The sequence below is a fragment of the Juglans regia genome, chromosome 3 (genome assembly GCF_001411555.2).
Source record: "Juglans regia cultivar Chandler chromosome 3, Walnut 2.0, whole genome shotgun sequence".
In the NCBI taxonomy this organism is placed as follows: Eukaryota; Viridiplantae; Streptophyta; class Magnoliopsida; order Fagales; family Juglandaceae; genus Juglans; species Juglans regia.
In genome coordinates, this window is record NC_049903.1 from 8066923 (window position 1) to 8138187 (window position 71265).

The 71265-nt window shown below is 35.7% G+C and overlaps 7 protein-coding genes across 10 annotated transcripts; 1 reads left to right on the forward strand and 6 right to left on the reverse strand.

The window, feature by feature from the left end:
* Nucleotides 1-540: 540 nt before the first annotated feature.
* LOC109019480 (cysteine-rich receptor-like protein kinase 10) lies at nt 541-4642 on the reverse strand. Of its 2 annotated transcripts, none has more exons than XM_035688424.1 (6): nt 3629-4642; nt 2572-2862; nt 2193-2403; nt 1694-1931; nt 1324-1474; nt 541-1211 (listed from the first exon to the last, which is right to left on the reverse strand). In XM_035688424.1, the coding sequence occupies exons 1-6, from the start codon at nt 4463-4465 to the stop codon at nt 879-881; spliced, it is 2061 nt and encodes a 686-aa protein (XP_035544317.1). In that variant the 5' UTR covers nt 4466-4642; the 3' UTR covers nt 541-878. The 2 variants fall into 2 exon arrangements, with proteins under 2 accessions (XP_035544317.1, XP_035544316.1); XM_035688423.1 differs by having other exon boundaries at nt 2572-2840; nt 3634-4641.
* A 10949-nt stretch (nt 4643-15591) lies between these two features.
* LOC108982241 lies at nt 15592-33653 on the reverse strand. The gene is made up of 14 exons (XM_035688664.1): nt 32784-33653; nt 32396-32509; nt 32152-32303; nt 31787-31997; nt 31377-31614; nt 30642-30792; nt 30209-30512; nt 22844-23719; nt 22413-22532; nt 21956-22149; nt 21651-21861; nt 20633-20870; nt 20391-20541; nt 15592-15900 (listed from the first exon to the last, which is right to left on the reverse strand). The coding sequence occupies exons 1-14, from the start codon at nt 33574-33576 to the stop codon at nt 15592-15594; spliced, it is 4062 nt and encodes a 1353-aa protein (XP_035544557.1). The 5' UTR covers nt 33577-33653.
* A 1437-nt stretch (nt 33654-35090) lies between these two features.
* Nucleotides 35091-38497, reverse strand: LOC109013024 (cysteine-rich receptor-like protein kinase 15). The gene is made up of 7 exons (XM_035688415.1): nt 37560-38497; nt 36955-37071; nt 36687-36877; nt 36393-36603; nt 36064-36301; nt 35815-35965; nt 35091-35706 (listed from the first exon to the last, which is right to left on the reverse strand). Exons 1-7 carry the CDS (start codon nt 38425-38427, stop codon nt 35401-35403), a joined length of 2082 nt encoding a protein of 693 aa, XP_035544308.1. The 5' UTR covers nt 38428-38497; the 3' UTR covers nt 35091-35400.
* Nucleotides 38498-47492: 8995 nt separating this feature from the next.
* On the reverse strand, nt 47493-50536 carry LOC109013026 (cysteine-rich receptor-like protein kinase 10). The gene is made up of 7 exons (XM_018994938.2): nt 49696-50536; nt 49446-49565; nt 49128-49330; nt 48782-48992; nt 48436-48676; nt 48183-48333; nt 47493-48054 (listed from the first exon to the last, which is right to left on the reverse strand). The coding sequence occupies exons 1-7, from the start codon at nt 50477-50479 to the stop codon at nt 47755-47757; spliced, it is 2010 nt and encodes a 669-aa protein (XP_018850483.1). The 5' UTR covers nt 50480-50536; the 3' UTR covers nt 47493-47754.
* A 2124-nt stretch (nt 50537-52660) lies between these two features.
* LOC109013027 (probable UDP-3-O-acylglucosamine N-acyltransferase 2, mitochondrial) lies at nt 52661-57468 on the forward strand. Of its 3 annotated transcripts, none has more exons than XM_018994940.2 (10): nt 52661-52966; nt 53457-53664; nt 54463-54539; nt 54938-54987; nt 55113-55177; nt 55310-55361; nt 55437-55507; nt 55652-55718; nt 56761-56832; nt 57004-57468. In XM_018994940.2, exons 1-10 carry the CDS (start codon nt 52777-52779, stop codon nt 57070-57072), a joined length of 921 nt encoding a protein of 306 aa, XP_018850485.1. In that variant the 5' UTR covers nt 52661-52776; the 3' UTR covers nt 57073-57468. The 3 variants fall into 3 exon arrangements, with proteins under 3 accessions (XP_018850485.1, XP_018850486.1, XP_035544325.1); XM_035688432.1 differs by having other exon boundaries at nt 52862-53125; nt 53452-53664; XM_018994941.2 differs by lacking the exon at nt 55652-55718.
* Nucleotides 57469-57548: 80 nt separating this feature from the next.
* On the reverse strand, nt 57549-58476 carry LOC109013028 (protein NDR1-like). The gene has a single exon (XM_018994942.2). The coding sequence runs from the start codon at nt 58369-58371 to the stop codon at nt 57754-57756; it is 618 nt and encodes a 205-aa protein (XP_018850487.1). The 5' UTR covers nt 58372-58476; the 3' UTR covers nt 57549-57753.
* Nucleotides 58477-62521: 4045 nt separating this feature from the next.
* LOC109013031 (protein NDR1-like) lies at nt 62522-63133 on the reverse strand. The gene has a single exon (XM_018994949.1). The coding sequence runs from the start codon at nt 63131-63133 to the stop codon at nt 62522-62524; it is 612 nt and encodes a 203-aa protein (XP_018850494.1).
* Between the last annotated feature and the right edge of the window lie 8132 nt (nt 63134-71265).

A 71265-nucleotide genomic window follows, 5' to 3' on the forward strand; every position in this document is an offset into this window, starting at 1 on the left:
GCTTCGTGGTCTTCTCCGTATAGACAAAATTGGCATTCCTTATTTGCGTATCTCGTAGTTTCTGGTACGTTTTTCCTATTTTTCTTTGAGGTTTATTTTGTTTTGTTTGAGTCTTTGTTTTGCAGGTGCTGGGTTCTTCTTGGTCTTGGTGTTTCTTCTCCCTAGGCTTCTTAGAAGTTGTTTTTTGGTTTTCTTGGTTGGTTTTGACACTTGGTTTGGGTTAGTTCCTAGTGATTATCTTGTAATCCCACAAGTGTATTGATGTAACCACGGTATTCCTCCGCCATAAGTGAAAATTAAAAAAAAAAAAAATCCTATGAACACGAATTGACATCGTTGTTGATCATAGTCAGTAATTACAAATAATAAAAAATTTAAAATTTAAATTAAAAGAAAAATACTAATAAAATAGAATTGTCATTTAACAACTATTATTTATTGGTTTGGGTAATAACATCTAAAAGAAATATAACAATTTGAAAGATAACATAATTTTTATGTAAGTGGAGTATTATTTTCTATCCATAATACTTTGTTTAATACTTCTGCATTTATTGGGTTTTTAACTTTTTACATTTACTTCTCCAAGGATGAAGAAATAACATGGATTAATTTACATTGCAGTGTTTTGAAAATGACCCTTTAGTCAAGAGGGACGAGGGTCATTCATTTATACTTTAAAACCAGTAATTTTATTCACTCAACTTACACGGAGCAGGATGTCTGTGGGGAGAATGGTACTGAGCTGGTAAATCGGCCCGAGTCAACTTTAATAAGAGTTTCGCCGTTTTGCTCCTCGGAATCTCCAGTCCATCAGTTTCCCTCGAGCCCTTGGCAACTGAGTATTGCAGGTTATAAGGAATCCTCTGCTGCTCACACTATCGAGGATACAGTTCAGTAACCGATACTCTGTTGACAGTGCATGATATTGATTTGCTTGTGGATTGATCCACCTCCGGCTCCTTTAATGGCAGTTTTTGCTCTGTTCGACTATGAAGCCAATATGCTGGTTGATTAGGCGATGGCAAAGCAACTGAGTAACTGTTTAGCATTAGAACTACCGATGCTATTGTCGGCCTGTCGGCTGGATCATCCTGTACACATAGTAGTCCAAAATGGAGACATCTGGTGACTTCATTTATCGAGTAAGAATCTCCCAAGGATGGATCCAACAACTCCAAGGGTGTCCCATCTCTCCAATGTTTCCATGCCTGCACCAATTGCTCAAGTAACGTTCCAATGTCATTCTTCCTCCCCAAATGGATGTGATGATGTTTGCATTAAAATGGAAAAATAAAATCAGAATATTTGGTTCATACTCACATAGCTCAATAGGTGTCCAGCACCATCTGATTGAGAGAAAGAACTAATCTTCTTGCCACTTAAAATCTCCAGAATTAAGACTCCAAAACTATACATGTCAGACTTTACAGAAAATTTTCCATGCATGGCATATTCTGGAGACATGTAACCGCTACAAACCAGCATCATTGATACACCAATGTTAGTTATAATACATGCTAACTTGGTACCTAAAACAGTGTTAAAGCATATGATCCCTGTTTCAAAATTACTTTGATGCATATGATCTTGATGCGATGAAGATTGGAGTGTCTAGATTTTAAGTGGAAATGAATTCACAAATCTAGATTTCATATTCTGTAATAGAAATAAACAAAGATTCAGAACTCACAATGTGCCGGCAATCCTACGGGTCTTTCCCTGTGTTTGATCAACTCCAAAAATCTTGGCCATGCCAAAATCAGAGATTTTAGGATTCATATCCCCATCTAGCAAAATGTTACTGGCTTTAAGATCGCGATGTATGATTCTAAGCCGAGAATCTTCGTGAAGATAAAGAATTCCTCGAGCAATCCCTACAATAATCTTGTAACGCCTAGACCAGTCCAGTTGTCCTTGCCTTTCAGGGTCTACACATTCATTAGAACCTAATAGTCAGGGCTGAATAATTAAGGCAGATACATATTGAACTAATTCAGTCAACTTTAAAATAAATACACCAAAGATCATTTGAGAAACCGAAATTTAATCAATCGACTTCTTTTAAGTTTTACAAAACTCAATAAATTTGTTGACTAGCAAACTGCAAACAACGCCCTATTTGAGTGGATTCAATACCTTCATTTCCTTTAACATTCAAGAAAATTAGTAATATGCTTAAAGAGACAAACCATAAAGAAAATAGTCAAGACTTTTGTTGGGAACAAATTCGTAGACAAGTATCTTCTCCTCTCCTTCCAAACAAAATCCCACTAGCCTTGCAAGATTTCTGTGTTGAAGCTTGGCTACCAATACAACCTCGTTTTTAAATTCATCTCCTCCTTGCTTGGAACTTTTCGATAACCTCTTCACAGCAATTTGTTGTCCATTAGTAAGTGTACCCTGGCAATATACTTTAACAGGCCATTAGAATATTGTACCCCTTCCTATTCATATAAAACATCAAAAGCATCAGCATTATCATGTTTTGCATCCACTAAATTAGCTACATTTCAATGAGTGGAATTCTCACAAAAAAAAGTAAACAAACAATGAGAACTCATCCTTTACCACATAAACCGCACCAAATCCGCCTTCACCTAATTTGTTATTAGCTGAGAATCCCTCTGTTGCAGCTTCAATTGTAGCAAAACTAAATTGCAAGGAGTCTACAGTGGTAATATTATCCGGAGCTCCACTTTCTTTACCATTTTCCTCCTGTATATACTTTGTTTTTGCTCTCTTACTAAGGAAGCAGTAGCCAATAGCGAATAGCACCACAGAGACGGAAATAGAAGCAACAATGGCAATAATAGTCAGTGATGAGATTCGACTTTTTCCTGCATAGACAACAATGGCAGTCTATCAATTATTTTTGCAGAACATTAACATATTGGCAAGGATAGTGACCTATGTTCTGAAGTTAAAACTACAAAGTCGCCATGTGGAATGGGAAAACCAAGTGTCTGTCTTTTTATATATGGTATCATCCAGCAATGTTTTCCTAACTCGTTTGATGTTTTATTTGTATTTAGACTTGTAGCTTAAACACACTTTCAATAATTTAAATAAAAGTAATGTTATTCTTCATTCTTGATTTTGTCATCCTCAGCCACACTGGCATGTTTTAAGTGGTTGTTCCTCCAAGTGACTGGCATATAAAACCACTCATTATCGGATCACAACTCAATTATCATTAATACAGCAGGCAACACTTACACTAGGTCAAACCCTGACAAACCTTTCGAATTTGAGGTCTTTTGGGCCCAAAACGCCATAAGTACCACTACTGTCATTGTTCCTTAGTGCGACCAGTTGCGAGTATTGGCATGTTGGGGGGGGTTGAGACACATTTGTAGCTCATATTATATTTCGGCTGTATGAGCAAAGACAGGGTGATTGGGGATGACAAATTCAAGGATGAAGAAAGAAGAAAAGGCCCGACTTTCGCATTTTACACGGTGATATCATATTCCAAGGTCCAACATCTTGACAACAACCAAGATAGATATATAGGAAAGCAAAAATCCCCAAGTTCTAATCATGCATAATTGAGAAACCAACTTTACCTTCCGTATTTTGGATTCCTTTCTTTATCCTCTAAAAAAGAACAAGAAAAGAATTAAACTTTACCAGGTGGCGGAGGCACAAGTGGAGTGGGCCTTGCTCCCGATGCGTTTACACTCAAGTAAAACGGGTGCACGTCGTACCTAACTGTGCAGCTGGGAAAGAGAACTGAGGCACTTTCCTTTCCACCACAGCAATCCGGCAAATACGACATCGCTATACGAAGACACCTATTGCAATCGAAACCCGTTAGATCCGGCGTGCACTGCACAAGGGTGTACACGGTTCGTGATGCTGTGAGTCTCGTTTCTTTCGTTCCAAACTTCTTGGCCCCAGGCCCAAGATCTGAGATCCCGCTTGCCAACTCGTTGAATGTTGCCCTGAGAAGTTCGCCAAGCCGGATTGCCTCCGAAATACTCTTATTGCCCGAGATGAAAGCGGACGGGTCGACGGCCGAACTGGAGAAGATATACCGGCTAGAGTAGCGTAGCGTGCATTCCTCGTAATAACCAACGGCCCCTTCCTTCTCGGGGCAGCGCTGAACAAGGTCTTTGGTTGCGCCGGAAACACAGTCGTGGCAGGCGTCGGCGGGGAGGTCACCGCGACAGAGGAACATGCCATAGACGGTGTCCTCGGAGGTTCCAGAGGAGGCGGTGGCGTTGTAGAATCCGGTGGTGCGGGTGGCGTTAGATGAGAGATAAGCGAGGAGGTGATTGAGGTTAAATCGGTACGTGGTGTCGGGGATGGTGATGGCGTTTAAGCAATCATGGTGCATGTAAGTTGCAGCCGCTTCGGTTATTGTTTGACTAACGAAACTGATCGGCAAAGAGATAAATACAAAAACGCTAACGCAGAAGTTGAAGGAGGGGGAGGGCAACTGCAAAAAGCCCAGAAACATGACGATGAACCTTCTGGCTAGCTAGCTAGCTCGCCCGACTGTGTTTTTTTTTTTTTTTTTTTTTAAGCTAGCTCGCCCGACGGTTGTTCTAAGGTTAATTTCACTCTTCCTTCAGATACGAGGAGCGCAATCGTGTTACATAGTAGATACAACGTACTGTTGTGCAGCGGCGGAATTACATCTTTGACTTTAGGCCATTTCCAAATGATAAACTTACCACCGAATAATCATTTGTATACAATTATATAATAAAATAAGATTTTTTTAAATCTTATTTTGATTTTGGTTTTTAATTTGATGTGTTTAAATTTAATGAAACATATTATTATATTTAAAATTATCTACAAATGGTAAATGAGTTATTAGGCTATCATGCACATCGTTCTATGCGATGAGGTCCATGAGTATTATGCTGGGAATATGTATATATATCTTCCTAATACTTAAAAGCGTGTATAAGATGAACAGTAGTGAATAGTGCCGTCCAACATCAAGCAAGACGGTATCCCTCTCTCTGCGTCCTCAAAGCAAAATCACGGCAAAATTCTCACAAAATCACAACAAATTCATCACAAAAATACCAGAAAGTGATCACAAAACCACGGCAAAACCAAAACCACGGCAAAATCAAGGCAAGACCGCGTCCCTCTCTCTGCATCCTCAAAGCAAACCACGGCAAAATCCCCACATCCCCACAAAATCACAGCAAATTCATCACAAAAATACCACAAAGTGATCACAAAACCACGGCAAAACCAAAACCACGGCAAAATCAAGGCAAGACCGCGTCGGCCGTGTGTGAGAGGGAGAGAGCGTGAGAGACGTGAGGATGCATGGTGGCTCGGCTGGACGTGGGGATGGCTACGAGAGGTGGTCGGTGGCCAAAGGAGGTCCCGGTGGTGGTGCGGTGGCCAGAGGAGGTGGAGCTCGGCCGTGGGTGTGGAGAACCCGTGCAAGAGAGAGGTGGACTTCCTGGGGGCAAACGGCAGGGAGACGGAGGCCGAGCTCGCTGGAGGAGGATGGCCGGTGGCAGGGGAGGCTACCGTGGAGGTGGTGGCATCGGAGGACGGCGCACGGCGGCGCAGCAACATTAAGCCCATTCGGGCTGTGCACTACCGAGAGAGAGGAAGAGAGAGCGTGAGAGAGGGAGACCGGTGTGGAGGGACTCGCCGGAGTGAGGTGGTGCCGGTGGAAGGGGCGGTGAAACTCACCGGCGCACGGCGGCTCAGGACTGGGCAGTGGAGGAATTCGGCATGGGGAGAGCGTCGTACGCTGAAGGAGAGGGAGGAGAAAGAGAGAGATCGGGGGGGAGAAAAGTGAGGGAGGAAGAGAGAGGGGCAAGGTTTTATCGTAAAATACAACGTTTGGGATCTAAAATTTGTTTAAATTGTGTAGATTTTATACACTTTAAAATTATATAAATAATTTCTATTAAAATTTAGAGATATAATTATAAAATTGTAATATTTATTACTATAATAAATAATTTCTCTTGTTAAAATTTATATATAAATAATTTCTCTTATTAAAACACTGATTTAAACTAATTTAAAATTAAAATAATTAAAATATAAATAACAAATCATATATAAACTATCAAATTTAATTTATAAAATACTAATATTTCATCATTAAATAAATAATCAAATTTTACTAAATATTTTTAAGAAATTAATCTCAACCCCTCCTTTTAAGTCCTTAGATAAATATTTTAAGTCATTATTAAATATTTTTCAGATATTAAATAGCATATGATACATAAACTATCAAATTTAGTTTATAATCCGAAAATATGTCCTGAATGTATATTTCATTTTTTTTAATTTTTTTTTCATGTATATTTTTAATCATCATAAACATTTTTTAAAAAAATAAAAAATTTACAAAATCATTAAAAAATACTTCTTTAATCACTAGGTAAAAAAAAAAAAAAAATTAGAAAAGCGTCCGGACGTTACCCACTGCTAGTATATATATATATATATATATATATATATATATATATATATATATACACACTAGTAATAGAGCAACGGCCAATGGACGTTTGCCTAATTTAAATTTTTACAAAAATTATACAATATTTTTACAAAAATTATATGATTTTTTACAAAAGAAAAATAATTAATAAATTATTTAACAAATTTTAACAAATATCTTTAGATAATGATATGTTAGTAAAGTATAATAATTACATTTTTGGATAGATTAGAAAAAAAATGATTAATTCAAAATACACCATAGTTTAATACAAATTTTACAAATTGATCATTTTGTTAGATTTGTTTAATACAAATTTAACAAAAAGATTAGTTCAAAATGCTGGCTGGATAGTTTGTGGCAGACCATGCAATGCATGACACCTCTTTATGATCATCGTGTAAATTAAATCAAGTCGTGGAAGAAGCATATATATTGTGATTAGGCAACACATCACAAGTACATATTAATTTGTACATTAAGTATCTAAAATTCATATTTTTAATCACATTACATCCCTTATTATAGAATTATAGAAGAGAGTTCGCGCGTCGAGATCTCAATGTGACACCGTTTAATTTCTTTTCTTTAATATTTAATAAATAATATTCTTTTATGTCATTTTTTATTAATTCTTTAAATTAAAAAGTCTTTTATGCATTTTTACATAAAGATTTTTAATTATTTTATTTAAATGGGACTTATTAAAATTAGGGAAGGGTATAATTATATGATTTTACAACATTACCTTTAGTTTTACCATTTTATTTATTTTAAGTATAAAGCTCCTTTAATCCTAACCATTGATTTGTTATGTAAGGGAAATATCTTCTCAAATTTAATCCCCGTCATCCATTTTAGCTTCTAAGGGAAGGAGTTTCAAAAGTCACTTAAGCCCTTATTAACCCCCATCATACGCGTCAGCTTCCAAGGCAAAGAAAAGGAAAATTTTCTCTAGTCCTCAAGTCCATCCGTGTGACTTTTCTCTCTCTTCCCATTTTCATTCTCCTTCATCTTAAGCCCAAGCACTTATTAGGAAGCCAAGGATTTCATGTGCTCTCTAGTTCCCAAGCTGAATCTACATTTCCTCTTCTACGTTTTATGTTTTGGGAAGAGATTCACTAAAGATATAAACCCTAACCCTAATTTCCTTTCGTTGGATTGTGGTTGTGATCCAAAATCGAGCCATTGTAGTTGAAAGCTCGTAATTTTACTTCTTTTAATGCATTGTGGAATTTATTTCATTAATGCCTTGTATGTTATTTATTTTCCCAATTTCATATAGCCGTGTATGTTGAATATAGTTCTGTGTCAATGGATCTTCCTTATGGTGACTGCACGCTGGCAGCGGAGAAATCGACAGAGAGCTCCTGCTCCTTGAAGAAGAACTACTGTCTGTCGTTAAGCAGAAGCAGAAACAGAAGAGAGAGTGGGTCTGAGTTGAGAGAGGAGGAAACATAATATGTACAGGACCTTCACTAAAAAGACCAAAACACCCTCAGTCAGACGAACGAAATATAAGGAACTCAGGGAGTAAAAGTGTACACACCCGGCTAGACAAAGGGATAGAGGTGAAAGAAGGAAGTGCAAACAAAAAGACTGTTCCTTCTTGTTTAGCTGCGTATAACGGCTTTTAAGATATAGATATAAAGGATATATATTTGTGTGTATATATATATTTATAGAGTGATGTTACTCTGTCTCTTGCAAGTGCCTACTTTTTGTGATGCTTAGTGCAAACTGTACCTATTTTTTATTTTAAATATTTTTTAAATATGTTTAAATATTTTTAAAAAATAACAAAAATATAAATACACTAATAGTTACTTTCTTAATCATTAATAAAAAAATAAAAATAAATTAAATACATGAACGGTTAAAATAAAGAAAAAAATTGAGGAGACATAGTAATATTATTCATATTTATACTATACATTTGGTTTATAATTATAAGAAAATACATTATAAATGCAGTTTAATTTCATATTCTATCAATTTATAACAAATATTTTTTTATTTAACTTGATAATTGATCTTATTAAAATTTTTAATTCAAATAAAATAAGAAATCCTAATGTATATTTGTGTTCGTTTATTTTTCATTAAGTAAAATACTGATTAATTGATTGAAAAGACTCAAGAGAGAATATGCAAACGTTTTAAAAGATAATTAAAAATGAATGAATTTTAGATTTTATAAAAGAAATATATATATATATATAAATATATATATATATATAAATAAATATATATATATATATATAAACGCATATAGATATATAAACTCATAATTTAGCAACCAAATTTTGAGTTTTTTTTTTTAACTCATATCTTCAAGTTTTTAAATTTTTGGAGGCACATTTTTTGACTTTTTATGCGTATTCTCATTTTTATATTTTCAAGACAAAATTTATGGACTTATAAAAAAAACATAGAAATTGTTTTTTCTTACTTCTAAGAAGACTCAATAATTTTAGATGGGTTATAAGAAAATTTTTATATGTTTGAAAGATTTTAAAAAGTTTTAAAATATTTTGGGTTCGATATTTTTTTTTTCCAAATTTTATTTGAATTCAACTGTTTTTTTTTTTTTTGGGTGGCTAGTGGGAGACACGACTCCCCTCTAGCAGTGGTGGATAGCAGGGGGCATCCCCGGAAAATTATTTTATAATTGAAAATCTATGCTTTTTTATTTTCCCAAATTCTATGTACATGGAAATTGACCTCCCAACAAAATTATAACCCTTACACACTCTCTAGAATTTTCTAAGATCTGTATATAAATATAAATGTCCCTATTTAGTTTTATTTTATATGACCCAAAATTTTATTTAATTTTTAAATATCACTTGTATAAACAATTTATGTACTAGAAAGAAATATGAGTTTATGAAAAATTTCTTATTAATTTTTATTGAGAGCTAAATTTCCAAAACATCATTATAAAATATGAATATTGTTTCATGAGAGTCGGTGATAAGAAATGTCAAGTTAATTATTTGGTTAGCCATTATCCTTTAGGTTAGCTCGGTTTAGATTGAGATGAGCTCTTAATTCATCTCATTTGATAATTATAATTTTTATAATTTTTTATATAAAATATAATAAATAATTTAATTTTTTAAAATTTTAAAATAATAATAATAATAATAATAATAAATATTTTATTTAAATTTTTATTTTTATTTTAATTCATTTTATCTCAACACATTTAACAAAGCTAACCAATGCTGTTGACTGCTGTTGGAAGAAGCAAAGTTGGAAAGACATGCTTAAACAAGATGAAAAATGATAGAAAAACGTCTATGTGATCTTAGTCAAGGTTAGGGACACGCGTTCACGTTAGGAAATAGAAAGGATTCAAGGGTGCTCATAAAAAATTTAGGCTACGTTTAGGTAGTAAAATTATTTCAATACTCTTTAAATATTTTTGTATTTATGAAAATATTTTATATGTCAAACATCTTAAAATATTTTTAATAGGACCCACAAACCTACTTCAATCTCTATTCATAATTATTTATAAACATTCTATAATATTTATCATTATTAAATATAAATAAAAAATAAAATCACTATAATATTTATCACTATTAAATATAAATAAAAAATAAAATTACTATAATATTTATCACTATTATATATAAATAAAAAATAATTTCACTATAATATTTATTTAAATTATATATAAATAAAAAATAAAATCACTATAATATTTATCACTATTATATGTAAATAAAATCATCATAAAAAAAATCAATCATTGAAGGGACCCATGCATTTTTCAGTTATCTATTCAAAAGTCAACAACTCAATATATTTCATACATCAAAACAACTCAAAATACTTTTGGTGAGACCCACAAATGCACTTCAATCTCTACTCATAGCCAACATACCCCAACACTTTCCAAGTATTCTCGTACTATTAGAAATACTTCACATATCAATCAACTTAAAATACTCTCAATAAGACCCACAAACTCACTTCAATCTCTACTCATAACTATTCACAAACATTGTATAATATTTATCATTATTATATATAAATAAAAATAAAATCACTATAATATTTATCACTATTAAATATAAATAAAAAATAAAATCACTATAATATTTATCACTATTATATATAAATAAAAAATAAAATCACAATAATATTTATCACTATTAAATATAAATAAAAAATAAAATCATTATAATATTTATCATGATTATATATAAAAATAAAATTAAATTACTATAATATTTATTAATATTAAAGAATCACTATAATAAAATTATTATAATATTTATTATTAAAAATAAAATCACTATAATATTTATAAAATCTATATCTTTTTCAACTATTTATTTAAAAATCAATAACTCAACATAATTTATATATCTAAATAATTTAAAATATTCTTAATAAAATTTATAAATTCATTCAAATCTCTATTTATAATTATTCATAAATATTCTCAATATTTTTTAAATATTTTATCCAAACGTATCCTTAAACTAGTCAACTATTGCATGAATCTGTGTGAAAGCTCCAGGACAGGTGTAATGTCTCTATTCTGTCAATGATTACCATGGAAGTTCATCAATGGAACATGTGTAAAAGGATAACGCTGGATCTAGTGTATTTTATCATATATATTTTTTATTTTTTTTATATAGATATTTTTAATGATTTTAAATATTTTTAAAAAATAAAAAAATTTATAATATTATTAAATAATACTTGCTTAATCATGAAGTAAAATATAAAATATTTTTTTATAATTTTTTATTTTATTTCATGATTAAGAAAATATTTTTTAATAATTTTTTTTCTTAATTAAGAAAGTATTTTTAATGATGTTCTAAATTTATTTTATTTTTAAAAAATATTAAAAAATATTATATAAAAAAGAACTTAAAAAAAAAATACATATAATATATGCCTACGGCCCCAGCGGGAGCCTCCAGCGGAGGCTGTAGCACGATCCATGTGTAAAATTATTCAACGAAAGCAGGTACACTGACAGTTCCTATTTATTATTTTTTGGCATCATTCTGAAAGTCTCATTTCTATGGGAGAACACCAACTTTATTTTGAAATAAAAACTACCTTTTTTTATTTTACATTTATAGAATTATATATATCATGTTATAAATTCCTCCACAAGATACGCAAACTTTTGCACCCATTTCCTATGTTCCCGAAATTATGAAAACTTTTTCAATTACATTTTTCTTTTTAAGTTAGTTTGTATAGAGAGAAGTGCTATATATATAATGATGTTACACAAAAAATAAACACAAATTTCATGTGATATATTATTAAATATATTTTATCATAAAAATAATTTTATAATATTATATTAAGTTACATCACTTTATTTTTATTATAAAATATATTTTAAAATATATCACGTGAAACTTGTGACACAAAAATAAACATGTGATCGATTGCACGGAAAATGGAGATTTTGCCGTTGTTCAACGAGGAGAGAGACTGGAAAGAGTAAGCCCATTTACAGAAGCATTTATAACATGGAAAGGATCAGAAAGGATCAGTCTGCTAAACGAGTCTATTTATTTAGGGCCGGCTCTCCCTTATGCTTCTGAATATTTTAGAATAAAATAAATATTAACATAAAAAGAACCTGATTTAGCAAATTAATGAAAAGACGTTAACATTGAATGACTTGTTCTTTAGGAATAAAAATCTATTGTTTCATACACCACATATTATTATTTTTTTAATTTTTTTCTCTTATTAAATATATATTATATAAATAATGAGTAAAAAAATTCAATTATTTTAAGAAGAATAAAACTAAAAAGAATTTAAAAAAATAAAAAAATTATGGTGTATGATGTGTGAGATTTATAAATAGTAATGCTCTTTCTAGAAATAAAAAATTTAGACAACTTTTTACTATTCACACAATCTCCATACACTATATTTTTTTTAATTTTTATTATTTTTTTCTTGAACAATGCTATACAACCTCACAATCTCCGCACACCACATTTTAAAAAAAAAATTAATATTTTTTTAATACTTTTTTTGAGTTTATTCTTTTTAAACTAATTCAATTATTCTATTTAATATTTATATATTAAATTTTTTATAAAAGAAAAAAATAATAAAAATTAAAAAAATATGGTGGGTGGAGATTGTGTGAATAATAAAAGGTTGTGTAAATTTTTTCTTTTTTCTTTTTTCTTTTATCAAATATTTAATATATGAATAATAAATAAAAAAATTAAATTAGTTTAAAAAAAAAATTCAAAAAAAAAAAAATATGTATTAAAAAGTTTAAATTTTTTTTAAAAAATATGATATATAAAAAATGAGAGATTATGTATCATTACTCTTCTAAAAAATCCCTTGTTGTTTGTTGTCTTTCTTGTTCGAGACTTCAACCGAGGATATGTAGCTTTCAAAATTCACATGGCCCATGGGCCTCCCTTTCCAGCCTTCCAGTATTTCTTTTCAAACTTTGTTTCTTCCTCTTTCAAATTCCTCTAATGTATAATTTATTTTTTCATTTTAGATATTAATATTAAGATATTTTATTTTATTATGCAGATTAATAATTTTATATAAAAGTAAAAATAATTTGTTATATAAAAGTGAAGCTCATTAATTTGCTAAATCAGATTCTACTGTTTTTATGTTAATATTTATTTTATTCTAAAATATTCATAAGCATAGTAAGATTCTATATTGTAGATATTGTTCTTTACTAGAAAACATGTTTAATAGAAAATATGTATATAGATATGAGAATTTAAAAAAATTATAATGATTATATAAAATGAGATGGTTTGAATAATATAACCAAAGCAGGCATGAGAGTGAAAAACACGTAACCACCACAACCATCAAAATCTTCCATCTAGCCCGCTCCTGGTTTTGGAGAAAAAGAACTACCTTAAAACTTCATTTAGTTTAATCATTAATTTTTCACATGTGCTCTGATAGATAATTACCTACCTCTCAAGTCTCAAGGCAAGTTCTTTTTGAGACATGGTTATTTGGTTACCGACAAAATTAAATTTAGGTTGGAATATGAATTAAATTTGTAGGTAGTGACTTCTTTGTGTATAGAAATTGGGGAGTTGATTGGGTTGATAGAGAGTTTTAGGAGTAAATAGTGTTTATATTTGTATTTATGATTATGCTTTACAAGAGAAGCATGTTTGCCATGTTTAAACATGGAATGTTAGCCTACTGAACGTGGAAAAACCAACATCACTTCTGGCTCGCCTTTGGCTCTGTATAATTTAAATTTGTACTTCTACTGAATCTAATTTACCCTATTGTTTTAGTGAATATATGACATATGTCATGAAGGCCCTTGAACTGGAGGATACAGTAAAAAATTATGAATGCCGTACTTCAATTAGATGGTTTGTTTATTTTTACTCTTTATTCTTACTTATTGAGTCCGTCTCAATATATGTTTCAGGTTATTTATTGATGACCTTAAACAATTTTATCCATTGTTTTAGGAAGTATATTTCAAGCCTTAAACCTGCTAAAGCTGGCAAAATAGGGCCCTTCAATTATTTGTTATTTGGCTTGGTTTCTTACATATCATTTTTTATAACTCAAATATTTTACCTGCTTGGTGACACTTGTTATTGGTTTTTAGATAATTTATAAGTTTAGTTTTGTGCTTCTCACTTGTGCAATTGTTTTTTGAGCAAGAACATACAATTTGGATGTGTATAATATTTTTTTTGTAGATTCTGTTTTTATGCATTTTTTTTTATTTTATGAAAAATCTTTTCTGGCTAGTAAACTTTGCTGCAAATAATTTTTCGTCGATTTAACTTATTTGTGGCGAACTATAATCGCCGCAAATACTCTTTTTTGGGCGACAATTAACTACTAGAAATGTATAATAGCGACGATAATTAAAAATTGTTGAGAAAATATGGAGTCATTTTCGGTAATTTCTCAACTTTTTTTGACGATATGTATCGCCGTAATTGATTTTTCTCAACGATTTAATGGTAAATGGAAACGTCATTTCTGTTATTTTTAAAATAATTTCGATGGACAAAAATGCCATAAAGAGTAATTTTTTGCGACGATTTTGGTCTATCACTAAAATTGATAAGAAAAAGGTATTTTAATTTCGTCGAATATGCATCGAATTAGAAATTGTCGAAAATGATCAAGTGCAGCGATTATTATTGATATTTGTAAAAATTTTGAGCACTGGAAAAAACTGATTTCTTATAGTGCTTTTGAAATTGGGTGTTAAGAGTATTTTAAATTATTTATAAATAATAATGAAATAATTTATAAAATATAATAATAAAAAAATTATAAATAATTTGTCAATAATATTAAATTAATTTGAGAATATCTTATAACAATTTTGATTTTAAGTTGACTGCCATTGGATGAAGCAAAGTTTGGGAGAAATATTTTAGTTAAGGTTCTGTGATCTTAGTCAAGAAGATTATGTGATCTTAGTCAAAGTTAGGGATCTCATCACAAAATTTATACTAATCATTATTATTGCATGAAACTGTGTGAAAGCTCCAGTTCAGGTGTATCCGTCAAAAATCACCTCTCTCTCTCTCTCTCTCTCTCTCTCTCTCTCCCCGAAAGTAAAATATTTAATAATTTAATTGTTAGATTAATTTGTTTAGCTTGAACAGACTCTTTGTATTTTTCCATAAATATTATGTATTTTTACTCAAATCAAATTACGTTATACTTTACTCAAACTTGTTAAACCTTAATCATGCACATGATCACAAGGGAAAATAATTCTTATGCAAATGTCAAAACCCATGATTACCATGGAAGTTCATTAATATACTGGAATATGTATAATTATTCAACGAATGCAGCTACTGAAAGTTCCTTTTCTTTCTCGATCGCTCTTCCTATTATTTTTTGGCATCATGCTGATCAAATTGGAGAACACCAACTTGAAATAAAAACTACCATTGTTTATTTTTTGGCATCATGTTAGAATTAAATTCCTCCACATGATACGCAAAGTACTTTTGCATCCATTTCCAGATTTCCTATTTGCAGAAATTACGAAAACTTTTTCAGTTACAAACATGTCCCTTTTTTTTCGAGTTAGTTTACAAATTACATGTGATCGATTGCACGGAAAAAGGAAATCTTGCCTGTGTTCAGCGAGGAGAAAGACTGGAAACAGTAAGCCCATTTACAGAAGGATTTGTAACGGGAAAGGGATCAATCTGCTGAACGATTCTACCCATAGCAAGTGCAGGCTGTTTTGGTTTAGGAAGAGGTAATATTGATTCGTCTCCCAATAGAACTACGACGGATGACATTGTGGGTCTATCCGCTGGATCCTCTTGGACACACAAAAGCCCGATATGCATGTATTTTTTAACTTCTTGTGTAGTCAGGCAGGACTCTATCAACACAGGCTCCACAAACTTCATTTCTTTCCCTTCATTCCAAAGTCTCCATGCCTGTCATCCATATACATACATGCATGAGTCAAACTTGTTTAATCATTTTGTTATGAACTCAGTACGTTAATTTTCATATCCTCGCCGATATGAGAACTTGCCTGTTGAGTAAGACTGTACATACGTAGGTGCAAAAGGGTCCACCAGGTACCCAAAACTGAAGGCTCGAGATATGGAAAATTGTAAGTATTCTTTGTATTTTATGAATTGTTTAGCAATAGATTGTAATGGAAGAAGTTGGCATGGGGTATTGCGTTGCTGTGGAAGAATCATGAAGTTAATTTATCGAGGCTTAGCTACTCAAAATTCCATATATATTGATGCACTTATTAAGGATGATGATGCTAGTATAGAAGAATGGTATATCACGGGGGTTTATGGGCATCCAGACACTAACTGTAGGGTTGAGACATAGAATTTAACAAGATCTGTATGTAGAGTGGGGGAGAAGGCTTGGTTGGTTTTTGGTGACTTCAACGAATTATTAGACCAGAATGAAAAGTGGGAAGGGAGGGATATTAGACCAGAACAGCTGATGCATGAGTTTAGAGCAATGCTAAATGACCGTGCATTAAGGGATCTAGGGTTTAAGGGTCATAAGTATACACGGTACAACAAAAGAGAAGGAAACTCTTGCATAAGTGAGAGATTGGATATGTTTTGGGCGAATTTCCATTGGTTTTGATATTCCTCATAGCAATTGTCACTCAAGGAGTTGCTGCATACTTAGATCAATTACCTTTATGGTTGGAGGCTTTAAACAAAAAAAAAAAAAAAAAAAAGGAAAAAAACCTATTTAGATTTGAAGCCATGTGGGTAGGAGAAGAAGGATGTGCAAAAATTATTGAAGAGTTTTGGAGAAATGGCTCTACTAGAAGTAATATGAAGGAAGTGATGGAAATGATCTTAGGACGTAGTCAGAAATTAGACTGTTGGAATCGAAACACGTTTGGAAATATTCAAAACCAATTGCAAAAGGAAAATTTGAAACTTAAAAATGTGCATGAGAAAGATCCAAATTGTGTTGATATTGTTGGGAATGCATATGCACGAGCGGAAGTCTAAATATGGCTAGAGATAGGAAATAATGTGGAGACAGAGGTCTAAGACCCTATTGTTGTTGCAGGGGGATCGGAATTTGAAGTTTTTGCACACAAAAGCCTTAGACAGGAGAAGAGAGAATACCATACAGAAGTTACAAGATGAATGTGGAGAATGGCAAGAAGGTGAGAACAGAGATAAACTAGTATTTTATTACTTTCGATCTCTATTTAAAGCCTCTGATCAGAGAGGCTCTATGAAATTCTTGGAAGAGCTGTTAGGGACAGTTACTACTATTATGAATGAGGAATTAGCAAAGGCATACGCTGAGGATAAGGTACGAATTGCTTTACAACAAATGCATCCTATAAAAGCCACTGGATCTAATGGCATGAGCCCAAAATTTTTCCAAAGGTACTGGCACCTCATTGGCAAATCAGTCAATGCAGCAGTCCTTCAAAGCTTGAATATTGGTGAGTTTCCAAGGCTTCTTAATCATATTTTTATTATTCTAATACCAAAGAAGAAATCCCATGTGAAAGTAGCTGACTTTTGACAAATAAGTATTTGCAATGTGACGTATAAACTCATATCTAAAGTCATTGCTAATAGACTGAAACAAGTTATTCCTTGTATTATATCGGACTCACAGAGTGCTTTTGTGTCTGAGAGACTTATCATTGATAATGTATTTGTTGCTTATGAATTTATTCATTATTTGAGACAAAAAATAGTTGGGAAGAAAGGTTATATGTCACTGAAATTGGATATGAGTAAGCCTATGATAGAGTAGAGTGAGATTTCTTGGATGTTCTTATGCACAAACTAGGTTTTGACGTCAAACTGATCAAGTTGGTTATGTAGTGTGTGAGAATAGTTTCTTTCTCTATTTTGGTTAATGGTGAACCATAAGGTCCTATAACTTTGTATTCCACGGCCAGAGTGTTACAAACTACCAGTAGAGGATTGAGGAAGGGGTATCCTCTATCCCTTTACCTCTTCCTATTGTCTACTGAGAGGGCTAATAAGCCTTCTGATAAGAGCTAAAAATAATCATACTGTCTCTGGCATCAAGATCTTAATCATCTACTTTTTGTAAATGATAGTGTATGTTTTTGCAAAGCTGATACTGATACAAATAGAAGAGTCTAGTTATTGTTAAAACAATATGAGATGACATTGGGGTAGAAAATAAATAGAGAGAAAATATCTATGGTATTCAGTAGCTTGGAATGTGTCAGCTGAGGGACAAGAGGAGATTATGTCGCTATGGGGTGTTAATAATATACAACAATATGAGAAGTATTTGGGCTTACCCCTAGTGGAGGGTAGGTCCAAATCTTGAGCCTTCATAGAGATTAAGTTGAGGGTTTGGCAGAAATTGCAGAGTTGGAAGGAGTAGTTGTTATCTTAAGGAGGTAGATAAATGCTTATAAAGCTGTGGCTCTGTCCATCTCTACATATGCTATGAGTTGCTTTAAATTACCTAGCAGCCTATGTTATGAATTGGAAAGCATAATGGCAAGATTTTGGTGGGGCCAAAAAAAGCAAGAGAGAAGGATACATTGAATTAGCTGGGATAAAATATGTGAATCTAAATTCAGAGGGGGTTTGGGCTTGAAAGAATTGAGAGTCTTTAATATGGCACTCTTGGCAAAACAGGGGTGGAGAATTTTGCATGAGGAAGGTAGTATACTGCATAAAATCTATAAAGCAAAGTATTTTCCAAAAGTGAGCTTATTTGACTTCACTTTTGGCCATAATCTTTCATATATATGGAGAGGAATTTGGAAAGCTAAGAATATGCAAATCCAAGGATGTAGATGGATAATAGGTAGTTGAAAATCTGTGAAAATTTGGGGGGACTGTTGGATTCTAGGTCATCAAGCTTTAAGGCAGGAATACACTAATGTGGAGGTTGAGCTTGTAAGGATACTATTGGCTGCCTTTTAGACAACAATACTATGTGGTGGAATGCTGAAAAGATTAATAAAGCTCTATTCAATCCAGATGTTGCTACAGATATTATGAAGATCATCATATGCCCCATAAATAGGATCGAGGATAAGTGGATATGGACTCAAGAAAGAAATGGTAGCTTCAGTGCTAAAAGTGCTTACAAATTTTTCAGAGACAAGCTGAAAAGTAACCTAGGAGAGAGTTCACATGCTAGCAGACAACCAGCTCATTAGAAAACTTTGTGGAAATTGAAAATTTCTACCAAAGTCAAGGTTTTTGCTTGGAGAGCTTGTAGAGAGGGACTACCTACTCAGTACAATCTCAAGAGAAAATAGGTTGAAGTTGAGGAAAAATGTTGCTTCTGCTCGGACAGAATGGAAGAACTCCACATACATTATTTTATTGCCACACTATCCGAGAATCTTGGAACAAATATTTCCCTTCTTTGTAAGGAATTGACAATCTTTTGAATATTATGGATATGGTTATGATTGTGAAGGAGAAGGGTAATTTAGAAGATCTAGCTGTATTTTTCTTGATAGCTTGGGGGATTTGGTTTTGAAGAAATAAAATGGTGCATGACAAAATTTGTGTTGATCCTAGACAGGTGATTGAGCATGCTTTATGTATGCAAAAAATTCACAAGGAGTTGATGGCTATTCCAAGCACATAGTCAAAGACTATTTGCTGATGGAAACCACTCCCTCAAGGGTACCTAAAGCTATATGTAGATAGGGCAATGTTCTTCGATCAACATAAAGTAGGTGTTGGGGTCATTCTCAAAAATGAGAAAGGAGACACGGTGATGGCGGGAAGCAAAGTAGAAACAGAGGTTGCTGATCCAGGATAGTTTGAACTGCTAGCAATTTTTAGAGGCCTACAATTATGTGTTAATATGAGTATCTCAGATATAATCCTTGAAAGTGATTGTCTATTGATGGTGAGAGAACTACAAGATGCAAAAGACTCATTCTCAATGCTAGGAAATCTATTAAAAAAAAAACGAAGCGACTAATGTAACTCATCAGAGAATGTAAAGTTGAAGATGTCAATAGATTAGGAAATGAGGCTGCACATAGATAAGCACATTATGCTTAGAATGTAGAAAATATTGAAATGTGGTGGGATGAAGTTCCATTAGTTGTCTCTCAAACTATATGGTTTGATAAAAACAGCTTGTAATGCTTGTGATTAATTTACGATAATATATATATATATATATATATATTTCTAAGCCATATTATGTCCTGACAGATCTGGTATTTCAAACATGGAGGTATATATCACACGTACAATTTGTTACATGACTCGTTACATGATATGTATAAAAACTAAAACACGTACATCAGTATATTTTTTATTTTAGTATGTCTAGTTTGTTGATAATCATATAAATATATATATATATTTGCAAATATGTTTTTTTTTTTTTTTTTTTTAAAACAAATATTAATTTGCTATAAAAGAATAAATAATGGAAAGAAACATACGTATGCAAGGAGTGTCTGGGCATGCTCGGTCAAGTAGAAGCCGCTATTTTTCTTGCCACTAATAATCTCAAGCAAGATGACGCCAAAGCTGAAAACATCAGATTTTACAGAAAATAGTCCCTCCATTGCATACTCGGGAGCCATGTATCCGCTGTTTTGAGCATATATATAGCAATACAACGTAACTTTCTTCTCAATTGAACACTAAAAAATAAGGAAAATAAAAGAAAAAGTAGACTCACTATGTTCCGACGACTCTCCTAGTGTTAGCAGTGTTCTGGTTCTCACCGAAGATCCTTGCCATGCCAAAATCTGATATTTTGGCGACCATTTCATGGTCCAGTAATACATTACTTGGCTTTAGATCTCTGTGAATTATTTTAAGTCGAGAGTCCTCGTGAAGATAAAGAAGTCCTTTCGCAATACCAACAATAATGTTATTGTATGTCTTCCAGTCAAGCTGACTGCGTTTCTTCGGATCTGGAATTCAGTAGTACTAGAGCAAAGTCAATGCATGTAAACATGTTTATTTTAGAGATGTATACAAGGAACATGCTGATCGATCGAGTACCATATATAACACACCTATAGAAATCTAAGCCGCATAAAATACTAATAAAGTACGTAGTTCTTTAAGCAATACCTTTGAGAAAACTATTTTTTTTTTTCTTTTTATATATAGAAAATACTAACAAAGTCATCTCATTAAATGCTAATAAAGTATAGGTACTCTAGATACTTTTGTACAAGGATCATTCTACCGATACCGATGGTCAATGACCGATTGTTATATTTTATTTTTATTTAAAAAATTAAGAAATAGTTTTCTTAATATTTGAAAAAAAAAAAGAAAAAAAAACCAATTTAATACATTTCTTAACATTTAAGAAAATAAAAATAAAAATAAAAATGTCCTATTGGTGCAAATGCTTGGTAGACCATCAGTCTACCTAGCATCTCTCTTTTTACAATGAGACTACACGAGAGTCCTATATTTAAAGTTTATAATTAAGTACTCATTTCCTATGATCAGCTGGGGTGTATAAAATTCAGCAAAATTGCGATTTTATTTATTTATTTGGGATACTATTATATATATGATTAATATATGCATATAACCTATATATATATATATATATGCGTCCAGCCTGTTTCATGAGAAAAACAAAGCTCACAATCAATATTAGAAGCCCATCCAACGTCATAAATATACTGTAACATTTAATTATGTCAATGAGCGGAAAGGTTGAAGTTACAAACCAAATATAAAGAAATCAAGGCTTCTGTTGGGCATGAATTCGTACACAAGCAGCTTTTCCTCACCCTCAATGGCACATCCCAAGAGCTTCACAAGGTTTCTATGTTGAAGTCGTGCAATGAGTATGACCTCATTTTTAAATTCCTCTAAGCCTTGCCATGACTTCCTTGATAGTCTTTTAACCGCTACTCCCTTCCCATCTTCTAGCACTCCCTGATCATCGAGTAGAATATTCTAACATCAGGCATAAATTCAGGCCGATGAGCTGTGAAGCAATATTCAAGCCATCATGATATGCATCGATTACCTTGTAGACAGTGCCAAAGCCACCTTGCCCGAGCTTGTTTGACTCAGAAAAGTCATCCGTGGCTGCCATTATTATTGACAGACTCATGAAATGTAGGTCTTCCGAACTTACCAATTCCCCCTCTTGTGTAATGGCAACGCCGGTGGGGCTTGCCAGCTCATGTAACAGTTCTGCATTCTGGCTTTTATCATCATCTGCAAATATTTAATGTTTAAATATTTAATAAACATAAAAATAATCACTATAAAAAAATTATTTAATTAATATTAATAAAATAATTATTTATAATTAAAATAAATCAAATTTAATTATAAATAATCTTTTCGTCACAAATAAATGATTACAAATATCTATTTTTTTTTTTGGGAATTAACTTTAATTGTTGGTAATTTTTGCTATAAACTTCATTAATATTTAAGATGCATAATTAGGCATCTAGTTAGATACATGCATTCACCTCTTTGCCTTCTTTTCTTCCGCAAATGATAATTAACCGCACATGATCCAATAAGAACAGCTAAAACTGAGAGTGGTATACACGTAACCACCACAACCATCCAAATCTTCCATCTAGCCCCTGGTTTTGGACAAAAAGAACTGCCTTAAATCTTCATTTAGTTTAGATAAATATTTAGCTACAAAGTAATTATATAAAAATAAATTTATAATCTGACATAAATATAGTTTGATACATTACATCAGATTATAAATTTATTTTTAATATAAAATAGATCTAACGAATTACGTAAAGTCACGTCAATTTATAGATTTTATTTTACGTAAAGTAAATACATTTTTTTTTCTTTTTTATATCATTTTTAATTATTTGACAGCATTACAATGCATCGACATACAGAAAATTAATTGATGATCTAGTCACATCCTTACCTTGAGAAGCTGGGAGGGACAACTGAAAACTTGAGGCGTTGTAGAATCGGTACAGCTCAAACCTCATATTACAATTCCTACTAACAATAATTCCACCTTGGCGATAAAAGCAGCATGCCTGAAGCTCTCTAAAGGCTGACTGCAAACAGTTATAACAGGACTCTTCTGAGATGTCCGTAGTACATTGTACAAGACCATAGATTCTTTTCTTCCTTGAGAATTTAATTTCACCAGTTGCGAACATGCGTGTAGAGGGATCAAACGCAGTCTCGTTCGAGATGTTATTCATTAAGTACGTTAAAACTTGCTCTAAATGAACTGGATTTGATATATTCTTCTGCATTCGATTCTGCTCTGGATACTTCCCAGTATAAACCATCGAGGAAAAGAAGTTCTGGAAGGAGTAGCGAACTTGACAGAGTTCAAACCATATCATAGCATCTTCACTTCTGCACTGCTTTAAGATTTCCTTGGTTGCAGTCTGTATACAATTCCGACAAACTGTGGAGTTGACATCCCCTCTACAAAGCGCCTGTCCATAGACTCTGTCCGAGTCCTCTCCAGTGGAGGTGTTGTTGAAACCTGTCAACGAAGTATTGGAAGGCAGAGACCCGAGGAGGAGCTTGAGATTGTTTTCAAATGGGCTGTTGAGTGTGTAGTTTTTGATCGAGATCTCTGTGTTACAAAACGTAAAGAGAGGATCCCCACTGGCCGGCGTGGCCGCAAGCATAGGGCGCATCAGAAGTGGTATAATCAACAAAAGCATAGCCAATAATGCATCTTTCTTATCCATCTTCCAAATATGGTTGAACATGATCATAGGATAATGATTACTATGGCCAAAAGGTAGTGGAGATGGATCAAGGTAATTAACTTGACATCAGATCAAGCACAACTGGTACGTGTCGGTCAGAATGATCTCTTCACGACATTACATCCAGCTTTGATGACAACACGATTTACCCACAAACCTGTATGAGGTTATACATTACATAGAAACCTCCGCCCAAAAAGATTTAGGTCCGACTCTTTCTGATGGAATCGTCGAACATTCCTCTGAAACTTCCCCGCTGGACGTTGATACTGACTCGACATATTTAGGAGTCTAGGACTGACTTCCCCGAATGGGGACGATCGATGGGTACAAATTTTCCCGTTCAAAAAAGTAGTATATTTTTTGTTCTAAGCTTAAAATACTCGTAATTTACTGTTATTGTTTAAAGCATCCACGTATCAATTGACATCATTAATTTGATTCCATTCTTTAAGATAATAACCGATAGTTGATTCGTGCTTTCTAAGAACGAGCTAAACAAGTGGCTCATTTGTTTGAGAGTTTCAAATCACGTGATGGAGGTTACTTGTTTGACAATTCTACTTGAAGATACATTTACTTCGTCAAAAGATTCGAAGAAAACGATGGAATGGCATGGCAAAGACTGGCATGCACCTTGGAAAAAAACTGACCACATATATATATATATATATATATATATATATATATATACCATATATATATAAAAAAATCTATTTATCATTCTAACTCTCATCATCTTTCTATTATATTATAATATATTATTAAATGATAAATTTATAAATAAAAATATAATAAATAATTTTTAATCATCTAATATCACATCTTAAAATAATAAAAAGATGATAAAAATTAAGATGATAAGTAATATTATTATATATATATATATATATATATTTTTTTTCTAAAATCAGCCCAACCAAGCATGAAGGAATTAACAACATGAGTACTAAGCCAAGAGGTATTATTTATAAATTATCATAATCGAATAGTAGGACTTTCTTATTGGTCATCATTCTGGGTCAAATCCAATGGATTAAATTTCAAAGTCATTAAAATAGTACTACCTAACCACTAGTACCCTTCTGACATATTTTTCGTAGATCATACGTATCAAAACAATGTTATTCAATGAACCATGATTAGTTGACTTTCTTGAAGATGACCCAGCTGATCTTCAGACCGGTTTTGTCACGTCATTAGGTGTGCGGTTTCGGACCGGACTAGGAATACAATTTTCCTTTCATATTTTTCTATCATTTGAAATTTCTCAAAAACGGAAATTGAATAATTACTCGGTTTGAATTACAACTCATCTCACAATTATTTATTATTATTAATAAATTTTAATTTATAAATTTTATTATTATTTATAAATCATCTCAACTCATCTCATTTAATCTTTAAATTCAAATTAAGACTAGCATATTTTTTTTTTCCTGTATAAGTGGTCTTCGATCGTAGTTACTTATAAGGGTGTGCAGAATTCTGAGAATTCCGACTCCGTCCGACCTCCGCTCCGATGCCGATTCCGACGGAGTCGGAGTTGTCGGAATTCAGAGTTGGAATTCGGAGCTACTCCGAATAATTATTCGGAGTCGGAGCTCGAAGGAGCTCCGACTCCGACTCCGAATTTTTTTTTTAAACCCAGCTCCAAAACGACGTCGTTTTGAAGCTGGGTTTAAAAAAAAAAAATTTGAATGACACCGTTCCACTTAATATGGAACGGCGTCGTTCCATATTTCCAAGTTGAAGGGGCTTCTTCTTCACGTCAAGCGTCCTCTTCCTTTTCACTTCTTCTTCTTCCTTCTTCCTTCTTCACTTCTTCTTCCTCCTTCACTTCTCTCTCGCGTCTCCCGTCCCAGTGACTGAACCAGTGAACCAGTGAAGTTCAGAACACCGTTCGTCGTTGCTCCTCCCTGCCGCCGTCCCTCTGTTCAGCTTCCAGCCTTCCACCTACGGTGAGCCCTAAATTTATGAGCCCTAAATTTAATTCAAGCACGTCTCTTATGAATTGGAGCCAGTAGTTGTGATTCTTGTGATTCTTGTGTATTGAATATTCAATATAGTCCCCAACACGGCGCTCAAAAACATGAATTTTACATTGTTTTGAAGACTTGCGCTCGAGCGATGTGTCGAGCGCAAGTCGAGCGCACGTTGTTTTGAACATTGGCTCGAGCGATATGTCGAGCGGAAGTCAAGCGAACCTCTCTGGAAGAGTTCTGCTCGAGCGCTACGTCGAGCGCTCATCGAGCGAACCTCTCTGTATGGATTCTGCTCGAGCGCGACGTCGAGCGCAGGTCGAGCGAACCTCTCTGGAAGGGTTCTGCTCGAGCGCTACGTCGAGCGCTCATCGAGCGAAACTCTCTGTATGGATTCTGCTCGAGCGCGACGTCGAGCGCAGGTCGAGCGATCCTCTCTGTATGGATTCTGCTCGAGCGCCACGTCGAGCGCACGTCGAGCGAACCTCTCTGTATGAGTTCTGCTCGAGCGCCACTTCGAGCGCACATCGAGCGAACCTTTCTGGATGGGTTCTGCTCGAGCGCTATGTCGAGCGCACGTCGAGCGAACCTCTCTGTATGGCTCTTGCTCGAGCGCACGTCGAGCGAACCCATCTGGATGGGTTCGTCTGAGTCAAGCGCACATCAACCGAACCTCAATGTAATAATACATCGATACATGTATTATTATGATACAATAATACATGTCCTATTGTATAATACAATAGCCTAGTTTATTTTTAAACTAATTTTTTGCTTCTAATTTAATTTTTTCAGCTTCATTGATTGTGATATGGATCCTAGACATAGTGGAGATGATCGTCCACAAGGGGATGTGGCGGATGCCAATGCTACAACTCCTACACCGGTGGGTACTTCCACCCCTAGAGCCACATCTAGGGCAGCTACATCTAGAGCAGCTACATCTTGTGCGAGTAGTCGACTCCCACTCCCAGTTGATATAGAGGATGAAGATATGTTCAACGAGGAGGAGGAGATGCCCATTGAGCAAGATCAACCACCACGACCTTCTAAAAAGAGGTCGTGGACATGGGAGCATTTCACCAAAATACCTGGTGAAATTGCGAACCCAGTGGCAAGATGTCATTATTGTGGATCACTTTGTGGATGCCATTCGAAGAAGCAAGGTACCAGTGTGTTGATAGCACATCTAAATGGTTGCCAACGATATAAGATAGCGAAGGGATTGCAAGCCACTGATCAGACCAACCTCAGTTACCAAACTTCTACAGCCACTGATGGTACACAGACTAAGAAATTGGTCATCCCTCAATACAGTGAGAAGATGTTGAGGGACATGCTTGCAGAGATGATAATTACTGATGAGATGCCATTTACCACAGTCGAGAAAAGAGGCTTTCGAAAGTTTCTAAATTTTGTTGAGCCACGATTTCCCATTCCATCACGGTATACAGTGATGCGAGATTGTATGAAGAGGCATGCGAAGGACAAGGAGGAGATGAGGAAGATGTTTATTACCACTGGCCAAAGAGTGTCTTTTACGACTGACACATGGACTTCCATACAGAACGTCTGCTACATGTGTATCACGGCACACTACATTGACAGTGAGTGGATTTTGCATAAAAAAATTATTGGTTTTAAAGAAATTGTGGATCATAAAGGTGCATCCATTGGGGCGAAGATGGATGATTGTTTAAAGGACTGGGGAATTCGAAAAGTGCTGTGTATTACAGTTGACAATGCCAGTGCGAATGAAACAGCAATTGATTGGTTTAAGCGGAACACGACGGTGAGAGATGATGTCATTCGGGCCCACGAGTTTATTCACGTTCGATGCTGTGCTCATATCATTAACCTCATAGTTGTTGAGGGATTAAAAGAGGTTCATGATTCCATAACCCGAGTCCGCAACATTGTACGATATGTGAGGGGTTCCCCTCAAAGGCTTGCCAAGTTTAAGGCAATAGCAGAAGATTTGAAGATTGAATGTTCTAGTATGCTGTGCTTGGACGTTCCGACTCGATGGAATTCTACATACATGATGTTGGATGTGGCACAGAAGTACCAAAAAGCATTCGAGCGGATGGAGGTCGAGGATGGGGGCCTGAGGTATGCTTTGTTGGAGCCAGCAGGACAGGGGCTCGGTGCGCCAGACGCACATGATTGGACCAGTGTGAGTTATTTTGTTGAATTTTTAAGAACTTTTTATGAGATAACCATGCGACTATCTGGATCCAAATATACGACTGCGAACTCATTTTTCAGTGAGCTCTCAGAGCTTCACTTCCAGTTGGAAAATAGTTGTACTGACTCTGCTGGATTGTTATCTGATATGGCTACGAGGATGAAGATCAAATATGATAAATATTGGGGGAATATTGAGAAGATAAATAGATTGCTATTTGTGGCTGTGATCCTTGACCCTCGAGTTAAGTTGGCCGTTCTAGAATTTTGGGTAAATTCCGTCCTCGGGGCAGTGAAGGCTGGAGAGTTTATTAGATTGCTAAAAAGTGATGTTGATGACTTATATCATCACTACAGTACTAGTGCTCAGCCTTCATCCGCAGTTGGTAGCTCCTCACATTCGAGGCCGACAGGATCGACAGTTCCCTCAGGTGATACTGACCCATCTGTAGGGGTTAGAGGCAATCGTGTCATACGGCAGTATCATCAACTCATGTCAACAAGGAATATTATGCATTGTACATCTGAGGTTGAACGATATTTTATGGAAGCTGTCGAGGCACCTAGTGATGTATTTCAGTTATTAACTTGGTGGAAAGTTAATTCCACCAAGTATCCAGTCCTTTCCCGTGTGGCCCGAGATGTGCTAGCCATTCCTGTCACTACGGTTGCCTCAGAGTCGGCATTTAGCACTGGAGGTCGCGTGTTGGATGCTTATCGGAGTTCATTGTCACCGTCAACCGTGGAGGCCCTCGTTTGCACACAGAATTGGATAAGTGAAACGCCCATTGGACTAGATACCGTTGGCGTTGATGCCGAGAGCTATAGGCTTGAATCAGGTAAGTTTATATGCTTTTTAATGATGATTTAATTATTTTTAATGTTTCTAACTTCTACTTTTTATGATTTTATAGATCTAATTGTGAACCCTAACATAATTACCGATGATTGAGAGTTTGGAACGGACGCTACTTGAGAGTTGTGATGGAGTTGAGAGAACCTCATTTCTTGGTAAGAATCAAATTATTCTTTTACCGTATATAATTTTTTATTATCAATTTTTTTTCATCTATTGATTGCTATTTTCTATCTTCATTTCAGGCGTGACCAATGGAACATTGGGGTTTGAGTGAAACCCGTGTTTAATTTTTATGTAATTATATTTCAAGACTGAGTCATATTGTTATTACGTTATAAATGAGACTGTTATAACTTATGGCTGCATCATACATGTTATTTACTTTTTAAACTATTTATATAGTTATATTTATGTACTTATATCCCGAGCAAATACGTGGGATAAGTACTCTTTATTCTATAATTTCTATTAGTACTTATCCATCATCTCTCAAAAGTTTATAATTTATTATCCAACTGAAATTAATCGAATTATACAAATTCGTACCATCATTCTTTTCTATAAAATTTTAAATTTGTGTAATTTTCAACTCATGAGTCATGAGCACTTTTAATGCTAAATTTCAGGCGGACATAAAACAAATTAAAGATATAATCAAAATTCAGTAACAAAATCAGAACGAATATTTAAATTATTGAAAACTCTTGAATAAACTAAATATTTGTAGATGGTTAACTTTTAAAAAAATATATATATGTTGCCCACTATCTGAAACGAAATTGAACAACAAAATTTAAATAATAATAATAAAAAAAAATTCTGAAATTGAGTTCGGAGTCGGAGCTCCGACCTCCGTTCGGAACTCCCTCCGAACTCCAGTCGAAGATCCGATCGGAGGTCGGAGCTCCGACCTCCGATCGGAATCGGACTCCGACTACGTTCAGAGTCGGAGTCGGAGGGGAGTTTTGGCTCCGAATCCGGTCGGAGTCGGAGGTCGGAAATGACAACTCCGACTCCGTCGGAGTCGAAGCCCACCCCTAGTTACTTATTTATTGAATTAAATGGAGAGTTAAAAATGGGTATTTAGAGAATCTTCTTATGCAACTCGAGGTGAATATAAAATCATAAGTTTTTAAGAATAGGGAATGGCAAATGAAACATCTGCCACATTTACATTGAAGAGTCAATTACAAGAAGAAATACTATTATTATGATCCCTAATTATATACATATTAAATAATATTATACATTTTAAGTAGTTTTTTTTTTCTTGAGAACACAATATTTAATTTATGAATATTTTTATAGATATATACAAAAACATTACATAAGGGTAAACCTAAAATTGATGTGATTTTATGATATCTGTTAGAATCTGACTCACCACATTAAATCACGTCAATTTGTGAATTTACTTTTATAATCATTTTGTTACTAAGTATTTCTCTTAATTTACTACACATGCACAAGACAAGGCATTATGAAGTTCCAAATCCACTTTAGCTAGCGTTTCATCGATCAACGAGGTCCAATATTGGAAATCGACAAGCCATTGACGGAGATAAATCTTGGTCCACTTGTTTCGTAGTGATCAGTGAATCTGCCCACAGAAAAGGCAGGTCGTTGAGGTTGGCAAAGAGTACTAGTAGTGTTACTTTTCAACATTACAACGACAGTAGACATGGTTGGCCTTTCATTTGCATCTTCTTGAACACACAATAATCCAATATGCAAATATCTTAGAAACTCGTCCGGGCTGCACGACTCCTTCAACAAAGGATCCATTAACTCCAAAACATGATTTCCTTCATTCCATAGTGTCCATGCCTGCACCATTAATAATTTAATTAATGCATAAGTTTAGAAAAATTTTGAAGTCGATATAGTATTTAGCTTCCAAAGTAGAATCTAATTAATTATCGTAGCTTGTCTAGCAAAAAGAAAAATAGTACTTACAAATGCAACGAGGCTAGGAGCACGTTTTGTTCTATGGAAGCCAGCATTTCTTCTCCCAGTTAAAATCTCAATTAAGAGTACTCCAAAGCTAAACACGTCAGACTTAATGGAATACATTCCTTCCATAGCATATTCCGGAGCCATGTACCCACTGCCAAGTTGTATAAAAAAAATGTCAGTCTCATGTTTATAAGAAGCATATATATAAATAAAGGAAATTAATAATTCAGATTTTCTCATTTTTATCTCTAGATCTGACCCGTTGGATTAGGGATTACTTGTATTGTATATATTCTTGTACATCCGTCACACCTTTTTTTTTTTGTCGCCATTTGAAATAAACTCCTTTGCATGTAGCTCCATGGATATAAGCAAGTTACCGAATTACATAAATCTTCTTTTGCATAGATTGATTCTATTTTTATTTTCTTTTCCTATTGTTACTAAAAGTGCATACTTCCTAGAATACATATATCATGTGTTGGTAGATATTTTACATGGAACAGCACTAAATTATGCTATTGTTATTCTGATTAATTTTGATCGTTGTTTTGGTTATAGAAGAAAAGTTAACAAAGAGAATTTAGATTTTTTTTTTTTTTTTTTTTTTTATGGTTTTTAAGTTAAAAATGAAAAATATTTTTACATGGCATGCGTGCTATGTAATAAGTCATCAAATTTATAAATCCAAGAAATGGAATTAATGGAGAAATTATAAGAAAATTGTGTACTCACTATGTCCCGACAATTTTAGCCGTATTAGCTTCACCTTCGGTCCCTGCAAAGATTCTTGCCATTCCAAAGTCTGAGATCTTGGGGTTCATGTCATAGTCCAACAACACATTGCTTGCTTTTAGGTCCCTATGAATGATTCTGAGTCGAGAATCCTCGTGAAGATAAAGAACTCCTCGAGCAATTCCACCTATTATGTTAACTCGTTTATTCCAATCAATTTGTGCTCGTCTACTTCGATCTAACCATCAAAATCCCAAAGAAAACCAACTTATCAACTTATTTAAAAAAAAAAAAAAAAACTCATTTATCATTATTCTGTAAAAAAAAAATAAAAATTTCAAGTTTGTCCTCTTGAGGGAGAAAAAAAAGAAGAAAAAAAGACAAGCCGGGGAGGAAATTAACGAACGAACCAAAGAGAAAGACATCTAGGCTGCTGTTGGGCATGAATTCATAGACAAGCAGCTTTTCCTCTCCGTCTATGCAGAAACCAAGAAGCTTGACGAGGTTTTTGTGTTGAAGCCTCATTATTAGTAGAACCTCATTTGTAAATTCCTCTGAACCCTGCTCCGAACAGAATGAGAGCCTCTTTACCGCTACTTCCTTTCCATCACCTAGGATACCCTGCAAAATACATATATAATTTGCTGCTTTTATCGATCAATAAACATAAAAAGGTCAAAGGATACTTTGGGGTGTTCCAGACAATCGAGAAACCTCGATCGTCTTCATTAGTACTAATAGTCTCGTCATTTTGTAGAAAACTACATCATGTTACCTTGTAAACAAGACCAAAACCACCTTGCCCAAGCTTGTTTGAATCAGAGAAGTTGTCAGTAGCTGCTTGTATTGATGCCAAATCAATACGGGGAAAATCTGCATCGATACGAGTACTATTTGCTTGTCGACTCATACCACCTTTTCTCACCCCTGAACAGAAAAAACAAGGCAGGTATCACTGGTGAAAAAAGGAAGTACAAAATTCAAAACTGTAAAGCAAACCCAGTGATATTCGTCTTTACGTTTTATAGCCTTTTTGTTCACAAGGCAATATATGAAGGCAGCAAAAAGTACTAGCGCCAAGCAGGCTGTTACCACTATGAGGGTAATGATGATCCTCATTTTCTTTCCGCCGCCTGCATTTAAAGGCAATCAGTTGTTAGGAAGCCAAAATGATTCTTTTTTTTTTAGTGATTTAGTTTGTTTTCTTGGTACAGTTTCATATTCATGAGGTTTATACTGTTCTATTTTTCTTCTGCAATAATAAAAGTTCGAGAATTCCATTAAAAGAGACGCAATCATTGGTGTTAGGCGTTGTTAATTAGTGTGATAAAACTAATCTGTGATAGAAGAGGGTGTTGTGGACAAATATATATATATATATATATATCTATATTTATAGATACTTACTTGCCCCTTGATCATTAGTTGAACGTGGAGATTTAGATGTGTCTCCATAAAAGCTGTATAACTCATACCTCAAGTAGCAACTACGACTAAGAAGTCTTGCTCCAATAGAGAAATAGCAGCAATTTAATACATCTGTTATGGCCGTCTGAAGGCATGAATTACAGCCATCACCGGACAAGTCTCTTGTGCACTGCACAAGAGCATATATTGTTTCATCCTCAAAGGTTACTTCTCCGGTAGCATACATTAATTTAGCTGAAAGATTGATAGCTCCTGCAGCCTCCGTCGTAAGGTTATTCAAAGTTTCCTTAACAACAGATTTGAACTGTTCTGGTTGGGAAATATTCTGCACGTTATCTAAGCCGATGTTTCCTGTAACATTCACTTGGCCAAAGAAATTTTGGTTGGAATAGCGCAGCTGGCATTCTTCCTCCCATACAACTGCTTCCCTCGTGTTTGGGCAAACCTTCAAAATGTCTTGTGTAGCGGTTGCTATGCAGTTCCGGCAGGTTTCATTTGTGATATAATTGAGGCACATGTGGGCACCATAAACTTGATCCGTGCCATTTCCTGCGGAGGTATCGTAGAATTTGGAAGCTGAAGCATTTGAGGTTAGAAAATGGAGGACATCGTTTAGATTCTTTTGAAATTGACCACCATCTGTATAGTTACTTGTGTTGGGACAAAACCGATAAGGAGGGTCGGCATAGGCCAGATGCCATTGGAGGAGGGCGAGGAAAGCAGAAAAGGTAAGCAATCGAATGAATTTTGGACTGATGTGGGGATGATTCATACTTTCCTGAGTACTTCAACTCTGATATATAGTGGCCAAATCTCTCTATATAGTGGCTGAAGGTGCTTTTGCTTCTGTTATACCTTAGCGGCCATAACCAAAAAAACTCCAGTCTCGGACAAAGTATACATAAATATAATAAATAATTTAATTTTTTAATTTTTTTAATTTTAATAATTTTTAAATTTTTGTTATCATTTCAATTTACGGTTCAAAACCTCTTTCAAATCAAGGTAATTGCTTCGAAGATTCTTGGGCTAAAATTAAGTCAACCCTTCTTCTAATGTTAAAAAATAAAACCACTTTGTGGAGATTGAAAATAATAAGTATTGCCCCTGAAAGTAGATATGCATTGCTGACTTTTTGTGCAAATGAGCAGAGTGGTGAGGCTACAATTAATTATAGATAAAATCTAAACGTAATCCGGTTTTAAAATTTTACACCGCACGTGGCAAACTTGGTCTGAGCACCACGTCACGGTTTTCAAATTTGTTAAAAATCTCGACGTTGGCTTTAAGCTCCATCGTGCCAAGCCGTTAATATTCTTTACGTTGGTTCGTCATCCTTGTCATGAACAAAACATGAAAAGGCAGCAGAACAGAGTAGATAGCACAACAAAGAGAGATCCAGAGAGAGAGAAAAAATTGGAAAAAGAGGAAGGACGAAATGACCGGCAATTTCCTTGACGAGAAGGTCGTGAGCTTGTCGGCAAAAGCGTCTTGTGGTTCCTTCATTCTCTCTCTTAGTGAAGCCTGTCTTTTTTTCTGTAACTTCCTGGATGCAGTTGATGTCGCATCATCATTAAACATTCATTACAGAGGAATAGTGTGACGATGGAGTCAAAGGTTTTATGTAGTTTTCCAGTCATGTTTTTCTTGCATAACGGGTTTAAGACAACCTTATATATAACCAAAGGAAAATACTATTTATACCTCTTAAAGTTATTGTTTAAATGACTGTTAGAGTATTTTAATTTTTTTATTTAATAATTAAAAAAATGACTATTAAAAAAATTATATATATTTTTATTTTTTTTAATAATTAAGAATGCTAAAAAAATGAGAAAAAAAATAATATCATATGCCCATGGCCCCGGGGGCGGGGGGGCATAGATATATTCCAGTCATTAGTTTGGTGTAATCCTAATTAATTCTTTTTTCCATTCAGGTGGCCAGCCAGTACTCTTTTATTCATTAAAGAGAATTGGATTAAATACTCTTTAAATGTATAAATCATGTTTACATGAAGAAATCCAGTCAGTTTTTTCCGTATAACTCTAAATACTTGTTTGACCGGCAAGTTATTTATTTCAAAATAATTTATGTGTATTGGAGTTCTTTAATTATTTTGTTGTTATTTTATGAATGTAAATTTAGATGAATCAATAAATAATCAAGACGTACTTGAAAATGCGATTATCAATAGTGAAGTAGTCAAAATGGCCGGGCTTAAATTTCAAAATAATCATCTTGCAAATCGACTTATAGACACAATACAGTGGGCTGTTGTTATTGGGCCCATGTCCCTTGTTCTTTTGTTGGAAGGTGTCCCAGTTCATCAATGGGCTATATATGTTTGAAGGAACAGCCCAGCTTCAAAGGGGAACGGGCCTCCAGAAAACTAATAAAATAAATAGCAGCAGTTTATTGAGCACTGTAATGTGGATTTCAATTCATTGTACAATTACAGCTCGTGGTAATTTCTTCCTCCGTGTGGAGTAGAAAGCATAAGATGTCCCACTTCGTATGATATAAAAATTATGACAGATTTTCAGCTTGCAAACGTGTTAATAGCAGGGAATGTTAGAAGAAACGTTGCCAGTATTCATCTTGGCGAAGGAACGGAAACAGTAAGATCATTTACAGAAGGATATATATTTGATATGGGAAAACGATCAATCTGAATGACTCTACCCACGGAAAGTGCAGGTTGCTTTGGTTTAGGAAGAGGTATTGATTCCTTCCCCAACAGAACTACCACCATTGATATGGTGGGTCTATCCGCTGGATCCTCCTGCACACACAAAAGCCCGATATGCATGCATTTCAATATTTGCGTAATCATGCAGGACTCCATCAACAAAGGGTCCACAAATTCCATTTCTTTCCCTTCATTCCAAAGTTTCCAGGCCTGTCAATACAGACATAAACTTGATTATGTGCATCAATACTATCCCCAGTCAATCCTAACAAAAATGATAATGATGAAAGCATCCACTTTTAACTAAAAAAAACGTACGTATACAAGGAGTGTTGGGGCCTGCCCTGTCAGGTGGAAGCCACTATTTTTCCTCCCGCTAATAATCTCAAGCAAGATCACGCCGAAGCTGTAAACATCAGATTTTACAGAAAACAGCCCCTCCATTGCATACTCAGGAGCCATGTATCCGCTGTTTTCAAGCATGGTATTACCGTGTTTTCTTCTCAATTGAATACTAAAAGTAACTAGGGAAATATATTGCAGAAGAAAGAAAAGAAGTTGACTCACTATGTTCCGACGACTCTCTTAGTGTTAGCAGTGTTCTGATCTTCACCAAAGATCCTCGCCATGCCAAAATCTGATATTTTAGCAACCATTTCATGGTCCAATAATACGTTATTGGGCTTTAGATCCCTGTGAATGATTTTAAGCCGGGAGTCCTCGTGAAGATAAAGAAGTCCTCTAGCAATACCAACAATAATATCGTAGCATGTCTTCCATTCAAGCTGACTCTGTTTTTTCGAATCTGAAAACATTTTTGAAGATCATTCTTTCATATTTCTTAGAGCAATTCGGAATATAACCAAGCTAATGAGCAGAAGGTTGAAGGAACAAACCGAATATAAATAAATCAAGGCTTCGATTGGGCATGAATTCGTAAACAAGCAGCTTTTCTTGGCCCTCTATTGCACATCCCAAGAGCTTCACCAGGTTTCTGTGCTGAAGTTTTGCAATAACTATGATCTCATTTTTAAATTCCTCCAAGCCTTGCCATGACTTCCTCGACAACCTTTTAATTGCTACTGTCTTACCATCTGGAAGTACACCCTGAGAAAATACCCAGAATCAGGCATAAATTCGGTACGGTGAAGCAACACTGGAGCCGCTTTAAACAGAGAAGTTGATGTTACCTTGTATACAGTGCCAAATCCACCAATTCCCAGTTTATTTGAATCTGAAAAGTTATCTGTAGCTGCCATTAGTGTTGATAGATTCATGAAGGGCAGCTCTTCAGAACTAATCAATTCACCCTCTTCTGTAATGTCGACTCCCGTGGGCCTAGACAACTCATGTATTAGTTCGTTCTGGCTTCTTTCATCATCTGCAAATAAACATTAAATTAATCTCCTTCTCGAATTGAACTCACTTTGCGATGGTTAGTCGTTTAGATCTATTCACCTATTTCGGTTCTCTTCTTCCGCCCATGATAAGAAGCCCAAAAGCCAACGATTACTGCTAATACTGAGAGTGGGATACACGAAACGATCACAACCATCCAAATCTTCCATTTAGCCTCTGTTTTTTTGACAAAAAGAACTGCCTTCAAAATTGGATTTACCACGATTACTATTTTGGGTTATAGAATTTTGACAGCTTTTAGATAACTATTTTTCTGAGTGAAGTTCACAGTGCGACCAGGCTATATGGTTTAATTACATATACAAACTTTAGCTTGAATTTATATGATTTGATTTGATATTGATTTTCATAATTATCAAAACATATTTTTATTTGATATTCTCAATTGTAATTGAATATAAAGTATAAATCTTAATTTATAAAAAAATTACAATGAAATAAGATAAAGTAAATATCTTAATTATTATAAAAATCTTTGATATTTTCTCCAACACTCCGTACGAACTATAGTTATAAAAGCAAGCAGTGTATAAATACATAGTTAGGCCTGGCCCTATCATACAAAATGATAATAAAAAACAAGAAGAAGAAAAGACCATCATCATTATGGACAGAAAAATTAATCACAGATCTTATGTGCTTACCGTTAGAAGTTGGATAGGTTAACATCAAACCTGAGCCGTAGTAGAAACGGTCCAGATGAAACCTCACATTACAATTCCTAGAAACGACATAACCACCCTCGAGAGAAGAGCAGCATTCCTGAAGTTCTTTTAAAGCAGAGTTCAAACAATTATAACAGTCTTGTTGTGCCATGTCCCCAGTACATTGTACAAGACCATAGATTGTTTTCTTCCTCGAGAATTTAATTTCACCAGTTGCGAACATGCGTGTAGAGGGATCAAACGCAGTCACGTTTGAGATGTAATTCATCAAGTACGTTAAAACTTGAACAAAATGAACTGGATTTGATACCTTCTTGTTCATCTCCACTCGTTTCTGATCTGGATACTTCCCGGTATAAACCATCATGGAAGAGAAATTCTGGAAGGAGTAGCGAACTTGACAGAGGTCAAACCATATAATCGCAGCTTCACTTTTGCACTGCTTCAAGATTTTCTGGCTTGCATTCTCTATACAAATCTGACAAACTGTGGAGTTGACATCCCCTCTACAAAGCGCTTGTCCATAGACTCTGTCTCGGCCCTCTCCAACGAAGGTGTTGTTGAAACCTGTCGCCCAACTACTGGCCGAAGCTGACCAAGACTCGAGAAGGAGCTTGAGGTTGTTTTCAAATGGGCTGTTAAGCGTGTAGTTTTTGAACTTTTCCTCACAAAAGGTTGAGAGAAGGGAATCTCCACCAGCAAGGATATTAGGACGCATAAAAAATGATACAATCAAGAAAGCCAGAAATGAGTGTACATATTCTTTCTCCATCTTCCGAATATGATGGCAGCACACAGGATTGGATGAATAGTTTAGCAAAAAATGGCAGTGGAGATCAAAGCACATATCAGGGTATCAGAATACTTCATGTCAGCATGCGCGACATTTCTTCCATTGACAACATGATATTATAGCCTCACGAGTCTTTGTAGAACGTTAAACTGTTGAACATTACACAGAAACTTCCGCCCTCAAGTTAATTACTGAGGACACAAATTTTAGGACTGACTTTTCCCGATGGTGATGGGTACAGATCGAAGACGATAAGTTTTTTGAGTGTTGAGTAAGCTGAGCCATCAGCACCATCTATGATTACGGCTTTATTGAACATTCAATTTTGGCGTTATGAGAGTTAGCATATTTGACTGAACTTAGAGTCTTTGACCGTTCCGATCGAGTGAAGATATATAACATCCTGCACATTCCGTGAAAATTCTTGCCAATTGAAGTATGATGTTGATGGAACAGCATCAGTTATTACTGTTTTTTTTTTTTAAAAAAAAAAAATTTGTTTGTGAACATAATTGTTTCAAGATATTTTCAAAGTACTTTATTACTATTCACAAATAATTTATTATTATTTATAAATTATTTCATTATCATTTATAAATAATGTAAGATATTCTTAATATCTAAACGAAGCCTTAATTATTATAATCCGAAAGAATATTACTACTGTATCAGGTAGAGTAATGTTAGAAACTTCTCATTATTATTTTATTGCATTGATATGATTATGCTTGATAATAGAAAATAAAAAAAGATTAAATCATTGTTAATCACCATAACTAGAATATTAGCGAGAAAATAATATCGGTGTAACGCTCCAGATGGGTCAGAGAATTACTACTTATCACCTACAAACCTATCTCCCAAAACATCTAAAAAATTTAAAGATTACATAAATAGTACACAATCTCATATTTTTCAAATAAATATAATATAAACTCCATAAGTCATCATTACAAAATAACATAAACCAAGGGGGATCCACAATCTCCTAGAAATCTCAACATAAATAAACTGATACATCTTTAAGTCTCAATAGATCCAAATAACATAAAGAACTCTAAATACTCAAATTAAACCCATCTATTAACAATGGTACCCTTAGGTACTCGACCTTCTATTCATAGCTAGTCAAGCTCCAATTTCTATTCCTGACCCCCAGCTAGGTCATCAATATCATCTGAAAATATTATGAAGATAAGGAGGTGAGTTATCAACAATTCAGTAAGCAAAGAACATATATTAGTATGTAGACATGAGCATTTTGGAAAGTTCAGTATGCAGAAATAAAATATTTCATTTTCATATATACATCTCAAAACGTGTTATCAGAAAATTAGAGTGACTTTTCAATCATTTCATATACAAAAATCAACTGTTCATATTCAAATATCATTTTCCTATTCAAAAACCATTTTCATAATAAAAAACGCTTTGGTATAACATAACATAACTGAACATCTTCATCTTATCATATTATATCGTATCGTATCGTATCGTATACTATGTTTAACCCCTGTGGTAGGGTTGTGCTATCCTCGGTGGCCAAATCAGGCAGTATCATATTGTGAGATTTCTCCTTATTCATTCTCGAAGCCCCAACTGTGCACACATGAAAGAACACATAAAATACCACTTTACTTCCAAAGTGGGTACACTCAGATCATATCATATCATGTTGGTACCAACCATATCACGTGAATCAGTATCATCATATCAGAACCAGAATCAGAATCAGAATAAAAACAGATAAGTCATGCCAAAATTTTTTCAGATGCATATCATATCAAATCACGTGCTAAACATATTCATATAATTTTCACATGATTAAAACAGATCCAAAATATTTTCATATAACATGTACATAATTCTCAGATTTCATATTCGCTATTATGCATGTCAAATATTGCTCATGTCTACACTATTTATGTCAAAAAATAATTTTTCTCTTTCATATAGATTTCATGAGTGAATGCAGAATACATAACTGAGGTTATTTTCACATTTTCTTTTCAAAACATAGCATGCACATTTTTACAAACCAGCCTCAGTTCATTTTTTTTAATGCAAATTTAGCATATGAACCATACTTACCTGACTTTTGCAATGTACTCTCTAAATTCCAGATCTGTACTCTAGTAGTATCACAGTAACCTATATTATAAATAATTATGCACACGTTAATAACTATAACAAACTAGTATACAAACTTAACTAATCAAAGTTTACAACCCCTAAGAGATAAAACAGGTAGGCAATCAATAGCTAAGTTTATAATAACCCAACAACAATCATAGCGTAATCTGTACAACCACTTATTACAACCCAAAATCATGTCACAACACACGGTGTGCCTACACAATCAACCCCACATAACCCTTTTCACAAAACATTCATATAAATCATTCCGAAAGTCGGCACCAACTCAAAAGTAACACCCAAAACAGTCAATGTTTTTCCCCGGACAGCTACATAATTTTTATCCATATTGCCACAACATGAACTCTACAATTTCCACATATTCTAATACATCCAATAATTAATTCACAACAACCATATAACTTCCTCCTTGAAAATTTCCAGCAACCTCCATCACTTAACATCACCACCCAAACTTCCATATCAAATATTTCAACAATAAAATTCCATAAAAATAAAAGAAGTTCCCGAAATAAAGTATAGCTTCATGAGTAATTGATTACCTTTCATGATCTCTAAAGTAAATAACCATTGGTTCGAGTAAAATGGCGTTGCTTAGGACTAGATCTACCCTGTTATTACCAATCAAGTAATCCAATTAATGACGTAAACTCACTAAATTTTGGGACGAAAATGTTGAATAACAATAGATAACAAAAGAATTGCATTTAGAGAGGAAGAGGGCTTACCAAAGTGAGGGTCTCAGCAAGCCCAAAATGAAAGGCCTACCAAGAATCACAATACCCGATTTCACAAGAGAAAAAATGAGCGGCGCAATAGAGAGGAAAATCATGAGGCTACATGAGGATTGAAGAATGTAGGCATTATTATGCTCATAATCCGTCAATAGGGCATGACAGCCCAATCTAAAAATATCTACGTTAAAACACTCGACACAACAAGCCGAAATTCCATAGATGGAGGTATAAAGAAAAAAAAATGGTGTATACTTTAGCGCTACAGAGTGGAAGAGGAATGGGCTTACCGTCATGGAGTGGAAGTTGCACGTCAATGGCACAAAAACGCAACACTTCGGGAGGGGCAGAGAGCAAGGGAGGATGACTGCAGGAGATGAAAAGAAATTGAGAAAAAAAATGACCGAGAGGGAGAGTGAAAGGAAGGGTTCCCGTTTGTTGAGAGGAGTAAAAAAAAATAAAATTGAAGAAACGTGGGAAAAGGGAGATCAAGTAGAGCCAAAAAATATGGGTGTTTAAACTAAAGGAGAAATTGCCGGATGGGTAGAAACAGAAGGGAAAAAGAATAAAGTAAAATGCTGGATGCAGTCGGCTGGTGCAAGTGCTGCGCAAACGGTGTTGATGTGGACAAAACACAAAACGATGCCGTTTTCCCTTTTTTTAGTTTACACCCATTTCCCCCAGTTCTCCCTCTTTCTTCTCTGTGTTTCTTTGACTCCTCTCCCTTTTCCTCTATGTTTTTCACATGATGTGGAAAAAACTCAAAATGGTCTTGTAGCTCCAGTAATTCGATAGGACGGCGGAGCTTGCACTGGAAGATGATGGAGTCCTTGTCGCGAAGAGAGCAACGCCACGAGGCGAACGAGGAAGATGAGGAGAATTGCTTGGTGAGGAAGCTATTGGTGGCAGCGCAGATTTCAGAGAACTGGTAGACGTGAGGGTTCTCCGGGAAAGAGTCCTTGAGGCTCGAGAGAGAGGCTTGGCTTGAGGCGAAAGACTTGGACCAGTAGTTATTGTAGTTGGAACCAGTGGTGTTGAAGTTGGTGTTGCTGGAGAAATTGTTGGTGGTGGGGTCTGGTGGGATCGAAGAGGGGGAAGACTTGAAGGATTTGCGAGACTTGGAATGCGTGTTCCTCTGGGGTTCGATCACGTATGTGCTTTTCTTCTTTTTGCACATTAGGCCAGGGTGAAAAAAGCGAGATTGATGGTCGAAGATGGGTAATTAAACTGCAAGTGCGCCGGGTAGTGGTGTCGTAGCATAGTAGAGAATCGAATCATGCCGTTGCTTTTGGGAGGTGGAATGCGCACGGCGACAGTCCGATCCTTGTCAATATTTTCTCATCCACCAGACGTTATATTATGTTATAATTTTCTCTCCCCTTTCAGGTCCGTCTTCACTCGTTGCTCAGGTATTGAACCACTTGATTGTGTGGAAATGGCTACAAATCGATGAGAATTGGAAACACCAGTCCAATTTGTTCCAATTTCTTATAAGAATCAAATGGTTGTGTGGAAAAAAAATATTGAAAAATAAATCCCAAACCAAAAGAAAAATCAATAGGAATAAATCACCGTCCCTGCAGGAATGAGGAAGCTGACAAAAAAAAAGAAAAATGGAGCACATTAGAATATTCAAATGGAAGATCCATGAATGAAGAGATAGACAACAGGAAAGAGCCAAATGAAATGAAAACTGCAAAAGAAGAAAGAAATCCGATTGGTAATTTAAGAGCGTTTAGGACTGCTTTGTACTGATCCATTTGCTAAAGCTTAAAGAGTGAGAAGGAGAAGGTTGGCTGCGGAGCTGAAGAAATGAAAGTAAACTGCATATGGGTTTGCGAACTGAGGGAGAGAGGATATATCCTTGGGTTAACTGCAGATTGGTTTGTGAATTGCGAGAGGGAGAGAGGAGAGTTGCTCGGGTATTGAAATTGGAACTTTTCTGCAGTGATTCAATGAAACAAAATAGTAGTAAAATGCTGCTATTTTTTCTTATTTTTCACTAACACATGCCACGTCAGATGCCAATTGCACGGCGACTCCCACCAACGACTGTACGTAGCAATTCTGAAGAATAAAAGAAAAAAAAACTGAAGCAAAAAGAAGAAAAAATAACCTTACCTAATCAATGTCGCATCCTCTCGAGGGTTGAGTTCCACTTGCATGGGCCACGGGCTGGGCTTTACAATCGCCCTCTATGAAGACATGCCATTATGAATCTTTACTTTCAATGCATGGCTATTATGAATGTTTGAGCATCGCCCTCTAGAACCGCTAGACTTTGTTGGAGTTGAGATGCCATTTGGAAGCTAAAAGAGCTACTAAAGCTTCAGCTATCATGGGATTTGTGGTTTGGATTTTTGATGCTCTAACCTCCAAAATTTCTCCACTGTGATCCCTACATATCGCTGAGATTGTTGAGAAAGAATCTCTGACTACAATGTCTAAAGAGAAATTTCTTTGATTTTGAGGTGGTGGCTTCCATACTTCCATGATTTTTTGTTTTTGTTTTCCTACCCATGCAATATTCTTGTAGGCTTGATAAATCTGGTTTAGTTGGTCTTTTGTCGTCTTAAGAGAGAGGTTCATGTGATTATGGACTGTCATTTCTTTGTCTCCAATTGACACGTAGTGCAAATAGCAGGGTTAGGCAAAATAGAAGTAAGAGATGATTGGACTTTTTTATTTAATAATGAAATGATAGAGTGATTAACATGACAAAGACGCACATGCCATAGATCATATGATGTTGTAAGAGCATATTTATTAAGGATAGAAACAAAAGCATCATTGCCACGCTATAGTACATAGAGACCACCTTCACGTCTTCCGGTTGTCACCACATTTCTTGTGATCTTGTTCTAATGACAAAGGAAGAGCCAGTAAAAGTGACTTGAAGAGAAAAGTCGGAAGTCAACTTACTAATAGAGAGAAGATTTTTGGTGAGGTGGGGAACTAATAAAACATCAAGGAATTTTAAATTGGGAGAAGGGTTAGAAGTACCCGTGTGAGTGATGGGTAAGGACGCCCCATTACCCACAACAACTTTCTCCTTACCAACATATTGCTCGGAAGTGTCGAGTGCAGTCAAGTCTGGCATCATGTGAGCAGAGGCACCAGTGTCAAGATACCAATCGGAACTGGAGAGACCATCAGCGAGAGAACAATTATTTTGAAAAGCTTCAGCAAGTTGGGTCGATGGTTCCACACGATCGTAACGGTTGCGGCATTGATCAGTTGTATGGCCCTCTATTTTACAGATTTGGCAACGAGGATTGTATGGGCGACGGGAGCAGTTGTTGTTGGAGTGGCCACCAGATGAAGAACCTCCCGTGCTGCCATTGGAGCCACCTTTGGAGCACTGATTGCCTATGGAACAAGATTGTCCGCCACGACTAGAGGAGCGGTTTTTCATGAAAGCTGCAGGTGAAACAGAGTGAGTTTCAAGAGATTTTTGAAACAAATCATAACTTTCGGCCAGAAGGACCAAATCATGGAAGGAGGGCAGCAGCGTGAGAGCCATTTGTGTGGAGGAGAAACTAGTGAACTTGGTGCCGAGAGCACGAAGAAACCAATGGGACTTGTCGATTTCATCAACCGGACGTCCAATGGCCATTAACTAGTCACATAGACCTTTGAATGAACGGGCAAACTCAGCAACAAATTGGTTGCCTTTCTTCATAAGCTGGAGTTCATCCTTCAAACGCAACTCACGAGTTTTGGAGCCATAGCTGAAGGCACGTTCGAGTGCAACCCAGACATCCCGAGAGGTTGCGTGGCCAATGGCAGCTGCCATGGCTTTTTCATAGAGGGGCGACAGGAACAAGCTGAGGATCCTCTGGTCTTTGAGTTTCCAGTAAAGAAACTTGGGGTTGGGCATGGAGGTGCCATCGGTGGGGTTAGACAGAGTTTCAGATGATTTGGTGAAAGAACCATCAACGAAACTTAGACAGTCTTGGCATTGAAGCAGGGGTATAAGCTGGCTTTTCCAAGGTAAACAGTTGGTTGACGAGAGCTTAATAGTGACCATGTGAACCATGGTATTGAAAGAGAGAGGTTAAGCCATGAGGAAGAAAAAGAAGGTTATCAGAAGTGATTCCTATAGGGCTCTTGATACCATGACAATGTTTATAAAACCACCACAATTTACGTGGAGTCGAATGTCATATATATATATACAAGTGTAGCTATATAAAAAAGGAAATAATCACAAAGGATTACAAATGGATTACAAGCTTGCAATTAAGGGTCAACTATAATAAGTTAGGAAGGATGGCTAAGAATCAGAAGAGGATTATAAGGAATCCTTAACAAAAAGGAGGGAGAGCGAACTGTCATTCACGGCGAAGAGAGTGAACTTAGAGAGAGAGAGAGAGAGAGAGAGAGAGAGAGAGAAATGGCGGCTTGGGGGTGGCGTGGGGTGCCTGGTGGCGCTGTCTATGCTAGTGGCGATGTGGCTCACGGTGGGGAGAAAATTCCTCTATTTTTGGTGGTGTAAAACATAGCACTCCTTCCAAAATTTTGTGGTGGTTGGCACGGTGGCGTGGGCAGCTTTGTGGAGTGTGTTGTCATTGCACGGTGGCTGATCAGGCTTGGCGGTTTCCGTCGTGCATGAGAGACTCGGCAGTGTTGGGTCATGTGTGGTTTTCATCGTACATGAGACTTTGGTCACTGTGGTGGGGGGTTGCGACGTAGAATCTAGCTTGGCTGTGGGGCTTCCCTGTGGTGGTGAGGCTTGGCAACGGCGTGAGGCTTTGGTCCCTGCAATGAGGGAAGAATTGCGATGAGACTAGCATTTGCGATGATTTTGCAATAAACTCATGCTCGCCCACACGCCGATTTCTCTCTCTTTTCACCACCGTTCTTTATCTCTCTTTTCTCCACCGTTCTTGAGCCTAATGAATCATAATCTATTTTTTGCTATACAGAAGCCTTCGCCGTGGTAGCCTCAGTCCAGCCACCAATTTCGTCGCATTTTCTCCTTCCTCTTGGTGAGTCTGTCGCATGATTTTTCGCTCAAGTGAATCTGTTTTTACTTCTTGGTGAGATATGCAGCTAAAAGCATCCCTCTTCTTCGTGATGTAAAAGAAAAAAGCATAAAAGCAACCCTATGTAAAGCATAAAAGCAAATCTGACTTGCTTTTTCTTCTTTATGGCTAAATTACGTTCCAACTCTTTTGAGATTTGGGCTTGATTTCACTTAAATTTATTTTAGTTTGGATTACTGTAGTAATTGCAAAGGATTTGATTTAAGCATTTTGCTATTTAGTTTAATAAATTTATATAAAATATAACTATTCACTAAGTTATAATTTGAAAATAAGATATATTAAGAATATTTAAATAATAGTATTATTAGTTCTATATAAAAAACTCAAAATTTTTTAAATTATTTTCTACAATATAATCAGTTAGTGACACGTCTTTTTAAAAATTTAGTGACATAAAGATCATGTTTAAATATTTATTTCTTGAGATCTCGAGCTAAGTTGGGTCTTCGTGAATTGAGTGTGGGATTACGGACCTCGCAGTTTAGAAAGTTCTTATAGCAATCCATTTCAAGTTAATAGTTAATAGTTTTATTCGTTTCTCTTGATGCTTTCGATTTGAGAGATGGGTAGAATACATTTCATGGTGATCATTGTCATCATTGAGAAGATGACGCCTGGAATAAATTGTTAGGCACCTTTTTTAAGTACTCCATTATTAATGAATTTATTATTTTAATTAAGATTTTACGATCTCCATCATAGTTGAATAAATTGTTAGGCAGCCTGGAAGGTGCAACCCTCGCACTCTCCAATAAAAAAAATGGTTAAATTTGGGTAATTGAAAGCATTGAATATGTAAGTATTTGATTGATGGTTTTGTTTTACTTCTTGATTTGGTTGGTAGGTTTGCTGGCTTTAATGTCCATCTTTTGCGGGTTGTACAAGGTTTCAGTATTAGATGGATGTGTATGTTTCCGTAAACTCAAGCCATGCACAAGATGGTGGAGCACAGAAGCTATGGAGAGATCGGCTCGGCAATGTTTTGGTTAGAAAGAGTTTTGTATAATTCGGATATATACTAAATCTCATTTTATAACCTACATATTCGGATATATATAGATTCAGATATATTTTATAATCACTTCCCTATTTTATGACAATTCGCGTATTGCATGAATTATAGGCTTGTAATAATAATAATAAAGAAGGCTTACGAATTTTAGTGTGAACCGAACTCTAAAATGTAAGCCTAGTGGTTGAAAATGGATACTGGATTTCAGGGCATCCTATCCGGAAATCCAGGGAAAGTACAATGGAATAAGGTGGAAATTAATCGCTATATATGTTAACTAGAAGCTGACAAATACCGCGTGCATACAAAGGTGAATTACTAGAAAATAGTCAAATACAAAGTTGTATTGCTGTCTAGTTTATCTACACCCATTAAAGAAAGAGACGTGAGCATGAAGTTTCAGAGGATCCACTCATGGCTCCATCGATCACCGTGGCCCAATATTGGAAATCGACAAGCCATTGAAAGAGAGTCTGTCGGGATCTGCTTCGTCGTGATCAATGAATCTGCCCACGAAAAAGGCAGGTCGCTCAGGTTGACAAAGGGTTCCAGGTTCACTCTTCAACATCGCAACAACAGATGACATGGTTGGCCTATAATTTGCATCTTCTTGCACACATAGCAATCCGACATGAATGTATCTTAAAAAATCATCTTCACAGCATGAGTCAATCAATAAAGGATCCAGCAATTTCATTGCTTTTCCTTCATTCCATACTTGCCATGCCTGCACCGTCATGCATATAGTTGGCTTAGACAAATTTTTTGACCCCAATATAATAATTAATTAGCTTCGTCATGTAGTCTTTACTAATTATTCCAAGAAAACAAAAAGAAAAAGAAACAACTAATTACATATGCTAGGAGGCTAGGAGCACGTTTTGATCGATGGAAGCCAGCATTTCTTGTCCCAGACATGATCTCAATCAAGAGTACACCAAAGCTAAACACATCAGACTTAATGGAATATAGTCCATCCATTGCATACTCCGGAGCCATGTACCCACTGATTCATGGGATGAAATATTTTCTTAAAGAGAAATCATTATAAAATTTCCATTTATCTAAGGAATGGAATCGAAAATAAAGAAAACAGTACTGTACTCACTAGGTCCCAGCAATTTTAGCAGTATTATTAGCTTCGCCCTCGCTTCCTGCAAAGATCCTTGCCATTCCAAAGTCTGAGATCTTGGGGTTCATGTCATTGTCCAGTAAGACATTACTAGGTTTTATGTCCCTATGAATGATTCTAAGTCGAGAATCCTGGTGAAGATAAAGAATTCCCCTTGCAATTCCATCTATTATATTAAGTCGTCTGCTCCAACTGAGTTGTACACATCTGCTTCGATCTGTATATATTATATATGTACAAAGTTGATTCAAGCACCCATTGAAAGAAATAAAAAATAAATACAAAACAGAAAGAATGCATGGGGATCGGGAAATTAACGAACCAAAGAGAAAGACATCTAGGCTGCTGTTGGGCATGAATTCATAAACAAGCAGCCTTTCCTCTCCCTCTACGCAAAAACCAAGAAGCTTGACAAGATTTTTGTGTTGAAGCTTCATTATAAGTAGAACCTCATTTGTAAATTCTTCTGAACCCTGCTCGGAACCGAAGGACAGCCTCTTAACCGCTACTTCCTTTCCATCACTTAGTAAACCCTACAAAAGATAATTTACTTAATTTTTCCGATCAACATTAAAAAAAAAAAAAAAAAGGCAAATGCTTAATTTGAGACGATACGCGTACTCCTCACCGTCTTCATTTCTGTTACTTCCTATAACAATTTTTATTACCTTGTAAACAGGACCAAAACCACCCTCCCCAAGCTTATTTGAATCGGAGAAGTTGTCAGTAGCTGCTTGCATTGCTGCCAACTCAATATAGGGAAAAGCTTTAGCTTGGGGGTCATATCTTCCTTGGAAATTGCGGTGATGAAAGCTTGAGACACTAGGATTAGTACTATTATTTGCTCGTTGGCAAACAACGTCTTTCTTCCCTGAATAAAAAAGAACAGAAAAATGTTTGGTTTACAAAGACATTTTGTAGAAATAAATTCACCAAGTAATATTGTAGAATTTGTAAAGTAAGCTCAGTGATAAGCATCAACTTACGTTTCCAAGCCTTTTTGTTCGCAAGACAATAAATGCTGGAAGCAAAAAGTACCATCGCCAAGCATGCTGATACAACTATAATGATTATCATGATCATCCATATTTTCGGCCTTCCACCGCCTGCGTTTAATTGAAGGCAATCGTTTCCGATTCTTTATATATAATTGACTAGTACATATATATCACGTTGAAAAGTAAAAAATAGAAGTAATTATAATCTGTAGAGTCGTACGTGTTGACGAATACTTACTTCCTGATCCTTGGCCATTCACTGAAGATGTCGCGCCATAAAAGTTGTAGAACTCATACCTCAAGAAGCAACTAGGACTAAAAAGCCTTGCACCGATGGAGAAGTAGCAGCATTTTAATACATCTGCAATGGCCGTCTTAAGGCATGAATTACAGCCATCACCGGATAAGTCTCTTGTGCACTGCACAAGAGCATATATTGTTTTATCCTCAAAGGTTACTTCTCTGGTAGCATACATTTTAGCTGAAAGATTGAAAGCTGCTGCCTCCGTCGTAAGGTTATTCAAAGTCTCCTTGACAACAGATTTGAACTGTGGTTGGGAAATATTCCGCGAGTTATGTTGGTCCTTGTTTCCTGTGAAATTCACTTGGCCAAAGAAATTTTGGTCGGAGTAGCGCAGCTGGCATAGCTCCTCCCATACAACTGCTTCCCTTGTGTTTGGACAAAGCTTCAAAATGTCATTTGTAGCGGTTGCTATGCACTTCCCGCAGTTTTCATTTGTGACATAGTCGAGGCACATGTGTACACGATAAACTCTATCTGTACCATTTCCTGTGGAGGTATTAATATAGAATTTGGAAGAAGAAGCACTTAAGTTTAAAGAGAGGAGGAGTTCTTCAAGGTTATTTTTAAATGGACTGCCGTCTATATAGTAAGCACTTGTGTTAGGACAGAAGCTATAAGGAGGGTCGGCATAGGCCAGCTCCCATAGGAGAAGGGTAAGAAAAGCAGAAAATAAAAGCAATCGAATTAATCTTGGACTGATATCTTGGGGATGATTCATGCTTCACTTCCTAAATTCACTCAATAATGGGAAAATCTCTCTTTGGAGTAGCTGCTAAACCTTAGCCCATAATCCCAAAAATTAGGTTCATATATAGATCGAGTCTCTTAAAATACAATTTACAGGTAATTTCTTCGACGAGTTGATCGACTAAGGCCGAAGTCAAGTCAACAATTGTACTATTCCACATCAAACCACTTTGTGGAAAATTGTATGTATTACAGCCACGAGGGGAAAAAATGCGTTTGACTAGTATTGCGATAAGCAGAAGTATATAGGATTATTCTTGAAGGCAAGTTCAAGGATTATCTCATTTTTCTTGGACGACTTGCGGTCAATATAGAAAACTGGCTGCTTGTAAGGCCCCAACACCTGTATGTAATTGTGAGGGGTAAAATATCTAGCCCAAAATCAGGTCTAACCCACCAGGCCACCACTAGGGGACGCAAGGGGAATTAGGGAGGGTGTGTTAGGGACTCTGGTCTTGTTCCTAACACTAAGGACCACGATTTTGCCTTGGTGAGGATGACGATCGAGTGACCTTGCCAACTTACTTGGTCTTCAACAAGGATTGATGCTTGAGTGATGTGATAATGGAAATGATGATTGAATTGGGTAGGCTAAGTGTTTAGGAAAGGTGAAACGATATGGACGGCTAGGGTTTGATCTTGGTGAGTGGCGCTAAGTGATGGAGGCTAGGGTAAGTGGATGAGATGAGGTTAGCGTTTCGGATATGGGGCAACTAGGGTTGCCGTGGGGTAGGATGGGAAATTAGGGTTTTGGGGTGCAAGGCAATTAGGGTTTCCGTGGGCTATGGGCCGGAATAGATTAAGGTTGGCGAGTTTGGGGGTTGGCTAGGGTTGGATGATTTGAAAATGGATATGGAAAGATTTTAGAGTGGAAATAATCTCTTTAGGCAAGTGGAGGATTCGGTTTTGACTACGATGAGGGTTGGCGAAATTGAGGGGATTGGCTAGGGATGGATGACTTGGAAATAGATATGAAAAGTTTGTAAGATGGAGGAATCTTTGAGGAAAGAAGAGAATTTGAATTTGAACTAAAATGACAAGTCAATAGTTGACTAGAGATATTATAGGAAGAGTAATTTAAGAGATTGAATGTGATGATCAATTCCTTAAATTAAAAAATTTGAAATGGAATTTAAATTTGAATGTGAGGAAGTCAAGATTCCTAAAAGGAATGAGTGACCTTATAGGGCTTGAGGTGGGCGGCTAGGGTTTTATGGGTGTATGACTTTAGGGTGGCCAAATATGGTAAGTGGATGGTATGGCTAGGATTTTATGGATGTGAGGGATGAAGGGCAATTAGGGGTAGTGCCACCAAATATGGTAAGTGATGATTTGGCTAGGGTTTTTATAGAAATGGGTAGCAAAGTAATTTATGGTGAGTGGATTAGGGAAAACACTTAGTGGGCGACTTACGTAGTGGGGAAAGATAAAATGTTAAATGGAATGAGAGGAGGTCAGACACGCAAGTGAACCATGCCTCACCATTGCAGGGGCACACGAGAAGATGATCAAATAAAACGAGAAATCCATACAACTTCAAGGGGGCTCCTTCAACTTCTTCTTCAACCTCTAGAGGGAGAGTTGCAGAGAGAACGTATTCTCTAGTAAATAGATCTTCAGCTTCGATTGTACAGTAAAAAATGAGAGATTATAAAAAATTGTAAACAAGCATATTATAGTAAAATTTTCCTCCCCAAATGCTTGTGGACGCAGGCAACATGTGAGCTAAGAATGACTCATTCTCTCATTCTGATCTGTTAATCTATTTTTCGTACATAACATAAATATCACAATAACCAATCTTAAATTTCGACCTCTTCGTTTCGTTAGTCTGGTCATTGGCGTAGACGACATGACTCAAATAGTACATTCCTAAAAGAATTAATAAATGATATAATTAAAATCCATTAAAATCATTATATAAAATAAAATAATAAGAGGTATCCACCTACACGTAATTACTCAGTATGGAGCTGAGAAGGGCCGTAAATATAGAATTCAGGCCGCCCAGCTTCACGATCACGACTCAGATTAGGCCCAATACAATTTTATATATTATTCTATATGTGACGATAATACCCTTAGCTATATGTGAGAATAACTGGAGTGCCCCTTTATGCCCAACCCGAGATCTTATTCTAATCTAAACAGCTTCAGAAGCAGACATCTGAGGTAGCTTCACTCCCACTTCTCAAAGTGAAACCTTTTCCAACTCTTCTGAAGCCTAACGTCGCAGTCATTCTTTTCTCTCTCTCTCCCTCTCTCGCCATGGCACAAGCTGTTCGAAAACTATACAACTTGGGCTCCTCCTCCTCTCCAATATCTCACCTCATTTACAACAAGCATAAGGCGAATAGTCAAGGCCTATATGCGTTATCTCCATGGGGAAAAAGTATTCGTTGTCATTTCTCAGTGGGAAATTTCCAAGCCGGGTCTAGTGCTTCCTCTGATACGTCTGGTGCGTCAAGCTGACAGATGCCGTTTGAAGTTGTCTTGCAGTAGTATTGTTTGTGGAAATGTCTGGGAGGGTAGATCCAGTTACAAAGCTTGCAATATCATGTTCTATATGTGTGGTTTGTGTTTCATTGATAGAGCTTGTAACTGTTGGAAAATCAAGGTGAAAGGCTTGGGAAAAATGAGCTTAGGCAGTATCCGAAACACTAACCGTGTAGTATATTATTGCTTAGCTTAAGGTGTATTATAAATGATGATATTTTTTCTGAAATTCAACAGAAATTTATTATTTTGATGCGTCGCCGACATGCATTATGAAGCCGAATTGCATCTGTTTTGTTTCAGTTGATTGTTAGGTTCCCATGTGTAATTTCACTTGTCTTTTGGGCTTAGCATTTCTCTTCAAACATAAAAACTGTTGAATTTCTTTTGGACTTTCACTTCTCTCATGCACTAATTGGAAATTTGTATCATGCATTGAATTTCAAGATTAGAGGATGGTGCTGGACTATGCCACCAAGAATTCCAGAGGTGGCAAAATGGAGGTGGGGCATTCCACAAGTCAGCTTGCATTGATCCGACAGCACTCATAGAGACTGGTGCTATAGTTCATCCAAAATCCGTTGTAGGTGCATATGTTCGTATCGGATCGGGAACTGTAATCGGACCTTCTGTTACAGTTGGCCAATTGACAAAAATAGGGTGAAACTTCTTCTTTATACAGCAATACAAAAATTTAATTCTATGTGTATTATTGTTCGACGTAATGTGACACTGCTCTGGCGATCTTATGGTTGCCATCTCTCCTCATTTCTTTACGCTGTTCCACTGAAGCCTTTGTGCAATAATATATTTACTTATAAAAAAAATATATATTTACTTTGAAGAAAACTCTTGAGCATATTATGGGAAAAAACATTGTACTGTACTGTGCTTTTTGGCTGAGGAGTGGGGAGGGTAGGATTTGTTGGATTCTATCAAAGCATGGGGATTTTGGACATGCAAGTTTGCCTGCCCTGGGTGGCATAAACTATGGAAGCTTATACCATCTAGCTTATTGTGGTGCATATATAGGGAAAGGAATAACTGGAATTTTGAGGATTCTTAGAAGATGATGGTATACGTAAAGGATATTTTCTTTAGAACCCTATATCATTGGCTGCCGGCTGGCTCCCAGGATTTCCAAGACATCGTGAACGGTTATGTAGATTTCTTTTAGTGGTCTGGAAATATTGAGCAACAGGGTTTAATTTATATTAAAAAAGGTAAAAAATGATAGACTAGAAAACTAAAAACATAGCTTACATATAAAGTTTCTTATTGGCAATCTTGAGCCTGATCGGTTATTCCTGCATTTTTTGGATGGATGCATGTGTGAATGCAGACCATATGATTTTTGGGAGCGAATAATGCAAATGTAGATACAGGTCTATTTATCAAATTAATGTTTATATATGCATGTATACTGATATGATTTGAACAAGACTACTATTTTGCCAGATATAATGTCGCACTCAGTAATTGCAGCATAGGCGATTCATGTGTAATCCACAATGGAGTTTGCATTGGTCAAGATGGTAAGATTTGATAACTATTAGCTTGGTTGATTTGTACGTAATGGATAGCTGGACTCTCAATTCATTTAGAGATAAATTCCACGCATATTTCATGTTTTCTATTGACTTACCTCACTTGTCCCTTGCATATAATGAAGACTGATGTGTATAAAGTGATTTACTTTTAATGCATGATTTGCATCCGTATACTGCCTATGCTTCTTGTGATTTTCCATGCTTCACCTTCAATTTTAATAGTGATATTTAATAGTGATACTTCATTAAATTTTCAACAGACAAAGATTCCCCCCTTCCCCTACTTTCCACTTCCTTTTTTATAGGTGTTATCGAGAAATATAGTTTTAAGTACAAGTCCATTGCTGTCTTCTAATATTAGATGCCAAATTGTTTACATGCAGGATTTGGTTTTCTTGTGGATGAAAAAGGGAACATCTTGAAGAAGCCTCAAGTTGGTGATATTATATTTGTTGACTCAAAGTCAACTTTATGTTGTCGTCTGCCACATGCCTGTGTTGCTTTGGATCAGCAATGAAGCACTTTATTTTATAGATATCTTTTGTTTTTCCTCTGCAGTTGCTGGATGCTAGGGTGGGGAACCATGTGGAGATTGGTGCAAATACATGTATTGACAGGGGGAGGTGAGACGTGTAATGGCTTTTGAGTAGTTATTATAGATATTGTTTCATGAGTAGTTACAATTTTTTCTGTTTCAGTTTGTACTTGAAGCTGTCCAAGCTGGAGGCTTAATTATGCCACTTATTTGTATGCAGTTGGAGAGATACAGTTATAGGGGATCATTCAAAGATAGATAATTTAGTTCAGGTTGGTTTCCGCTTTCTTGATTGGTTGTCAACTTTTTCTGTAAATTGTTGATTGCCGGTATGGTTGGCTTTGCAGATTGGTCATAATGTAGTTGTTGGGAAAAGTTGCATGCTTTGTGGACAAGTTGGGATTGCGGGTTCAGTGACGTATGTTACTTTGATTAGCTTTTCTTTTCAATTCTTTATATCTTTGTCAAGTTTTCAGTCACCATTATCGAGCTTTCTGTTTACAAGTACTTGATGAAGCTAATTTGCTTAGCGTTACTTCTATGTCTTGCATGTTCTTTACAGTATAGGAGACTATGTTACTTTTGGGGGAAGGGTAGCAGTTCGGGATCACATTTCCATTGTTTCAAAGGTATTGACTTGGTAATGTAAAAAGGCTGTCGAGATGTAGCATATTTTCAGGAAAGCCCAACAACCTTGTATTTGCTTGTTGGTTTGAGCTTGTTAGACCCACTTATCAAATATGCTAGTGGAAACATATTTGGTATAATTTATTTTTTTATTTTTTTATATCGGGGAACCTCTCCAAGGTAGATTCCGGAACAGAGTAAACCCCGGTCCCGTGCACCACACCCTCGGAAGTATCCCTACCTGGAACTGGTTAAATTGCTAGTTTTTCACTAGGAGGTGTGGCCCCAAAAGATTGTTTGCGTTGAACTTTGGACCTTGAAGGAAGTGATACCACAAGACCAAGGCCTTCATCACTTGGGCCAATCCCTTGGGGTTTATTTGGTATAATTAGCAGCATATAATGTTAGCTGTTGGAAAAATCCTTTTAATTGAGTTTATATGTTGAAAATGGACTTGTATTTCTCCAGAGAGGATTCATCTTATGAGGCATTATATAAAATGTTGATGGCCCATTAAAGGCATAAACTAAATTTTTGGTGACTGCTCATTTGGTGAAAAAAGTAGAATTTTCTCTGTATGAGGCAGATATAGATTGTCATCAGGCATGAACTCTTTAATGTTTAAGTTCGTATATAATCAGTAATATATCTTCCATGTTTTTCCTCAATCATTTCAGTTTGAACTCTTATCAGAGTTTTAACGACTTTACTACTTGTTCTATAGATGAGTATCCTCGGCTCCTTTCATGTATTAGAGATGCAATTTATTTGGTTTTAAGATTTTGAGTCACTCAGAAAATAAATTGAAATAAAAAATCAGACATTCTTGCTCTCTTCTACACTTGTCTGAAGTGGATTCACATGACCATCGAATATACATCTTTTGCCTGCATACTTGAATGTCTCCATGCTCTTATTATTTGGTCATACAGAATGCACGTAGCCTTATATACACGTAGGTAGGATTACCATTGTACTGCTTCCATTGGCTAGAGAGTAAGAGTACTGGGTTGAGAACAAGTATCTAATACCATGGAGTTGCAGGTCAGGCTTGCTGCTACTAGCTGTGTCACCAAGGATATCAAAGAACCTGGGGATTATGGCGGCTTCCCTGCTGTGAGGATTGCCTTGTTATGTTTTTTTTTTTCCTTTTAATTTTGTGTCTTGCCTAATTGTTCCCGAGATGGTAATGGATCAGCCAAACTTGTTGCTGCTAACTGATTGTTGGAAATTTTTGACCAAATATAATATGGATACGACTGAAAATCTCTGTTGGTTGCTTTGTAGGTTCCAATTAGTGAGTGGCGAAGACAAGTTGCTTCACAATCTCGGACATCAAAGAAAAGGGTTGATTAAGAGTTGTGAGATGATTTAATGGTGTGCTTGTTTGGATTCTGTCTGAGTGCTGACTAGAGGAGTCAAATGATATGCCAACTCTAGGAGATTGCCTACCTAGAGTAGTACTGCACTTGCCGCTGTGGCGTAGTAGAAGCGTGGCATAATTTCTTCTCTGGTATCGTTTTTTGATGGGGGTTTCTACCATGTTCCAGCCTTCAAACCTGGTGCGCATATCTTTGTACTCTGTAAACATTCTATTATACTCTTCTTATTGTCCTTCGAAGGGGCTGGTGAGCCAACTGGACCTAATCTTTTCTTCTCTCGTTGTTTAGATATGTAGTAATTCTAAAAGTCTGATTGGGGTTACCTTCTTCTCTCTTCTTTTTCCCCGTGGCAGAGGATCTCTTATATTTCATTGCTTGCCAACGGAATGATATCTGGGTAAACTTTGTCGATGTTAAATAAGCTATTAGTAATCCCAGGAAACAACATATAATTTTAGGGTCACAATTAAGAGTTTTTTTCCAACTCACCATGATATGGCTAAAGCCTAAAATGCTCGTCCCTCGGAATTTTTTAAAGATGTATTACTATGTTAAAACTGTACATAAATGCAAGTAATTGCAACCATTCTTCTATCTCTACTTATACAAAAGCACCAAAGTAATCCTGTAATTACTAATTCTCAACCACAGTGGGTCAAGCTTTATACCTCCTCCATTTCTTTGAAGCATGGTGTAGCTTAATCTTCTTCTTCTTGCCTGAAATCTTCCCATCCGAGCCAACTTTTAGCTGACCCTCCAAGTCTAATTTATGATGCTTACTCTTCTTTCCCCACGTCTTATATCGAATCTTAGTTGATAACCCAACTTTCAATTCGGCTGTTGCATTTGATATTGCATTGAGAAGAGACTTCCATACTCGTGGATTGACATCCACACGATCAATTACTTGACGAGTTTTACCTTTCCCCTGATGGAAAGAAGGTATGGTTCTCTCCCCTACAGTATCCTGCCCAAAATAAAATGTGAACAAAATGTCATCATAGTATATACTGGATTCTGCGTTTGGATTTTCAATTTCAAGGTTATACAAGATGGTGCCGTTTTGGCCATCCTTGACTAACGAGGACTGGGGGATGGAGAAGTCGACAATGGTGTACTTTGGGGATCGGGGACGCAAGATTAGCCATAGAGAAAGGGCTAGGATACCCAATAGTGCTACAACTTGGAGAAGCCATATGTAGAAGTTATTGGTATTGGCTATACAGGTCTCGTCATCAAGAGGGTTTGAACTTTCACAGGACTCGCATCTCATTTTGGATTAAATATTGGCAAGCTGGGAGACGCTGATTTTTGAATGAGAAGAAAGGAGGAAATTAAAGGTACTTGAGACTTTGAAATATCGAGGGGTGTCGATTAGTTTATAATATTATAGGAGGGAAGGCTGCATGTTGTTCAAGTTTAAAGGACATGGGGATTTATTCTTTTCTTATGGGGTGCTCGCTTTCTTGCCTTCTCCTACGCATAATGAGCCTTGAAGGTATCAAGAAGCTATCAAGAAGCTTCCTTCTCTGTACATGGAGTATATGACACTAAAGGAATTAATTAAAGAATCTGTGGGGAACGAGGGACATCTCTCGAGTTTCTTGTTTATTTTAATATTAGAGATTGTAGTCTTTGCAAAAAATGGCTTGGAGAGGGCATTTCTCTCGGTCAGTACAGTATGGGCTTGGGCCTTCGCCTATTTTTTATTTGATTTCCAATATTGAAGAGGCCCATGAACCGAGAGGGCCCAGCCCAGCCCACTCCCCAAAACCGACTGGATAACCACTCGGCAGTGATAAAGGATAAGAGCAGTTACAATAACGATCCATTAAAGTGTGAAACCCTTATCCTCAAGTTTGAATTTGAATAATAGATATATCTATTATGATTTAATCAATAGAATAGTTCAGAAACTCTATAAAAGAGGAGAACCCAAATACATAAAGGGGATCTGATTCTTTGTGATTAAAGTTTATTATTTCCGTCACTGACTTAGGCATCGGAGGCTTCCCATCCAAATGCCTAAACCCATGAAGGGAAAAAAAACTCATGGGCTAACTCACGGGTTGTTAAGTCTGGGTATTAATTGCCCACGGGTTCTAGTACCCTTCGCTACAAAACACAACAAGCTATCAAAATTCTCCAGGCGTTAGGCACCAATTGATTCGGGATGAGCCTTAGAATGTCTAACACGTTGCGAACTGGTCACACGAAGGGCAATCAAAGCCCCATGGTAAACATAACAAAGTAAAGGGTAACAAAAACGACCATACTTTTGGCGTTGATAGCTTTCTGGTTTGGAGTAGGGGCCCTCAAATCGACAAAGTCAAGAATGTTGAAGTTGTTTCGAGCATTCTCCAGTTCGCGAGAAGTAATGGTTGAAAATTAGCGAGAGCCCTCAAATATGGACGCTGGAGGAGCAACGACAACTCAGGGAGAGGAGTCACGGGGTGGTGAAGGGTCAGAAGCATAAACCACACCCTTACCTTTGGAAGAAGAAGAAGCCATGGAGGAAGGAAAGAGAGCAAGAATTCAGAAAGAGACTAAGAAATGCGAAAGAGACAAAAGTTTGAAAGGGGAGGGAAAATGAAGGCCCAATGGGCATTAAATAGGAGTGTGTGTGAGATGATGGTTGACATGCCCAAGGAATGGAGATGAAACGAAGCCTAGACACACCCCTCGAAAACTGAAACGACGCTTGGATTCAAGTCCCATCACACTGGGTGTAATGAGACTTCGTGGGGAAACTGGAGAGGGCAGTCCTCTCGGTCAGTACAGTATGGGCCTGGGCCTTTGCCTATTTCTGATTTGATTCCCAATACCGAAAAGCCCATGAAATCCGAGAGGGCCCAGCCCATTCCCCAAAACCAACTAGATAGCCATTCTGCGGTGATAAAAGATAAGAGTAGTTACAATAACGATACAAAGTCTAAACCTTTATCCCCAAGTTTGAATAATAGATATATTTATTATCATATAAGCAACATAATGGTTCAGAAGCTCTATATAAGAGGAGAACCCAGGTACGTAAAGGGGATTTGATTCTTTGAGATTAAAGTTTATTCTTGCAGTCACTGACTTAGGCATCATAGGCTTCCCATCGAACCCTGAAGCCATCTAATCTTTGGTTACATGTGGTCATGAGGTGGTGGCGGTGAAACACGTCCATAACATGGCCTGCGATGTGTTGAGAATTTAGACCTCCCAAATTCACCTCATAAGATCTACCATTTGTAGGAATATTAAGAAAAATAGAGCAAATAATCACAACACCATAAATTTAGGTGAAAAACTTCCAAAACATGAGAAAAACCACCTTACTTAAATAAGAAAATCTACTATGTGAAAATTGTTACAATCACATAATTTTTCTCCTCACCCCAAATAAACCCACAAAGCTTCTCTATTAGCAAAACTTTAACTCTCACATCTTCTCATTTTACAAAAAAAGGACAATAGAGAAAATTTTACTAAAGTCAAAAGTTACTAGCTAAGCCTTTGACTGGTGCAATTAGTCAAGGAGGCTAATCCTCCTTTTTATAGGCCTTAGGCCTTACTCCTCCTTTATTCCCCACAAATGTGAAACTATAGCCAAAAGAGCAAAACCCAACAATCTCCACCTTGCGACTTTGGCTGGTTTCACAACCACGCTCCACTTCAATGAAGATCTTCATAACTTCTACTATCATGCTCCACCATAAAAGCATACCTACTTAGAATAAACTAATTCCAAGCATTCCATTTCGACCTATGTTGAATACAATCTTGCTGAAAATTATGGTGTAACTTTCACATTTGGCTTTCTTGGAAGTTCATCAACCATTGACATGCTTCTCACCACACCCTGCATCAATGCCAAACCAATGCTTGTGTGCAAACTTGTGGACCCACTAATATTAACACATCCTCTATCATGACAACTTTGGGAATTAGCAACATGCCATGAGGATGTACATGTCCATTTTCAAAAGACATCGTCTTCTATGGAGAGAGACACAAAGTTAGCTTCATTATCAGTATCTCCACTTACTGACTTGGAGCCACTTGCCGAACATGCTCCTTCTACTAGTTGTTTCACCAGTTGCTAGTATCACTGCTGACTTCAAGAGTTGGTCTACCCTTTAACGTCTTGTGTAATCATGATTGAATCAAAACATCCTTGACTTGAACTTGCCACAAGCCAAAATTGATTCTCCAATCAAATTTCTCCACCTCAAATCTGATAGGATTTGAAGTCCTACTTCCTGACATTGCCTTGATGAATTTTACCGTAAAAATGAATAGTATTCACTAAGTAAGTTCCCAAGAAAAATTCTTCTTTCCTAGATAGAACATCAAGGATCCCAAGAAAGATTGGAGGGGTCACAATGGTCTCGCTTAAAACCCAATCCTAGATAGAACCTCCTTAGACAGTACATATCCACACTACCACACCGAAGTTCCACCCACCAAAAGGACCTAGGCTCTTATACCACTTGTTGAGAATTTGGACCTCCCAAATTCACCCCCTAGGATCTACCTTTGTAGGAATATCAAGAAAAATAGAGAAATAATCACAACACCAGAAATTTACGTGGAAAACTCTAAAAACAAGAGAAAAACCACCAGACCTAGAGAAGAAAATCCACTGTGTGAAAAATTATTACAATCACATAATTTTCCTCCTCGCCCCAAATACACTCACAAAACTTTTCCACTAGCAAAACTTTAACTCTCACATCTTCTCCTTTTACAAAAAAAGACAATAGAAGAAATTTTACTAAAGTCAAAAGTTACTAGTTAAGCATTTGATTTACTAGTTAAGCATTTGATTGATGCACTTAGCATAGGAGGCTAATTCTCCTTTTATAGGCCTTAGGCCTTGATCCTCCTTTATTTCCTACCAATATGGGACTAAAGCCGAAAAAGTAAAATCCAACAAATACTATTTGTGAAACATGGGCCAAGGGTTATTGGGAAGAATAAAGATAGGATTATTACCTTCCTACTACTCATTTATTATTATTTTTGTACTTGATATAATAGATTTTTTTAATTTTTTTTAATGATTAAGGATGTTAAAAAAATACTTTAAAAAATGATAAAAAAAAATTCAAATACATTATAAGCAGTAAATGGGTAGTAAGGATAGTAACCCCTCACTACCCTACTGGGAAAATACACGTTGAGCCTTATAGGGAGTGTGTCCGAATTTTAATCGAATTGATTCAATTTACTATTTTTCATAACTTGAACTTCCCAACGCTTCAAAATTGAGGGAAGGTGTCAAGTATGGGGGACACAGGCTTTGTTGATGTGAACAGATCACAGGCTTGCACTAATCATCATATGCAGCAGACCGCCTGAAAGATGGGAAGAAAACTAACAGAAAAATAAAAAGAAGAAAGAAAGACAGAAAATCCTACAAAGCAACCTTAATCTCAATTTTTTGTCAGCTTGCACTTGTGGTGCATTAGCTTTATATTCTTCTCTCCTGACATCCTCCCATTGGAACCGATACGCAAATAAGCTTCATTAAATAACCGGTGATGCTTTGTCTTGGATCTGAATATCTTATATTTGACAACACTTTCCAAGCAAACCTTTAACGGTGCTGTTCCATCTGTAATTCCTTTACAGAACTGTCGATCAGCACTCACTAGCACTTCATAAGCTGTAGTCATTCTGTAACCTTGATAGAAATCCGGCAAAGAGTTGGAGCCAATGACAGCATCACTGCAGTACAATGTTATGCAGATGTCCTTGTAGTAGATTCCCATCCTTTTGTTGGGGTTTAAGAACTCGAAATTCAGGAGAATGGAGGTGTTGTGGGGATGATAAGAGGTAGAATTCCCACCGTCTAAGGCTGGAATGTAGGCGTGGGTGATGATGCAAATGGGACTCTTTGGAGTTAGACATAGCCATATTACCACCGAGGAAAGTATCAACACGGATACAACTTGGAAAATCCACACATATATTGAAGGTTTTGGTTCAGAGGTTTGTTGGAGAATGGGTTGAGATCCTGAGGGTTCTTCGAGATCATCAGCCATGTTTGGAAAAAAAAATATATATTAGTGCTATTTTGGAGGAACTGATTGAAGGTACGTTCGCGGATGCGCGGATTATATAATAAAGATTAAAGGCTGCTTTACGAAGACCATGCGCATCATGTATTGGCTCTTGAGCTCCACAGCCATAAGTGCACTGGACCAAAGTACATGATGGTGGGATTGATTGATTTCTTAGCCGAAACCAATTTTTGTAGAGTGTGTAAGTGTAATGTAATCGTTTTTTTTTTAAATAAAGTAAATATGGAGCTCAATACAAAAATTAATTTTTTAATAATAAACTCTAGTTATTTTTAAAATGATTGTGTGGTGATTATATATTCTATGATTGTATGTAACGTTACTTTTTTAACGAATAAGTACGTGGCTAACCACTATTTTTAGTGACCAGCGGGGAAACATTAAAAGCATAAGAAAGAATGATCAAAAGAAATTAAAAGTCGAGAAAAAAAAAAAAAAAGATAGAAAAGGACCTATCACTTGCTTTCTCTTCATCCCTTCTAAATAGCTTTTAGGTACTCTGTTTTTTGGTTGGGAACTGCTATGGTCCCGAATTCGGGCATCATTTTGTGTCCTAAATAGGTTTTTTTTTTTTAATATATTTTTTTAATCATTATAAATATTTTTTTAAAAAATAAAAAAATCATAATATCATTAAAAAATATTTTTTTAATCATTCAATAAAAAAAAAATTACATTTGGAACACACTTTGGGTCCCGAATTCGGGATCCAAAGCATTTCCCTTTTTGGTTTGATCAGTTTTACATGACACACTATTAGAATTTAGAGCAATATGAATAGCTTTTTCGTCTCAAAGAAGTATTAATTATTTAACTTTGACGATGTGTTTTTTCCATGGTGTGCAGCACAGAAGACTAGGGGTGTAACTGGTCTGGTCCGGTCCGGTTTTGAATAAAATCTAAGACCGAATCAGTATGTACCGATTTTGTATTTTTGAAAACCGATTACGCACCGGTTACCCTCCTAAACCGGTACTTCCGGTTTTACCGGTTTCCGATCCGGTCCGATCCGGTTTTCCGATTTTTTTAAAATGTAAATTTCACAATTTGTCATTAAAAATTTGTTTATAAAAAAAAAATTGATTTAAAAAAAACTGTTTTATACTTTTATTAATATATTAGACTTTATAATAGTATTAATATTATTATATAAAAAAAGAGTAATTTTAACTAATTTAATTTATTTATTGTTAGCTTTACTATTTATCAAACATCTTAAAGCCTAATTTAAAACTCATCTTTCAATTTTTCACAAACATTTCTCACGGATTTGTATCTTATTTTACATCAAAACATGGGCTAATTAGGGCTTCAGTATCCATCTCACAAGGAAAAAAATTCTGATAATATAAAATAACATTTTTCATCTCACTTTGTTATTTTTTATATTATTTGTTATTCTTCGATCACTAATCGTAACAACTAACAAGTATCTTTAACTCGTCCTATAAAATTATGCTTGCTTAAAAAAAATACCTTTAGGTCTTTATGAGGAGAGTTAAGAAAGTAGCCGGTTATTTGTATTTTAGTTTATTTTGATTTTAACATAAGCTATTTATTATAAATTTCTTTATTATGTTTGTTTTAGACTTATAAATCGTGGCTTCTTATTATTATATAAAAATTCAACCTCTTGAGTTTTAAAGCTAAATTGATATTGCATGAATTTGAGACGTTCTATTAAGCTTCCATTTAGATATTAAGAATATCTTAAATTATTTGTGAGACTGTAAATATTAATAAGAATAATAATAAATAATTTATAAATAATAATAAAGTAGTTTAAGAAAATGTGAGAATTATTATCCGTAGTCTATTCATAAGTGAACTCAGCTGTGATTTCTTGTTCATCATTCATCAAAAAGCTCTACCTTTAAGGCACCGTGGAGTTCAGTACGATAGGCACAAATTCTGTCTCTAGTCTTTGGGTTTTCACCATAAAGAACATATCCATATAATATTTGGAGAAACATTTCTTGGTGCCGAAGCCATTTAAGATACCTTTTACATGGATCGTACCTATAACCAAACCCACCAGCAGAGAGTTTGACGGTCTGACGTATAGTTTGATTCTCAAAATAGAAAATCTGAGTTTAGAACCTCTCACCCGTAGTATAAAAAAAAAAAAAACCACCAGCCTTATTTTAAGAGTGCCTCTACAGTCTCCGCTCTCAGTCTCATTTGGAGCTATCGTTAGTGTAAAATATTATATTTTTTTATTTTATTTTTTTATACATGTATTTTTTTAACATTGTAAAATATTTTTTAAAAAAATAAAAAAATTATAATATCATTAAAAAATACTTACTTAATCATTAAGTAAAAAAATATATATTAAAAAATTAAAAAAAATATATAACGGGACCGGGAGCAGTGAGAGTAGCTTTACTCTTGTTTTAAACCTTCGAAACATTATAAAAAACATATGAAAAAACTCTCTCTCTATATATATACACATATATAATATTTTTTATATATAATATAAAAAAATGAATATTATATGTACGTGTACCTACACATAGGGGTGCAATCAATCTGGTTCGATTTGTTTTTGTATATATTTTAGAATCAAACCGATATACACTAATTTGGAAAATTTAAGAACCAATACCAAACCGATTCATTACCAAAACAAGAACCTCCAATTTTTTCAGTTTCAATCCGGTCTGATCTGGTTTTTTCGGTTTTACAAATAATGTATATTAGTAATATTATGATGTTTATATATACTAAACTATTAGTCTATTTATATTATAGTATAAGTACATTATTTTATAATAATTAACATATACTAGTATAGTATTGAAATATGATCAAATGTATAAAAACTTATATACAAAATGACTATATATATTTATTATGTCAAAAATGTATTTATCGTTGATATTTATATATATATATATATCAAAAGTAAGTTTATATTTTAATATTAATGTTTATTTTTAAAATTAAAATTTATATGTTATATCAATGTTATATTAAAAAATATAAGATTAATTTTATATTATATTACATGTTATATTAATTTTATGTTGTCATATTAATAGACTTGAATAATAAGATTACAGTTTTATGTTATATGAATTAGCAATTTAACTTATAATATATATAATATAATATAAAAAATTATAAATGTGTATATCAGTTCGGTTTGGTTTAAACTAGTTTTTAAAATATGAAAACTACTATTGTACCAGTTTAGGACTGGTTCTAGTTCTTAAGAACCGGTACCGCACTGAACCGCTTACAAACTAGACCGAACCCACCAATTCAATCCGGTCCGGTTTAACCAATTTTTTGAGTTTTTTTTTTACACCTCTACCTACACAAATTAATGTCCAACTGAAATATGTGAGAAACTTAAATATTTCAAACAGGAAATAATGTGGGGGAAAAACAAAAGAAGAAGCAAAGAAGGGAAAATGGATTGATGCCTCTGATAAAGTGAAATTACAGGGCATCTCTTGTCACTAAAAGTTGGCAAGATCACCTCATCAGACCCCAACAAAACATGACAGTTGGCATGGGCCCGATGGTGCTTGCTACTCCACATGGAGATCTTAAATTGGATGATCGAGATTATTTCCAAACAGAATACTACCATTGCCGCCGCACGATCATTCATGAAATCCGTCCAACACTGACTATTCATTGTCAATGCCTCCCCACTTAGTAGGTCTACCACCATTGTAGCATTCTTAAGCTCTTGGTAAAACGGGAACAACTAATTCGACCTGATTTCCTGATCCTTATAGTAAACTGACCCGTCCATGGAATCGTTGAAAATGCCAATGTGTTTGTTCGGGTTCCATATCGTCACGTTGAAAGATATTTGGGCGTTCTCAAACTCGGTTGCTTGGCCCAGACCCGAAATCGAAAAATCTGGGACATGGAATCTCAGGTGGTCAAGGCATAGACTAAGTCATAGAATTAAAGCGATCAGATTGAGCACAATTTAGGACCTTTGCTTTGATATCATGATAAATTACTATTTTGGACCGCAACATAGTGGCCAGAGACCTAATTACTAATGAAAGACCCGATCTAAGGTTGCCGACGGAGTCAAATACAACTAACTGCCCAACCTGGACAACCCTTGGCGGCCAAAATGGTAGCAGCCACGACTGCAACTAAATTTGGACTTTTTTTTATATAATAATTTTAATTAATTTAAAATTATTTGTTATTAGTTTTACTATTTATCGAACATCTTAAAGCTTAATTTCAAACTCATCTTACAACTATTCAGAAACATTTCTCACATATTTTTATCTTATCTTAAATAAAAAAAAATATGGCCTAATTAGGGCTCCAATCAATTAAGTTGGATTGTGCCTCTCATAAGGAGAAGAATTCTGATAATATATAATTATTTCTCACCTCACTTTCTTATTTTTTATATGATCTTTTCTTCTCCGTTCATTAATCATAACAAGTATCTCTAAAAAAAAGAGATTTATAAACGTTTGTATTTTACTTATAGAAAAAAAAAAAAAAAAAGATACATTTAGGACCTTATAACGTCTTAAGGAGAGTTAACAAAGTGTTGCAAGTCTTAAGCTTGCTCTAGTAAAGTCGTTGAGAGGAAAGGGTTAGATGAAGTCATTGTTGATTGAGAGTCGTTGATCAGATTAAAGGCTGGAATCACTCCAGAGCAGCAATGTTAAGAATAGTCTTCCATAAGCTTATTTTAAATTTTTGCTATTTCATCTTTTATTACTGTGATGTTGAGACTGGTGGATCTAAGAATATTCTCTAGTGGGACCCGAGGGTCAATAGTGCTTTTTTTTTACAATTTGTTACGTCTTTCCCTTATAAGGGAACATATACGATAGTGCTATTTTCTTATGCTGAATATTAATCAAATTTTACTCCCCTTCTTCAACCTTTCTTCTGGAGGTTTCTTCCCTCGAAGTGAGAATTTCCCCTTTCCCTAATTTTTTTGTTACATTTGGCATCTAGAGCCACGATTCTTCCTTTATTTTCCATGACAAGAGGTACATGTTTCACTCAATTACAAGAGAGTTACAATTCTCTTAAGAAAAATACAAAGTTTCAATTTAAAACTGTGGAAACCGAGATGATAACTTTGAAACGTCAAGTGGAGTTGGTAGCCCAATAGATGTCCACCCTTACACTGGAGCTGTAAAAGAAGAACCAGTTTCAGCATCAAGCAGAGTCATCATACAATGCATAACAAAATTTAGAACAGGCCTTGGTGAACATTGGTGAGGTGCATACCTATTCCGTGAGACTGGATTTTCTAGTTTTTAATCAGGATGACCCAGAAGGTTGGCTTTATAAGGTAAAACAATTCTTCGCTTTCCATCATACTTTACCTCAACATAAATTTCGTTTGGTTTCATTTCATATGGAGGGAAAGGCCCTAACATGGTTTCAAGATCTTGAGGAGTTTGGAGGAATTGGGGAGTGGGAGTCATTTGTGAAGGCATTGCTCATTAGGTTTGTGCCAAATTATTATGATGCCCTATGGAGGCCCTCACACGCCTCAAACAGATTGGTTTGTGGAGGATTACAAAATAAAGTTTGAGAACCTATCAAATAGACTAAGGGGCTTATCTGACCAGTACAAACTGAGCTGATTTCTCAGTGGCTTTAGGGATGAAATTTGGTTGCCAATAAGAATGTTCAATCCACATAACCTAATCACAGCCTACAACTTAGCACAAATTCAAAGAGAACATGTTACCCTCACTAAAAAAACTACCAAAGGAACCTTTATGTATAACCCTGACCCAAGCTTACTCAAACCTCCAAATAGACCACCTGACTTCCAGAAAAATCCAACCAAAAACCTTTTACCCATTCAAAATGTTAGTCAATATCGGATGAAGGACAAGAGAGACAAAGGCCTTTACTACTATTGTAAAGCTAAGTGGGGTTTTGACCATAAATGTCAGAAACTAAAATTGTACTTAATTGAGGAGATTTATGATACTGTGGAGGGAGAGGAAAGCACAGAGGTGAGTTAAGAGTTAGAGAGAGCAGAAAACGTGCAAGAGGAGATGGTTTTGGATTTCAGGACCTTTAAGGAAAATCTTGAAATTTCCTTGCATGCTATTTTTGGGTCAATAAATCCTAGAACTATGCGGGTAAGGGCTAACATTAGAAGATGTGGAATTGTGGCCCTCATTGACATATAGAGTACACATAAATTCCTGGACTCGAGTATTGTGTTGAAAGCTGGGCTAAAGTTAGATGAAGTAAACAAAGTTAAAGTGAGGGTAGCTAATGGGGATCTAGTTAGCAATGAGAGAAAAGTGGAAAGGGTTGCCTTATGCATTCAAGGATCTGAATTTGAAACATAAGCTTATGTGCTGAGTTTGGCAGGTTGTGATATGGTATTAGGGGTGGCTTGGTTGTAAACATTGGGAACTATCCTTTGGGATTTTTAGAAATTAACAACGTAGTTCATGAATGCAGCTCAGAAGATAATAGTGCAGGGATTGATGAATTCTAAACTAATTGAAGTAGAGGGTTTACCTGATTGCGATAGATGGGAAAGTAAAGGCATACTGGTGCAAGCCTTGGAAGGAGACCAACCCGAGAGCTCACTGAACCATTCACAGAAATTACAAGATCTCTTGGAACAATTCAAAGATGTCTTTGCTGAACCCAAAACACTACCTTCACATAAAGCACATGACCACTCCATTGTCCTACAACTAGGCATTAAGCTCATCTTCGTAAGACCGTACTGATACCCGTTCTTTCTAAAGGATGAGATTGAAAGAATTATTAAAAAACTGTTGACTTAAGGAGTCATACAAACTAGTCAGAGTCCTTATTCTTCCTCAGTATTACTGTTTAGAAAAGCATATTGCTATTGGAGCTAATGTGTTGACTATAGAGCCCTTAACAGTGCAACCATAAAAGACAAATACCATATCCCTATGGTTCTGGAGCTACTGGACGAATTATGTGGATCTACCATTTTTTCTAAGCTTGATCTAAGGTCTGATTACCACCAAATCAAGTTGAGTCCAGTTGACATTCCTAAAACAGCATTCAAGACCCATGAAGGTCACTATGAGTTTTTGGTCATGCATTTTAGCTTAACCAATACTCCATCTACCTTTCAAAGTTTAATTAATGTTATTTCAAGCTATATCTTCAAAATTTCATATTGGTGTTCTTTGATGATATTTTAGTGTACAGTTCTAATGAAGTGCAACACCTACAACACCTAAAGATTGCACTAGACATTTTGAGGCAACACCAATTATTTGTTAAGAGATCTAAGTGCCAGTTTGGGAGCCCTGAAGTAGCCTATTTGGGACACCTCATTTCAGCACAAGGTGTGAAGGCAAATCCATTTAAGTTGAAGGCAATGAGGGAATGGCCACAGCCCATTTCACTTAAGTGCCTTAGGGGATTTCTTGGGTTGACAAGTTCTTGCAGAAGATTTATCAAATGCTATGGAGGAGTTGCTACACCTTTGACTAACCTCCAAAAAAAAGATGGATTCCTATGGGACCAAGAGGTAGAGAAGGCTTTCCTAAGCTTGAAGGAGGCTGTAATGAATCCCCCTGTTTTGGCATTACCAAACTTTTTAGAACCCTTTGTAAGTGTGATGCCTCGAGGAAAGTTGTAGGGGCAATTTTGCTACAAAGAGACCATCCCACAGCTTATTACAGTCAAGCCTTAAAGGGGAGAGGCCTACTTATGAGAATGAGCTATTTGCTCTAGTCTCTGCAGTCAAGAGATGGCGGCCTTACATATTGGAGGCTAGATTCATTGTTAAAACAGACCACCAAAGCCAAAAGTTTCTATTAGACCAAAAGATAGGGACACCTATGCAGCAAAGGTTGGTGTCCAAACTCTTAGGCGGTGACTTCTTGGTGGAGTACAAACAAGGGAAAGATAACAAGGTAGTTGATGCCTTGTCAAAAAGGTTTGATGAAGGTGATGTTATGGAGGGTGAGGCTTTAACCCTGTTTATGATTTCAATTCCTAATTTTGAACTACTGGAGGAACTACAACAGTTGTACGGCCAAGACTCAGAAATCCAAGTGCTGCTGCAGAAGTGGAGAAATGGTGAGTTGGGGCCTAAATACAGTCTTAAGGGTGGC

Coding starts and splice junctions, on each gene's coding strand:
- LOC109013024 (XM_035688415.1), bottom strand. CDS start 38,427: ATGTGCTTTGATCTCCACTGCCATTTTTTGCTAAACTATTCATCCAAT. Junction 36,604..36,686: donor GATTTGGCACTGTATACAAG/GTAACATCAACT, acceptor GTATTTTCTCAG/GGTGTACTTCCAGATGGTAA. Junction 35,707..35,814: donor CCCCAACACTCCTTGTATAC/GTACGTTTTTTT, acceptor CTGTATTGACAG/GCCTGGAAACTTTGGAATGA.
- LOC109013031 (XM_018994949.1), bottom strand. CDS start 63,133: ATGGCTGATGATCTCGAAGAACCCTCAGGATCTCAACCCATTCTCCAA.
- LOC108982241 (XM_035688664.1), bottom strand. CDS start 33,576: ATGAATCATCCCCACATCAGTCCAAAATTCATTCGATTGCTTACCTTT. Junction 32,304..32,395: donor GAACAAAAAGGCTATAAAAC/GTAAAGACGAAT, acceptor TTTTCTGTTCAG/GGGTGAGAAAAGGTGGTATG. Junction 20,542..20,632: donor AGGAGAGTCGTCGGAACATA/GTGAGTCTACTT, acceptor TGCTCAAAACAG/CGGATACATGGCTCCCGAGT.
- LOC109019480 (XM_035688424.1), bottom strand. CDS start 4,465: ATGTTTCTGGGCTTTTTGCAGTTGCCCTCCCCCTCCTTCAACTTCTGC. Junction 1,932..2,192: donor TCTTGACTATTTTCTTTATG/GTTTGTCTCTTT, acceptor ATGAATGTGTAG/ACCCTGAAAGGCAAGGACAA. Junction 1,212..1,323: donor CTGGACACCTATTGAGCTAT/GTGAGTATGAAC, acceptor CAATTGGTGCAG/GCATGGAAACATTGGAGAGA.
- LOC109013028 (XM_018994942.2), bottom strand. CDS start 58,371: ATGAGATGCGAGTCCTGTGAAAGTTCAAACCCTCTTGATGACGAGACC.
- LOC109013026 (XM_018994938.2), bottom strand. CDS start 50,479: ATGAATCATCCCCAAGATATCAGTCCAAGATTAATTCGATTGCTTTTA. Junction 49,331..49,445: donor GAACAAAAAGGCTTGGAAAC/GTAAGTTGATGC, acceptor TTTTTTATTCAG/GGAAGAAAGACGTTGTTTGC. Junction 48,055..48,182: donor CTCCTAGCCTCCTAGCATAT/GTAATTAGTTGT, acceptor ATGACGGTGCAG/GCATGGCAAGTATGGAATGA.
- LOC109013027 (XM_018994940.2), top strand. CDS start 52,777: ATGGCACAAGCTGTTCGAAAACTATACAACTTGGGCTCCTCCTCCTCT. Junction 52,967..53,456: donor TGCTTCCTCTGATACGTCTG/GTGCGTCAAGCT, acceptor TTTCAAGATTAG/AGGATGGTGCTGGACTATGC. Junction 54,988..55,112: donor ACATCTTGAAGAAGCCTCAA/GTTGGTGATATT, acceptor TTTCCTCTGCAG/TTGCTGGATGCTAGGGTGGG.